The sequence below is a fragment of the Zingiber officinale genome, chromosome 4A (assembly GCF_018446385.1).
Source record: "Zingiber officinale cultivar Zhangliang chromosome 4A, Zo_v1.1, whole genome shotgun sequence".
Taxonomy (NCBI): Eukaryota; Viridiplantae; Streptophyta; class Magnoliopsida; order Zingiberales; family Zingiberaceae; genus Zingiber; species Zingiber officinale.
This window is the reverse complement of record NC_055992.1, coordinates 89,323,800-89,377,045: the sequence shown is the minus strand read 5'-3', so window position 1 is coordinate 89,377,045 and position 53,246 is coordinate 89,323,800. Positions and strand designations below refer to the sequence as shown.

The 53,246-nt window shown below is 35.3% G+C and overlaps 3 protein-coding genes across 5 annotated transcripts; 1 reads left to right on the top strand and 2 right to left on the bottom strand.

Annotated features, from left to right (window-relative positions):
• Positions 1-8,270: 8,270 nt before the first annotated feature.
• On the bottom strand, positions 8,271-32,211 carry LOC121970121 (COP9 signalosome complex subunit 6-like). Its single transcript, XM_042520594.1, has 9 exons — positions 31,795-32,211; positions 31,561-31,649; positions 30,473-30,566; positions 28,170-28,231; positions 28,008-28,086; positions 27,797-27,889; positions 8,904-9,004; positions 8,679-8,734; positions 8,271-8,541 (listed from the first exon to the last, which is right to left on the bottom strand). The coding sequence occupies exons 1-9, from the start codon at positions 32,081-32,083 to the stop codon at positions 8,460-8,462; spliced, it is 945 nt and encodes a 314-aa protein (XP_042376528.1). The 5' UTR covers positions 32,084-32,211; the 3' UTR covers positions 8,271-8,459.
• Positions 32,212-32,614: 403 nt separating this feature from the next.
• LOC121970118 lies at positions 32,615-36,639 on the top strand. The gene is made up of 2 exons (XM_042520593.1): positions 32,615-33,084; positions 34,206-36,639. Exon 2 carries the CDS (start codon positions 34,319-34,321, stop codon positions 36,011-36,013), a length of 1,695 nt encoding a protein of 564 aa, XP_042376527.1. The 5' UTR covers positions 32,615-33,084; positions 34,206-34,318; the 3' UTR covers positions 36,014-36,639.
• A 468-nt stretch (positions 36,640-37,107) lies between these two features.
• Positions 37,108-44,031, bottom strand: LOC121970117. Of its 3 annotated transcripts, XM_042520592.1 has the most exons (8): positions 43,536-44,031; positions 43,262-43,456; positions 42,432-42,784; positions 41,959-42,318; positions 40,534-40,873; positions 38,532-39,870; positions 38,164-38,202; positions 37,108-37,407 (listed from the first exon to the last, which is right to left on the bottom strand). In XM_042520592.1, exons 4-6 carry the CDS (start codon positions 42,301-42,303, stop codon positions 38,624-38,626), a joined length of 1,932 nt encoding a protein of 643 aa, XP_042376526.1. In that variant the 5' UTR covers positions 42,304-42,318; positions 42,432-42,784; positions 43,262-43,456; positions 43,536-44,031; the 3' UTR covers positions 37,108-37,407; positions 38,164-38,202; positions 38,532-38,623. The 3 variants fall into 3 exon arrangements, with proteins under 3 accessions (XP_042376526.1, XP_042376524.1, XP_042376525.1); XM_042520590.1 differs by having other exon boundaries at positions 37,701-38,202; positions 43,262-44,031; XM_042520591.1 differs by lacking the exon at positions 38,164-38,202 and having other exon boundaries at positions 43,262-44,031.
• Positions 44,032-53,246: the final 9,215 nt, after the last annotated feature.

The following is a 53,246-nucleotide window of genomic DNA, read 5'->3' as shown; positions in this document are numbered from 1 at the left end:
AAAAAACGGACTAGAGGATTTACACTCATATTCCATACCTCTTTGTTCGCTTTCGCTCGTAGATTTGATTACTACAATAATATAGTAATCAAATTCGATAATATTTTGTGATTATTGTAGCAAAAAAGTGGAATCCATTGCCGAGCGGCCTCACACGGTTTGTCCCACAACTATTTGCAAAGAGATAAAGTGAAAAGTTATAGTTAGCTATCCCCGCAGTAGCTAACTTAATCCTGCCTCAAGAGCAATAATATTTTGTAATAAGAACAATAACTTAATCGATTACACTATATTAATCAATTAATTTTAAAAAAAAATAATTAAAAAGCCTTTTATAATAAAAAAATTCGTTACTCTCAACATCGTGTATTGACTTGATATTTGATAGTATAAATATAATCAAGATAATCAGACGAGCACAAAGGACTTTGTTTCATGTCATTCCGAACTCTCTAGGAGTCAATTTCAACCAAAATCGATTGATGAAACAATCTTAGTGCTCATCTAGTTCTCCTAATTATATTCATGCCTTAAAACATCAATTCAATACACCATAGTGAGAACAACAAATTTTTGAACATGGATTAGATTTTCTAGACACTCTAGTGTCCAAAAAAATTGTTGCTCTTAATATGACATATGAAAATGATGTTCGAGGGTATGAATATAATTAGGAGAGCTAGATGAACACATAGTATTGGAGCAATTATGCTCTAGACATTGCTCATTATTAATGTTTGGTTAAGTAAGTTTAAGTTAGACATTATTTGTGATTTAACATAAATGTTGAGTACGCAGATACGAAGAAAAGATCAAGTATGAAGACTTAGCAAGGAAAGTCCCGGAGGTGCGACCTCTTGGCAAAAGGAGACTTAGCATGACAAAGCCGAAGGTAACACTTGAAGGCAAGCGCAAGGATGGGGAGACATCCGAGGGACGCGATGCTGATGGAGGAGGCTCGAAGACTAGGTCTACGTTGGTCGGGCGAGGACGAGTGCTGAGTGATTATACTTATGGCAAACTTCTATGTGGTTAGGATTTACTGCAGTGACACTGTAGCAGCACTGTTGCGACACTATAGCAGTACTGTTGCGACACTGTAGCAGTCGACTAGTACACTGTAGTAGTCGACTAGTAGCTGACCGTTGGATAACGGTAGCAGGAAAACAGTTTAGTGTTTTCCTCTCGAGCTCTATTTAATAGAGCTCGGGGTGCTTGGGCATGGTTGACGAAATAGAGGTGGTTAACCCCTATTATTAGTCTTCTAAAGGCTCTAAGCTCTTCTTATGATCTAAGAGTGTTTGGATCAAGGTTGTGGTGAGGTTTCTCCATCAAGAAGGAGGTTTGAGCTAGCCTGAGGTTTCTGGGGAATCATCAATCGATGGATTGGGATCGTCCACCTTACGGATAGTCGTGGAGTAGGAGCCCTAATCTCCGAACCACGTAAATGCTTTGTCTTACAGTTTGTTTTGGTTTATTGTCTTTCCTTATTGCTTATAGGGTTTAACTTTCTTCTTGTTAATTTGTATTTTGTTTTCCGCTGCGTACTAACAAGTGTAGGAAGTGACGATTTTGGTGAGACGCTATTCCCCCCTCTAGCGGGCGTTAAGGTCCGAACACATAGGACAGTCCATATCATTCCGAACACTTTAGGTTCATCAGCCGATTTCAGTCAAAACTAATTGATGGACCTAGAGAGATGAAAATGACATAGAATCAGATCGTATGTGTTTGTCTAGATCTCCAATTATATATATGCCCTCAAACATCATTTCTATATCTTATATTGAGAGCACTAATTTTTTAGACACCAATCGATAAAATTTTGTGACATTGTACATTAACTTTAATCGATTGCTATGTAACAATCGACTAATTTTTTTTAAGAAAAATTAAAAAGCTTTCTATGATAAAAAATTCATTGCTCTCAATATGATGTGTCAAATTTATATTTGAAGACATGTATATAATAATCAGGAGAACTAGACGAACATATAGAATCTTGTTACATGTCATTCCGAGCTCTCTAGATCCATCAGTCACTTTCGATCAAAAGTGGCTTGAAAGTGAATGATGAACCTAGAGAACCCATAATGACATAGAATAAGGTTCTATATACTTGTCTAGTTCTCTTGATTATATTCATACTCTCAAATATCAATTAAAAATTTTGATCGAAAGTGGATGATGGATCTAGAGAGCTCGGAATAATATAGAACAAGGTCCTATGTGCTCGTGTATTTCTCTTGATTATATTCATACTCTTAAATATCAATTTGATATATTGTATTGAGAGAAATGAACTTTTTATCATAGCAAGCTTTTTATTTTATTTTTGTTAAAAAATAATTGATTGCGACAGTGTAAAAATCGATTAAAGTTATTGTTTATAACTTTACCGAATCGATTGCTCAATTATAACAATCGATTAAAAGTCTTATTTGTTTTTAAAAAATTATTGTTCTCGGTATGACATATGAAATAATGTTTGAGGACATTGATATAAACAAGAGAACTAGATAAACATCAGTCGATTTTGACCGAAATTAACTAATGGATCTAATGAGGTCGGAATGATATGAAACAAGATCTTATGTACTCATCTAGTTCTCCTGATTATCTCTATATTCTCAAATATTAATTCGATACACTATATTGAGAACTATACTTTTTTTTTTTTTTATCATAGAAGGCTTTTTAATTTTTTTTAAAAAAGTTTTTAATAGATTGTTATAGTGTAATAATTGAGAACTTTATCGAATTAATTACTACACTATAGCAATTGACTCAACCAACAAAAGCAAATGATCAGAAATACAAAATCGGATATGCAATTTAAATATTTTCAAAGTTAACTAAGAAATTTAGATAATATGAAACTTAAATAATGGTTCAGTAATATGTCATTTATTTATTTATTTTTATGTTTTTTCTTTTGCTTATAGTGTTTGGAGATTAAGTTAATTTAAAAAATTCAGGACATTATTAGAATATTTAGTTTGATATTATTTGTGTGTGATAAATATTTTTTCTGATTAGTAACGATTATCCAAAAGTTTGAACGAATTTATTCCTTTATTAAAATACGTAAAAGATGATAGTTAAACTTAAAAGTCTTTATTCTTAAAAAAAAAAAATATTAAGGTAATTTAATTTTGGACTTCATTAAAATTAATTATAAAAATTTAAGATTCATAATTAAATAATAAAATTTATGATAAATACTTCCAAATGCTTCCATGAATGGATATTAATTCAATTAACTAAATAATAAAAAGGTGAAAATTAGCTATAGGGCTTTATGTAAACTAGTTCACACTAGAGTGGATTATGGGATCATTTAAATGAATCAGATCACACTAGTTTGAATTAGCCGACTCAAGTGACAAAAGGTAATTTGTTCATTCCAAATGTTCTTTATCGTCACCCCCATATCAAATTGATAGAAATAAATTATGATGACTAAGTGACCTCTCTAAGTGAGAGGGATTTTTTTTTCTAAAAGAATTGTTTTCTCAAGAATTTGATCTCTGCTCTCATATGATAATTCACATAATTTACCACTTAATTACCAACTTGATTATACATGTAGGGATAATATTAGTCGACTCAAATTCTTTTTGATATTGGTGTAGCAATGCTCTCCAATGGTTAATTCGGCTATGTTATTTTGATGTAAGTTTGTTTGTGTTATTGATGCGTGAATCAAGTTTGCATGGGCTTACATAGTGAATATTGATGATTCGATGCACTCAAGTTAAATGGTCTTTGATGTCTCAAAGGTTCATAGGTGAGTGAAAATACGGACGGAGCTAGGAATTTCATATTGTAGGTGAAAGATGTGTGTTTATGTTGATGGTGACAATGTTGTTATCCCCATTCGTCTCCCATTCCTATACCCCTACATCTATTGCATTAAAATTTTTGAGAGTCAGATTTAAATTTCAGTTGAATGGAACAATTGACTAAAGGTTGATTCAATCAAATAGAGGTCGACAAAATAAAAGCTCTTGGATAACTGCGAGTTAGGTGAGATTGCTCGAAAAGTTTTCCCAACTCTCTGGTGTTGTGTTTACAATGCTCGAATATCTTCAAAGACTTGAACAAGATTGAAGGCATAAAGTCAAACTCCTTGCTAATTTCTCTTTCTTAACAATTTATATTTATTCTAATGAGAGAAGAGTGCTCATTGTAAAGAAAACATTGGCATTAAAGGTGCAAGGGGTTTACTTGAATGCTTCTGTAAAAACCAACATTCAAATTTTCAAAATTATTTTGAAGATTTTTTATTTTCTTGACAATTTATGGATTGTTCTTGTGAGCATAGTGATCATGTGAAGTTGAGGTAATGCTTTATTTTCTCTATTTACTATGTAAAAATGATCTATGATCAATTTTAAAATCGAAACATTTTCCTGTATTTACTTAATATAAAATTGAATGGTGTATGGATTTAAAATTCATTATTAGATTATTTGTTTAGCCTTTTTTTTATTTACTCGAAATATCTCTCGCATAAAAAACTTGATAACTCTAAATTAGATCTTAAGGAGAAGTTTAAAAGAAACTAAATCCAATTTAGTATTGAAAAGAAAAGACAAAAAGGAATCAATATCCACAATTAAGTGCAATATAATGAAAAATGGCCAAGTAAAACAATCAATCAAATATGAATGTAAAAAAAATATGAAATTTCTTAAGAAAAAAAATGAGAGATCAAACCTTCTTGATGCCTAGCTAACAAGGAATGTGGGAAAGATGGATGATGAAGTAAAGGTATTGAAGAGAAATTAGAGAAGAACTTAGAAATATAGAGGACGTCGAGTAATCAATATAATGTTTTTCTAAGATATAAAATGAGGACCTTTTTATATGTATATGGCCACTTTGAAATGACGTGGCTAAAATGATCCGGAATCTAAGAGCTATTATAATGCCTTGACAACCAAATCATTTATCTAAGTTTTTTAAATTTGAATTAGTCAAAGTTAATATGTTAACATTTTCATTCTTTGGATATATATATTTGGATTTTTAATAATTTACTTATATTTTATAAACTATAAACCATAAGCTTTTAACGTTTATATATATATATATATATATAATATTTAGTAGTAACAAATTATCTTATTTAATTATTAAAATTACTTCTTTGATATTAGAATAATTTATGTTTTATTATCGTTGAGTGACTTGAGTCTATATTTTGTATTGCATTAATCAAATGATATATCATATTAATATTAGTTCTTAATAAAATGTTAATATTATTTTTTTTATATTTTGATTTTCATTTTAAATGTAAACTAATAATTTTAATCTAGTGTTAGTTTTCTGTCTTTAAAACTAATATTTGCAATTACACATAATTAGTTCAATTAAGTATTAAAATAGTATATAATTGATCGGAAAAGCAGATTGTATTATAAAAAATGAATCGAACCATAATAAAAAATAGTTTGGTTTCAGATCGAATATTTTCAAGTTGAAAATTGAAAAATTGAACCGTGGTAGAGCAAACCAAACTGAACCGATCAATGTCCACCCCTATTTGTAAGTGCTTGTGTGCTCTCTTGTGATATCATAAGGGATAGTTTGTTGATATAATCTTGTTTTGAGTAATCTAAAGTGATTTTACATTTTGATATTTGGACAAAAAATTTAAATTAAGTTTTCCTTTGAGATTTTGATATGTTTTTGAGTGTGCACAGACCTGATAAGAATGAAGAACCTATGCTCAACGAGGGCGAGTGATGATAATTTGGTATGACGACCATAGAGACACACTAAGTATTTTGGGGGTCCATTAGTGGTGATCGAAGAAGATTGCATTATATGACCGAGGAAATGTAGGATAAGAAGAATGAAGGTGTTATTAGAGCAATTTTGAAGCAATGATTTGGTGTGGTCAACTTGGCAGCTCGAGGTTTGAAGAGATTGGAAAAGGTTGCAGTATGCACAAGGCAACCCCAGAGATCGCAAGATGAGAAGCATCAAGGAGCATTGAGGACGATAGCTAAGGGTTATGAACTAAGCATGACATGCGGAGAAGTCAAGGTTTGAGTGCATTCGAAGGATCGAAGTAAAGTTCTGATAGTAAGATTTCATGATGAGTAGTAAAGTTAAGTGACTTGTATCCATGGGGTAAGAGTAAAACCTAATTTAGGTGAAACTCAATTATTAGGATGATCATTGATACCATCAGTACTATCCTGCCCATACTAGGTCGATGCACTTGCGTGGTCCATCTCGAGATACCCATGTCATCATGCTCAGCCGATCTACAAATTGCCAAAGGGTTGAGGTCAACATATTCATATACATACCGACTAATCCTGTACAAGAACCAAAATGTAAAATAAGTTGTTGATACTACAAATGTAAAATAAGAAAGAGTTGGTGATGAATAAGGTTACAATACAATAATTTTTTTTAATACTTATATACAATTTTTCAAATTGAATAATTTTGAAATGACCGATCTAATTCTATAAAAATTTTCTGCTACCTATACCTATAGAGAATAAATCTAAAAGTGTAAACTTCTAGTCACCGTTTGTATTTGCCTAAGCTTTTATTTTTTAATTAATGTATGATGTAAGAGGTTCCTCCAAAATCAGTTGATCAAAAAGAACAAAAGAAAATAACTTTTTGAAAATGGTAGAAGAACAAAAGAAAATAACTTTTTGAAAATGATCTACCGACATGAAATAGAAGCTTTGGGGGATTATTGAATCACATTAAGGGTGCGTTTGATTCGAGGTTATTCTTGATAATCTTGGTTATTCATCCAAGGTTATCAACAAAAACCTTATTTGGTTTAGGTATTCGATGATTCCCGAATAATGTTCCATACCCGACACATCAACAAAAGGATCATGAAGCCCGGAATCGGAAAACCTCATAAAATTAAGATTTTTCTTGATTCCGGGATTAACAAATTTTTTTTACCAAAATACCTTCCGATAAGAAAAAACATGGAAAAAAGAGAAAAAATGTAAAAAAAATATTAAAAATGTTTTTAAAAAATTAAAATTTTTTAAAATAAATAATTTTTTAAAATAAATTTTTTTAAAAAATATATAGATTTTAAAAATAAAAAATAAAAAATTTAAATTTTAAAACATTTTAAAAAATTTAAAAAAATGTTTTTTTTTAAAAAAATTTTAAAAAATTTAAAAAAAATGTTTTTTTTTAAAAAAATTTAAAAAAAATTTAAATTTTTTTTTAAATTTTAAAAAAAAATAAAAAAATTTTAATTTTTTTTTAAAATTAAAAATTTTAAAAAATAAAAAATTTATAAAAATTTAAAAATAAAATAAATAAATAAAAATTAAATTTTAAAAAATGTAAAAAAAATATAAATATAAATAATATAAAAAATATAAAAACATTAAAAAAAATAAAAAAACACATACAAAGGTAAAAAAATACACAAGAAAAAAAAAGTAAAAAAAACATAAAAAAATAAATAATAATAATAATATTATTATTATTATGTATAGTTGATTTTGTAATTAAGGGTAATACGGTAAAATATTAAACTAAAGTATTCATTAAAACCTTCAAACAAACAAGTTTTTGTTGCATTACCTAGTTTAAACCAAACAACATTTGGTTATGTTTTATTCCCCATAACCTTGATTATGTAATTACCAGAATATTTGGTTATGTTTTATTCCCCATAACCTTGGTTATGTGATTACCTGATAATCACATAACCAAGATTATACATGATAACTTAAACCAAACACACTCTAAATGTCATCGTGTAAGTGCATTGTTATTATTTCCGTCTATTAACCCTGCCAAACCATTAACAAAAGTGTTAGAATTACAATACGATCCCTATTCACCCCTCACCTTCTTCAGCTTCAAGCATCTCACCTTGCTGCCCCAAGACAGCTTCTGGTGTCAAACCGACCGATTTGCTAATGACACAACCTAGTTCGGCACAATACCAATTGTGTTTGGGGGTGGTTTGTCAAAGACTAGACTAGGCTGACTTAAGTTGTGAATGGAATTAGCATGATCTTAAACAGTATAACCATGATGCCAAGAAAAAACATATTAAAGAATCAATCACTAGCTTTCACATATCCATCATATCTAGTCATCCTCATCCTCATTCTCAGATGAAGTTCTACTTCAACCTGGTGATCCTCATCCTCAGATCAAGTTATATTGACCCAATGTATTTAGAGTCAGCTGATCCAAAGTTTGTATTGTGATATTTGTCAACTAAACAAACAAGCAAACAAAAACACTTATCAATTCGCCTGACACTCAAAGTGTGCAAAGAAAAATAATGAGATTTTGTACCTCTTCTAGAGTTTCATAAATGAAATAACCCTTTTTCTCTTAAGAAACAAGTTGGGGGTAACAAAATCCCAACTCTACATCCATCAAATGATTGAAAACCATTGAGCATTTGCAGAGGAAATGCCAAAGTAAAACTAGATAAAGGCAGTCCGGCCGCCTCTTTTGGTGTGTCTATCATAGATGGCGTTGAATTTATCAACCAGATCATTCAAGGTGCTGCACGAGTTTTAAAACAAAAAATGTTGCACGAAAATGTTAGTATTCGCTATTTTCCTTTTATGTAAAAAAGGCAACATATTTTTGTGAATACTGTTAGGAAGTTTTCTGTACAATATTTTAAAACATATTCATACCTCGAACAATTGGTCAACATGGCAAGGTATGCTACAAGAAGAGTCTCATTGTACTCCTACAAAAGAATGAAGTTTTTTAGTAACTCGAACATTGGGATACCTGGAAATAAAATGTTTGGCCAAAGGTGAATATCATAAACTTATAATGGCAAAGAAATATGCAATGAAAGAATGAGCCAAAATGAGCAGAAAACAAATCAGGAGAGTCAAAGGCATTTAACTGACCATCAAGAAATCATCCTGAAACTTCTCTGATTCCATGGCTGGCAGTCTTCTCAGTAGACTCGAGACTTGTCTGAGAATTGAGTTATCCAGAGGGACTTCACCTGAGTGTCATCATACAATCAACGATTAGCAACTCATATAATACGATGCATGTAAATTCTAAAAGGTGAAGGCACAACTTCTGTCAGCCTACAATCAACAATTAGCTACTCGCACAATAGGATGCATATAACATACAAAGTCATCTCAATGCTTTCTTGAAACCACATGAAACAATACAATGGCCCTGGTATGATCCAGGTTAGATACTGCAAGATGGCATAGCATCATCTGCTAATCAATTCTTCTAAATAATTTATTATTTAAAGCACACCATAATCCCTCACAATAGCACTAACTAGCAAAATACTATCCGGCAGTTTGAAGAAAGTGAACATCCAATGCAGAGTTGGTTCTTCACCAGTACAAAAGGATAAAATTAATTGATGCCACACCAAGATGGATAAACTCACAAAGAGGAAATCAAATTCACAAGATGATATAAAATTTAATTAGTTGGAAGATCCAATAAGAAGTTTTGGATCTCTTTTAAAGGTCCTAAAAAAAATCAACTTATTCCTAAAATGACTTGAGCAAACATGCACCTATTTCCAAATAACTTATTCGCTAGCATAAGAATTAAAAATTACCTGAGTTGCTAATAGATCCCCAATTTTTAAAAGAGAAAATTCTTCCTGATCTTAAACATCCAATTTGCTATTTCGAATTTAAACTACATCATGGATGAGATAAAATATTTAGATCAACAGAATATGGAAAGCAATAAAGGATGTCATAAATAAGAGTAATCAGATTTACAACAAAAGATGCTATGGCATATCTTATAACATACTCATAGTAGCAGTATCCATAGCACAACACATGTCAACAGAAGAGATAACTCAATGCAGGGGAAGGGTGCTTGGCACTCTCAGCAGCAGATGGATGACATCCTACATCTGTGATAGAGGGAATACACTTCCCAAGAAAGATGGAGAGACCAGCTACTGCTACATTTAATTAGCAGCTGGTTCCTAAAGGAAACCACTAATGAAACAATACTGAGGACACCGTACATAATTTTGTCTTATTTCTTTCTGTTACTGCACACATTCATACAATCACATAAAGTACTTTTAAATTTCATACATATATGTGTCAAAATGGAAAAATAAAGAAGTTCAATAAAATCTTTATATGGAAGCCACATGGCCTATTAGTACACAAGTATTTTGCCGTACCACTATAGAGTTTGATTTGTATACTATATTAGTATACACGTACATTTTTCTATTATTTGTTACTTAGATCATGCTAACCCAATTATTAGGCTCAATAATTAAGTTTAGATTACTTCAAACAAGAAAGAACAAAGGAATCGATCTTATTACTCAGATTAAGATTTGGGCAGTTTTAATTAGATTTAGTTTGGTTAATCATGAATTTGCCTTCCTCTTGCAATCCAGGATAAGACTGCATATAAAGTCCTACACTTCCATAGGATCCTGCATTGACGGGAGCTTTGTGTAATGAGCTGTCCTTTTAATCATGAATTTGCCTTAGGCGTGAGGCGCCCAAAAACACATAGGTGCTGTAGGGCCTAAGGCACTAGGCGCAAGGTGAGGCACATGCCTTACTAAAGTAAGGCGCCTTGAGTATAAATTTTTACAATTCATACATATTTAGAGAATTTCTGCCAAAATATTTTACTAACAAAATTCAAATATTTCACAAACTATTAAATAATAATGTTACTATAAAATTAACTGTGGCACTGCATTTGTTTCCAAAGGGTGCAGTTGTTTCCCATTTTACCCCATGTAAAATATGGAAATTTAATAATAAGTATTATTTGAGAAATAGCCTTATTAGATTTTACGGGAATTTTTAAAAAAATTTCGGGATTTAAACAGAGTCGGTTATGACACGTTTTAATGGGATGAATATATTAGGCTTAGAGAAAGCTTGTTTGAGATATCAATTAAGTGAGAGTTGATTGATTTAATTAACCTATGATTGAGATTAATTAACCTAGGTATAAAAATAAATACCTAGGTTTCTTCTCTTCATTCCCTATTCTATCCAATCCTCATCATCCGCCCTTCCTTCTCTGTCTCTCGCCTCCCTCTTGCTGTCGCGACCTTGTCGCGCCACTCCAATCGCGTGACCTTGATTCACCATCAGCTAAGAGTTACTGCCCAACTCCTCCTCCACATCTCCTCCTTCGTCCAAGCCATCCCACACAGGGAAGTCTTCGACCAAGGGTAGGGAGCCACGATCTAGCCATCGATCCATTGTTGCCACCTCTGTGCACCATGGCTCCGACCATTGGACCTCACTACTCCAGTCGACCCCTGTCTCTGTCTCTAATCGTGCCTTCACTCTCGACTCTCCCCTCACAGAGAGATTTGATTCTGGTGGGGATTTGGACCATTGGTGGCTAGCTACAGCCACTAGATTCTCCACCCCGGGTATCCTTCTACCGCTAGGGTTAGTGCCGATCTTCTTCCCCTGGTCCGACGTGAAGCTCCCAGCAAGAATCCCTGTATCGGCCAAGCAACATTGTTTCGGCCAGAATCTTTGCAAACGTTAGTGATTCGAACAAAAATCAGGAATCAATTGAGGGTAAAATCTCTAATTTAAAGAGGTTATTGATCAATAATTAGGTTTAATTTTAGATATGGAGTGTTCATTGTGGAATTGGGTTTAATGCTCAGATGTAGCTATGTTGATTCATGATTGTGATGTAGGGTGCTTGATCTGGAAATCATCGGTTTCACCAAGCTCTGGCCACATTTTCCGATAGCGAGTTGCCCCGATCGCGAGTCAATAGAGGAGCATCCGGATTTGGGTGAGTTGGGAGATGAATCATGTATAAATCTAATGCAATTTGATTAAGGAAGAATTAGGGTATCTAAGCCAATGTTGATTGTGAAATGGTTAACGTGAATTGAGGCTCTAATTTAATTTAATCTTTCGGATGGATTAAACCAGGGATTGGGTTTAGATCCAATTTGATCAATAAAGGAAAATTAACCAAGATTAATCAATGATTTAGGGTTAGCTATATATTTTGGAATATGATTTAGCTATTTGTAATATATGTAATTAGCTAAATTACACATGTGATGCAAGACCCTGATTTGTGACAAGCATCTCGACATATGATTGTTTAGCATAATCAACAAATAAAAGCGAGTACTTCTTTCTTGGCCTCTATAGTTTATTGAACTTAATGCATGATTTTTAATTGATGGATTATACCTTAAATCTACTCATATTTATCCATGCTTGATACTTGCGTGCTTGATCTTAGAGATGATCTAGTAATTTCTTATGCAATCTTAGCTTTGGATATCCATATTCTGTAGAGTATACACATGTAGAGTATGTACTATAGGAAATACCATGTTGACTGATTGTATGCATGTAGTGAGTACACGTGTATGGTGTACACTATAGGAGTTAACATGCTGATTATACACATGATATTGAATATACATATATACGGTATGTACAATATGAGTTACCATGTTGATTGTACATTTGCATGTTGTGTGTGCACACGTATCTGGTGTGTACTATTAGAGAAATCATATTGATTATACTTATGTTGTGTGAGCATCAATGCTCTAAAATTCGCTAGGTGCTAGTCGGGCGCTAGACCGATGCCTAGTGCCTAGGCCGCCTAGGCGGGGGGACTAGGTGCCGCTAGGCGAATTCCTCGATATCAACATAATTTACATAATAACTCACAATATTACAACTCCAACATAATAATAACAAATTTAACATGAGTTTAAACTTACACAACTAATAAAATATCATTAGATATAAACTCAATATCATCGAACATAAACTCAACATCAAATTTATTCTACTTCTCTATCATTTTCAACAATTTATTTATCATCAGACACAAATTTAATATCATCATTGTGATTCTCCTCTTCTTCTTTGGATGCAAAATCATCCTCTTGAAGTTCTCTCACTCTAAAGCTTCTTCAGAATTGTAGATTTTCTTCTGCTCCACTTGCTTCATCAACCATTTGCCATGTGAGCCTAGAACCTAGTTCAACTTCATCATCTTCCCCATCATCCACAATCCAACCTTGTACATTTGAAGCATCTTTTGCAAGAAGGACATCGACATTCCTTTCTTTTTCTCTTTTTTGTTTGTTCAACAATCTAGCATTAAATTGGTCAAATACTAGATTGTTCAATCTGTTGATATCCAACCTATTTCTTTTCTTTGTATGAATCTAAAAAAAGAGAGAGAGAGAGTAAATATTATAGTTAGTAACATGAATATAAAACTTTAAAAATTAATACTTACTTTAATTAAAGACTTAAAGTTTAAAACTTACTCCCTCGAATATACTCTAATTTTTTTCACACCCAGATGAAAGCATCCTCAATGCCACTCTTAGCAAGTTGGGTGTGTAAGCACTTTATGTACTCCACCATACACATGGATCAAATGCATCATCATTTTTTTCACATGCTTTTGCTGCTAATGTTTTTCCAAATAACCCAATTTTGTCTCTGTAGTTTTGCCAATTCCTTGTTAATAATTATATCTTGTAGATCTAACTCTTTGGCATACAAAATTTCAATGCATTCAAAAATCTCTATCGCGACCTCCTCATAAAGAGCAATAGAACTATCTTTATAGTAAAAATAGAGATTCAACAAAAATACAGTGGTATGCAATGATGTATCAAGTCTATCCTTCATTTTTGACTCAATAATCACTACGGCTGATAATTTGATTCCACATTGTTCAGGGTCATCTTGATGCCTTCTTTAGCTTAAAGAAGCTTCTCATATAAAAAACCCATTAATGACTTTCTATCTCCATCTACTAATCAAAGAACTCTTACCAAAGGAGCAAATATTTTCAAACAAAATGTCACATCATTCCAAAAACTCATGCTTAAGCCAATTTCCCTTTGTTTTTGACCATTTACATTTCTTCCACATATCACTTGTAAACATGGCTCTTAAACTAGATTTTTTTAATTAAACTTTGCAATGTGAGGGAATTTGATGCAAATATAGTAACTCTTAACCGGACTATGTCTCTCTTCTTCGTGAAACTTCTCATCAATGACAAAGTCCTATGGTGAGCATAAATGAAGATGGTAAAAGACTTGGCTTGCTCAATAACCATTTATATCGTGGAAGCTTACCAATACTTTCAAGCATGAGAGTGTGAGTTGCATATAAACTCCAAAAGATGCCAAGTCACTTTTCTCTCATTAATTTAGCTGCGGCCATATTGTTGGTGGCATTGTCTATTACAATCTGAACAATATTCTGAGCTCCTACTTGTTCAACACACTTGTCAACATACTCAAAAATAAGTTCGGCTATATGTGTCTCATCTAAAGATTCCTTAGACTCTAAACATATAGTACCCAACTTGCAATTAACACACATTTAAAATGCTTCTTTTTCTATCACTACATGCATCTATTATGATCAAGCACACGTTCTTTGCCTATTCTTCTTCATGCTTCTTTAGCAATTATTTTGTTCTTTCAACTTCGGCTTTCAACAGTGATTCCCTAAGTTGATATTGAGTTGGAGGCTTGAATCCTAGTCCAAATCAATCCACTGCCTCCATTAATTGCTTGAAGCTATCATTATCAACAACATTGAATGAGATATTGTTGAACTCATCTCCCAATATATTGTTGAACTTGTTGAGTTCTCTCCTTGAAAAGATCCTCATTTAAATTTTTTTGGCGAAGCACTTTACTCCCACTGAACTATTTTCTAAAGCAATTGCTAATGCATATCTATCCATGGAGCCAAGCAGAAGGTTTTTTAATTTCATCTATCCCTTCAATTTTAGGACCTTCTTCGTCTATTTCACTGTTTACATTTATTTTTATTTTCTTGAGATGCTTTTCGACAACCAGATACATTTCTAGGTATATTTGCAATATGCTCCTTGATCCTATACACTCCCCCGACATCGTTTTTTCACACAACTTGCAATTAATTTTGTCACGGTTCTTAGGATCAATCAACATCTCAAATTCCCATTCGATGTCATTTGACTTTCTCCTAAGAATTCCAGATTCGAATTGAGTGACAGATGTCGTTGAAGATGGATTGCTCGCCATTGTAAAAACCTGAAAAGTAATTTAAGAATAAATTTATAGGATATAAATCAGTAAAAAATATTAATATAAATCAGTAAGAAAATATTATTAGAATATAAATGTAATTTATATGAATTAATAAAAATTATTAGATGTTTCTAAAATTTTAAATATAAAATTATGAATATAAATATGTGAATTAATAAAATTTATTGGAATTTTTTATTATTAAATATAAATTAAATAATAATATTTATTAGAATTTTTAAATATATTTTTTTAAAATTTATTCGGATAATTTAATTTGGGTGTATAAAAGCCTATTCGAATTACCCTATTTAAGTGAGGAATTGTTGAATTAAATAAATAATAAATAAATTTTAAAAAAACATCCCGACAACTCGTGACACCATCGTTGATGCCGCGCGTGTTCAGCAGCACTGCGCCAAACTCCAACGGCGTCGGACACATCACTGGAAGCTTCCGATGGCACCAGAAGCTTCGCCGGAGGCTTCCGGTGGCACCAAAAGCGTTGGGGACGCGTCCAACGCCAGCGACACTAGATGCATCTCGTGACCCTTCTGGCGCAGCCGGAAGCCTCTGGCGAAGCTTCCGGTGTCATCGGAAGCTTCCAACGATGCGTCCAGCGCCACCGAAAGGCGTCGGACGCTTCCCATGACATCAAAAGTGTCGCGGAAGGCAAAAACAAAAAAAAAAAGAATTACATAACATAAATTTAAAAACTTACTGATCGTCCAGAGGAGGCGAGAGGCAAGCGAGGAGTTGAAATAATTGAGGATTTAGGGCTTTAAATGCCAAAAAAAACCGGAATTTCCATGGCACCTAGGGCGTCCAACAACACCCAATATCGCCAAGCACCGCCGGAAGCCCGCCGCCGAGCGTGGCCTAGCACCGCCAAGCGCCTAGGCGGGTCCCTAAGGCACATTTTAGAATACAGGTGAGCACACATGTTCGGTGTGACTATTGGAGGTATTATGTTGATTATACCTATGGTGTAATGTGCATACATGTCTGATGTGATTATTGGAGATATCATGTTAATTATACTTATGTTGTAGTGTGCATACGCGTCTGGTGTGTACTATAGGTGTTGCTACTCTCTGTATTTGTTGTTTAGTAGACACCTATTGAATCTACCCATAATTATAGATTTAGATGTTAGATGGATCGTATAATCGATGTACTTATATTGATTGTGTTGTTGCATTGATGATGACTGCGTCAATATCATGATTATTTACATCATGCTCATCATTACACTATTTATATGCTGACAATTAAGTCTCCCTCTGTGGTTGAGAGAGTTGTCAATCATATTCACTGTCTATTCGGCTACTTAGGGATAGTGAGCTGGAGTTGGGTTCAACTTGTTCTGTTGTGCTCGCTCGTCCATTCTGAGTAGTGGTAGCTGGAGTCGTGCAGGTAATGACCCCTCGTTTATGCAGTTAGCTGGCTACTCTACATCCCCGTCTCAACCACATTGATGTAGTGGTAGCTGGAGATGCAAGCAGTTATCATAGTCCTGCCCACTCGGCCACACAAATATCGTGGTAGCTGGAGTTGAGTGTAGAAGTGATGCATACACATGCATATGCATATGATGCAGTGCATCTTTTGGAGATATATTTGCATATGCTTGTGATATGTTGCATTTGATATATATGTTATCATTTATATTGCTCAGAGTAGATGTTGCTGATCCCTAGCGAGTGTACTCATCACTATACTGTGTTAGATCCAGATTGAGTATGTGCATTTATTATGTCAATTATGATTATGTGCATTTATTATGTCAATTATGATTATGTGCATTTATTATGTCATATATGATCATATTCTTATTTCCTTACTGAGACTGTATACTTTGATCTCTATATTTTATATTGACCCTGCACTATCATGTCTATTATCCGCTGAGTCACCAGACTCACTATCCCCATTTGTACTTTAATGTTCCTAAGGTAACATGTAGATGTTGCAGAGTTACTTGGAGTATCCTTTCTGCTGGTCCCACATCATATCTGAGGACGGTCTTTACTTTGTTTATGCTTTACTTGCATTTCCTTGGTTTTCTTAGAGGATTCGGTATTATAACAATTTTAACTTAGACTTGGTATTTAGCGTTGTGGCTATCTTTACTGTTTTATGCTACTTGTTGTGTTTAAGCCGTGTCGGCATGCAGTTTATCATTTTGGTTTGGGTGACCTACATTTTGTTTTCCGCTGTGTTTTTGTTACAGCTATGTGAGCTGCTTATTATCCTGTGTGATTGTGTATGATTCCAACTGTGTAGGCTGTAGATTATTATATTTGTACAACCGTGTGACTATATATCCATGATTAGAATATTGTGACAAGGGGGGAGATGTTGTCCGTTTGTCGGGCAGGGACTCCTCCGTGGTGTGATAGTACTTGTTTCCCATTTTACCCCACCCGGCAATTACTGTGGTGTTGCGTTTAAAGAACAGTACCATTATAGTTCTGTATTTCAAAGAACATCACCACTGTGACGTTGATTTTCAAAATACAACATCAAATTGGTGAAATAAGGGCACGTCCAATGAAAGGTTTATGAAAAGTTTGTAAATGATAAAAAAAATGAATAAAAAACCTAGGACCATTTGTAGAGGTGAGGTTTGAGGTTTTGGTTTAAGAGTAGTAAAAACTCGAACATGCCCTTTTGTCTCAAAATTGATGTAATATGCATGGAGTCATACAATTGCATGTTATGAATTGGATCACAAAAACCATTGGAAGTGTTTCAATAAATTTTCATATTGTTGATGTGGCATATTGGAATCATTAAAAAAACTCATTTAGAACTCTAACAATTGGAGATGCCTTGAGTGGGAGGGGAGGTTGATGTTGATTTTTTAGGGAGAAGAAGAGTTAGGCAGCGAAATAAGTTTGTAAGAGACTAAGAGCATCTCTAATACAAGGTTTTTGGAGAGGTTTGTGAAACAAAAAAAAGCTCGAACTATTATGGGCATGAGATTTTTATTTTAAGAGCATTAGTGAAAATTCAAACCTATTTTTTTCTCTTGAAATTAACCATGTGAGTGAAGCCGGTAATTAAATAACAATAAGGTTTGAATGAGGTTTGAAGTTTGTCGAGTTTTTTTTTATTATGTAGAGAGTAGTAGGTTTTTATGTCTATGATGTGATATATTGAAAAATACAAAAAAAAGTTCATTTAGAGCTCTAACAATTGGAGATGTCGTAAGGGAGGTTGATGTTCATTTTATATGGGAGAGGAAGAGTCACGCAAGAAAATATATCGCATGCAAAGTTAATGAAACCTAATTAATTTAAAATGTAAGAGCAACTCTAATACAAGGTTTATAAAATCAAAAAAGCTCAACAAAAAAACTTGAATAATTATGAAGGTTAAGTTTGGGGTTTTTAGTTCAAGAGCAGATTTGGTTCTTTTTTCTCTTAGGGGTAGATGCAATAATTAATGATAAAATAATATTAAAAAATAATTAAAATGAATTATTTTATGAAGTATTTAATTAGAATGTTTTATTTCATAAATTGTTAGTAATAATTAAAGTTGTACTTCTTTGTTTTGAAAATAAATATATTCGATAAATTTTAAAAAATATACAAGTGACTATTATCATAGTTGTGAAAAGCGTGCAACTAGCTACGCCTAGGCACAGCTAGGTGCGCCATGTGCGCCTGGGCAATGACCCAGGCGCAGTACTTGAATGAAGCGCGCCCCTTTTGAGAGGTTAACATGCACTTAAGGCACGATTTTTCTCGCCTTATTAAAGTTTTAAAAAAATATAAAGCTCAGCTCATACCTTCAATTAGTGCATCTCCAATGGTTAAACCTCCCAATGAGCTTTTTTTGTAGTTCCTAATATGTTACATCAATGTCATATGAAGAATATAGAAACCTATTATTCTCCACAATAAAAAACACCTCCATACAACTTTTTTGTGAGCCCTACATTACAAATCACATCTCTTTATTTATTAATTTTCATTTAATATTTTAATTAATTATGATCTTTAATTTAATTTATTTATAATTTATAATTAATAAATTAATTAACTTGTGATTTTTAATTTATAATTTTCATTTGATATTTAATTAACTTATGAATTTTAATTTAATTATAGTCATTTATATATTTTTGTAAATTTATCGAATATATTAATTTAAACAAAAAGCCTGGAAAAGTAGGGTAAGGCTGCGTACAATGGATCCTTCCCCGGGACCCCGCATGGCGAGAGCTTCGTGCACTGGGTTGCTTTTTTTTTATTATTATTTTTTTAAAAAAGTACAACTTTAATAAAGTTTTAAAATTTTGACCCATGCCGATGTTTCGGTCTTAGACCGGAACGATATGGTTTCGGTATCGTATCGTGCTGTGCCGATATAGTTTCAATATTTTTTAAATATAAAATATATTAATTAAAAACTAAAATATTTAACATAAATATTTAAAAAGTAAACAATATAAAAAATAATCTTAAAAAAACAAAAATATATGAAAATAGATAAATAAATAAATAAATAAAAATTTTATTATAGTTTTTAAATTAAAACAAATGAAATATAAAATTAATTAAATAATTTTATTAAGGTCTAATAAAGCCTCTTTAGATTATCTCCATCATAGCTAGTGTTGACATTACTAAGGAATATTCTGATTTGATTTGACAACATTAAAGAATATTCCGATCTGATTTGATTTCATAATTAAGAGAGATTGACATAGAAGGAAAGGAATTAAATCTGTGATTAATAGAGATTGACACAGAAGGAAAGGAATTAAATTTGTAATTAAGAGAGATTTTTATTTTCCTTTTGTTTGTAATCTTTCTTTCTAATGTCTCTTGCATCCTCCTATTTAAGTTGGACTTCTTGTAAATTATAAAATAATGTAAAAGATTTAAGTTCTTTTTCTCTTCATCCAATTCCACATGGTATCAGAGCAATAGGATGTAAGGATGAATTTCAAGGCAGCCATGGTTGGCTCTGGTCCAACATCTTCGGATGCTGGGAGATGATGCCTTTGGAGGCAAAAGCCCAAGCAAATGCTCAACCGATGGCGGGTTTTCTTCCTGACAACTCTACTGGATCTCTCCAGATTACTCTTCATAAACTGAATGGAAAAAATTATCTTGAGTGGTCTCAGAGAGTACGATTGGCAATAGACGGCAAAGGAAAACTTGCGTATCTCAATGGTGAAATCAAACCTCCAACCACAAAGGATCCAAGATTCGAGCAATGGCGGTCTCAAAATTCTATGGTCACTGCTTGGTTAATAAACTCTATGGATCCTGTGATTGAAAAGTCATTTATATTTATACCCACAACTCAAGATGTGTGGGAAGCTGTTAGAGAAACATATTCAGATTTGGACAATCATTCTCAATTGTTCGAATTAAACACTCGACAGTGGAAAATGGAGCAAGGAGGTCGTGAGGTAACAACTTATTATAATAAAATGATGATTGTTTGGCAGAAGTTGGATTTGTTTGAAGAAGAAGATTGGGAAAATCCAAATGATAGTGCTCGCTATAAAAAAAAAATAGAAAGAGGTCGGGTATTTGTGTTCCTGGCTGGTTTGAACAAGGAACTCGATGAGGTTTGAGGGCGTATTCTGGGACGAAAGTCTTTACCTCCTCTAAGAGAAGTTTTCCCAAAAGTACGTAGGGAAGAAGCAAGACGATATGTGATGCTAAAAAATATTCCTGAATCAAAACCAGAAATGGAAGGGTCCGCTATTGCAGTTTGTGGTGTAGAAAAGCAAAGGCCTTGGTGTGACTATTGCAGAAAACCGTGGCACACATGTGAAAATAGCTGGAAGTTGCATGGAAAACCAGCATATGGAAAGAAGAAACAGGGCAGTGATAACAAGTTAGGGGGAGCACATGAAAGTCGTGCCCTTCATGTGAACCATTCTGATCCAAAGCATCAGTCTTCCTCAGAATCTTTTCCCTTCACTAAGGAACAAATGGAGCACTTACAAAAACTATTTCAGTCCCAATCCTTAGGAAATTCTAATCCTTCATGTGCCCTTGCTGATTCAAGTATTGTTCCCATCGGTACCCTTGCATGTACCAAATCTAATGGCTTCTGGATCTTAGATTCAGGTGCTACTGATCATATGACTAGTATTTCGCAATATTTCTCTTCTTATACACCAAGTGCAGGGAATCAAAAAAACAAAATTGCAGATGGTTCTTCTGCTACTGTTGCAGGAAAAGGACTAGTACCTATTTCTCAATCTATAACATTGAAAGATGTTCTACATGTTCTCATCCTTTCCTACAATCTTCTATCCATCAGTAAATTCATCCATGATCATAATTGTAGAGCTAATTTTTGTTTCTCGCATTGTGAATTTCAGGATTTAACCTCGGGGAAGATGATTGGGGATGCTAAACAGGATGGTGGGCTTTACCTCTTTAATGAAGGGTTAGACCGTAAAACTTGTTTCAACTCTATTTCTGTTCCAAATAATAGTGAAATTTTGTTATGGCATTATAGATTGGGTCATCCTAGCTTTCAATATTTAAAGTTGTTGGTTCCCAAGCTGTTTATTAATAAAGAGCAGTTAGTTTTTCAATGTGAATTTTGTGAATTAGCAAAACATCATCGATCTGTTTTTCAACCTAAACCATACAAAAAATTAGCACCTTTTACTATGATTCATAGTGATATTTGGGGTCCTTCTAGGGTTACCACTCTTTCTGGGAAACGATGGTACATTACTTTCATTGACGATCATACTAGGGTCACATGGGATTTTTTGCTAAAAGAAAAATCTGAGGCTGCAATGATGTTCAAAATTTTTTATAACATGGCTCAAACTCAATTTCAGACTCAGATTAAAATTTTTCGAAGTGATAATGGAATGGAATTCTTTAACAATATGTTGGGAATTTTTTTTTATGAGAAAGGAATTGTGCACCAAAGTTCATGTAATTATACATCCCAACAAAATGGGATTGCTGAAAGGAAAAACAAACATCTCCTTGAAATTACAACTAAGGTTCCTAAGTATCCAACCTATTTGATTAATCGAATGCCAACCCGAAATTTGTCGTTTAGAAGTCCAATCCAGGTTTTCACAGAATGCTTTCCTAATTCTCGGTTAGTGACAAACATCCCTTTAAAAATTTTTGGAAGTGTTGCATTTGTTCATAATTTTGATCCTAGAAAATCAAAACTTGATCCAAAAGCACATAAATGCATATTTGTAGGATACCCTAACAATAAAAAGGGTTACAAATGCTTTGATCCAATTTCGAAAAAAATATTTGTCTCTATGGATGTCACTTTTCTTGAGGGAACTTCATACCAAAACACTCATCTTCAGGGGGAGAACAAACCTAATAAAGATGAATGTATTGATAAATCTGACTTAACCTTTGCACTTGTTCCTAATGATGCTCTATCACTAAAAGAGGTAGAAAATGGGGAAAATATTGAGTCTATTGACAAACAAGAACACTCTGTGATAATGTCATCTCAAATAAACAATATGAAATAACATAAATGGATGGGAAACGATATAAAGGTCTGGCCTATTCAAAGAAGAAGGAAGGCCCTAGTTCCCAGCATCCTCAAGAATCCAATCAGAGGTTCAATCATGAAATTCATGATTCACAAGGACCCAATCTTCCAGGTAATCCTGAGTTTTCTAGTCAACTGGATCTTCCCATTACTCTTAGGAAAGGTGTTAGATCTTGTACAAAATATCCCCTGTCAAACTCTGTGTCGTATGAAAATATTTCACCTTCCTATTGTACATTTATTTCACAATTGTCTAGTGTATCCGTTCCTACCAGCATCCAAAAGCCCTGAATGTTCCTGAGTGGAGAGAAGCTATTCTTGAAGAGATGAAAGCTTTGGAGAAGTACTCTACTTGGGAGAAAGTGGATTTTCCTAATGGGAAGACAGTTGTTGGTTGTAAGTGGGTATTTACTATGAAATACAACTCAGATGGATCCTTGGAGAGGTACAAGGCCCGCCTGGTAGCTAAAGGGTTCACTCAGACTTATGGAGTAGACTACTCTGAGACTTTTTCTCCTGTTGCTAAATTAAACACAGTATGAATACTTTTATCTATAGTTGCTAACCTTGATTGGCCATTGAATCAGCTAGATGTGAAGAATGCATTCTTAAATGGGAACCTAGAAGAGGAGATTTATATGGAACCTCCACCTGGATTCACTGAGAAATTTAGGGGTAAAGTGTGCAAGCTGAGAAAGTCTATATATGGACTCAAACAGTCCCCCAGAGTTTGGTTTGACAGGTTTACAAGGTTTGTTAAAGGTCAAGGATATATTCAGGGTCAATCTGATCATACTCTATTTACTAAAAGATCCACCAAAAACAAGATTTCAGTGGTGATTGTTTATGTGGACAATATAATATTGACTGGTGATGATGCTGAAGAAATGAGCAGATTAAAGCAAAGCTTAGCAAAAGAATTTGAGATTAAAGACTTGGGTCAACTAAAATATTTTCTGGGAATGGAAGTTGCAAGATCCAAGAAGGGCATTGTGGTTACCCAACAGAAGTATATTCTGGATCTTTTAAAAGAAATTGGATTGAATGACTGCAGACAATCAGAAACGGCAATAGATGTTAGTGTTAAGCTTGGAGAAGTCAAACAGGGAACTCCTGCAGATGTAGGAAGGTACCAAAGATTGGTTGGAAGGTTGATTTACTTGTCACACACACGCCCTGATATTGCTTTTGCTGTGAGTATGGTAAGTCAATTTATGCATTCTCCATTTAAAGAGCACCTTGAAGCTGCATATCAAATTCTTCGATATTTGAAAGGGACTCCAGGGAAAGGACTCTTCTTTAGGAAAATTGATAAGAGAGGGATTGAGGTGTATACTAATGCTGATTGGGCAGGATCAATCACTAATAGGAGGTCAACTTCAGGGTACTGTACATTTCTTTGGGGTAACTTAGTTTCTTAAAGAAGCAAAAAACAAAGTATAGTTGCAAGAAGCAGTGCCGAGGCAGAATTTAGATCTATGGCTCAAGGTATCTGTGAGGTTCTTTGGATTAAGAAGGTCCTAGAAGATCTTACTAAGGAAATTAATCTCCCTATGAAGTTGTACTGTGATAACAAGGCAACGATCAGCATTGCTCAAAATCCAGTTCAACATGACAGAACAAAGCATGTTGAGATTGACCAACACTTTATAAAGGAGAAACTCGATGAAGGGATAATTTGCATGCCATTTGTGCCAACTTCACAGCAAGTGGCAGATGTGTTGACTAAGGGCTTGTTGAAACAAGCATTTGAATTTCAAGTCAACAAGTTGGGCATGATAGATATCTTTGCACCAACTTGAGGGAGAGTGTTGACATTACTAAAGAATATTCTGATTTGATTTGACAACATTAAAGAATATTCCGATCTGATTTGATTTCATAATTAAGAGAGATTGACATAGAAGGAAAGGAATTAAATCTGTGATTAATAGAAATTGGCACGGAAGGAAAGGAATTAAATTTGTAATTAAGAGAGATTTTTATTTTCCTTTTGTTTGTAATCTTTCTTTCTAATGTCTCTTGCATCCTCTTATTTATTGGACTTCTTGTAAATTATAAAATAATGAAAAAGATTTAAGTTCTTTTTCTCTTCATCCAATTCCACAGCTAGGAGTTGATTAAAATAATTAACCTAAGTTTAATTAAAAAAAATCTAAAATTCGACACCACTCGCGAGCTCGCACGACTTCGACGCTGCCGCGGGGTTGCGCAACCCCTCAGCTATGATCGCGAGGATTGCAACTTGCGTGACTCTTCCTCTCCCTAGAAAATGAACATCAACTCCCTTAGAGCATCTCCAATGCAAGGTTTATGAGAAATTTGTAAAATCCAAAAAGTTGAATAAAAAGTCTCGAATCATTGTACAGATGAGGTTTGAGGATTGTAGTTTAAGAGCAGTAGTGAAAACTCAAACCTGCACTTTTGTCACGAAATTGATGTAATATGCATGAAGTCATGCAACCCATGCTAAGAATTGGATTACAAAAAAGATCATTTAGAGCTCTAACCATTGGAGATATTTCAATAAGCTTTCATATTATTATGTGGCATATTGGGATCATAAAAAAAGTTCATTTAGAGCTCTAACCATTAGAGATGCCCTTAGATCTCTAAATGAGCTTTTTTGTATTTTCCAATATGTCACATCATAAAAATAAAAACCTACTACTCTCTCCACAATCAAAAAACCACCCGACAAACCTTAAACCTCATTGTTAATTAATTACTAGCCTCACTCACATGGTTAATTTTGAGTGAAAAACACATGTTTGAATTTTTCACTAATGCTCTTAAACTAAAAATCTCAAACCTTATGCCCACAATGGTTCGAGCTTTTTTGCTTCACAAACCTTTCCAAAAATCTTGTATTGGAGATGCTCTTAGTCCCATAGAAACTTATTTCATTGTCTGACTCTTCCTCTCCCCTAAAAAATCAACATCAACCTCCCCTAAGGGCATCTCCAATGGTTAGAGTTCTAAATGAGCTTTTTTTTAATGATCCCAATATGTCATATCAATAATATGAAAACTTATTGGAACATCTCCAATGGTTAGAATTCTAAATGAGCTTTTTTGTGATCCAATTCATAACATGCAATTGTATGACTCTGTGCATATTATATCAATTTCGAGACAAAGGAACAGGTTTGAGTTTTCACTATTGCTCTTAGACTAAAACCTCAAACCTCACCTTTACAAATGGTTCTAGGCTTTTTATTTAGTTATTTTGATTTTACAAACCTCTCATAAACCTTGCATGGGAGATGACCTTATTTCACCAATTTGATGCAATATTTTGAAAATCAACATCACAGTGGTGATGTTCTTTGAAATACAAAACTATAATGGTATTGTTCTTTAAATGCAACACCACAGTGGTTAGCAAAAGGGGTAAAATAGGAAACAAGTACACCCTTTGGAAACAAATGCAGTGCCACAGTGAATTTTATATTTACATTATTGTTTAATAGTTTGTAAAATATTTGAATTTTGTTAGTAAAATATTTTGATAGAAATTCTCTCTATATGTTTGAATTATAAAAATCTATACTCAAAGTGCCTTATGTACATCTTAAATAACTATGACTATAATTAAATTAAAATTCATAAGTTAATTAAATATTAAATGAAAATTATAAATTTAATTATATTAAAAATCATAAGTTAATTAATTTATTAATTATAAATTATAAATAAATTAAATTAAAGATCATAATTAATTAAAATATTAAATGAAAATTATATAGAGATATTAAATGAAAAAATAATAAATAAAGATATATGATTTGTAAAATCGGGCCACCAAAAAGTTGTATGGAGGTCTTTTTTTTTATTATGGAGAGAATACTAGGTTTTTATATTTTTGATGTGGTTTTTATATTTTTGATGTGGCATTGATGTGGTATATTAGGAACTAATACAAAAAAGCTCATTGAGAGATTTAACCATTAGAGATGCCCTAATTAAAGGGTATGAGTTGGGCTTTTATTTTTTTTTAAAACTTCAATGAGATGAGGAAAATCACACCTTAAGCACGCGTTAACCTCTCAAAAGGCGCGCGCTTAAGCGCACTTCATTCAAGTATTGCACCTGAGTCACTTCCTAGGCGCAAATGGCGTGCTTAGCTGCGCCTTGCGCCTAGGCGCAGCCAAGCGCACACTTTTCACAACTATGATCTGAATTAATCCAAAAAAAAAAGGGACTGGAGTCCAATAACACTAGACAGCACCGTAAATAGAAAAGCATTGGCAGTCTGGCTAGATGGATTAAAAAAATACTTTTAATGCTCACCTTAGGAGGAATGGGATAGCTCTGAATTTCTGGACTGGGTTGGTGTGGCCTACATGGTCAGGACTACAGTATGCAATCAAGGTAATATATAAATAGGAGACAGAAGATTTGGATCAATTAATGTCTGAGTATACCATAATAAGGCTTCAATCAAGGAGTTGAACAGCATCATGCAAACATGTTTTTTTTAAACAACAAACCATGAACAAGGGAAAATTTAATTTCCAATGGATTTATTGGCAATAGTTAAGACACCATCAACAAGAACAAAAAATAATGGAATAAAAGACTGCCTACACTTTTCCTCTCACCAGTGTATTTTCCTTGGCCCGTCCCTCAATGTTACTGATATTATGATGGGAAGAGCTTTAGGTCGGACAAGCATATAAATGCCAATATAGCAAAGAGTCATTTAGAACTACCTTTTGAATTGATATTCGGTTTAAACAAATGATCACATCATTATCAACTCCAATCTTCCCTAGTGTCACAAATTTTTGTTAATTTACCTCAATCATCCTTTATTTAACTAATCTCATCAAAGCAAATTATTATCATAATCAAATATTTATAGAGTTCAAAATCAAGTTGGATAGGCAATGATGCACACATAGGGAACAAGAAAAAAACTGGATTACAATGCAACATAGCTACATGTATGTTGACATCCATGTAAGTTAGTACTCACTACTCAGTACACTTTTCTATATTTAGTTCTAGAGAAAAGTAAGCAGTAAGATATTCAATTATCCGTGTGTAAAAGTAGCTACATCAGCATAATAAGAAGTCAATAAAAACATGTGACATGTCACAGTCATATGAAACACCCATCGAATAACAAAATGGAATATGGTAGACACATGAAAAGTAGATGCAAGCCAGTGTGCCTACCCTTTTGCATAGCAACAAGATACTGATGAATGATTCTGATCCTGCTATTCAGCATTTTAATAGCACTGTGTATGCCAGTAAGATGAGCAGCCACTGTTGAAGGTACATGTATTTGTGATTTCCACTTTCATAATGAATATAATATTATTCACAAGCTTAAAATAAACAATAATATGCCATCTTTAATGCAAAATGACAAAAAGAGGCTCACATTGAGTTGCAGCAGATCCACCATCAGATGGTTTTAGATGTGCCACATGGTCCACTGAAATTCTCTCTGCTTCAACAGTCTTAAATGGGAAAAAATACATTTGGCTTATAACACTAGTTAACATCCAAAATACAACTTGATGACTAGAAAAATGAATAGCACCTCTATAGTGTAACTTGATCTAACAAATATGAGCTGTGGGATTCCATCAATAATGTGCAACTCTGGTAAGATGATCACAAATAGCAGTTGCAAGAAATGTTGATTGTTAGTCATGCCTCAAGAAATGAATTGAAAATCCAGGTCATCAAAAACAAATAAAATGAACCACAACTTATGTATGCAACTAAGCATGCCAACTTAATTTGCGTATTAAAGGTTAGTGTGTAGTCCGGCATGAACTTCGCCAATATCACAAGCATATATAAATGGAAATTATACCATTGTGCCAACTAGAATTGGATATTATATAACATACCCTAGTGAGCTGTGTGGAACATTCAACAGATAGTTTCTCATGCTGCATCATCATTAAATCAATTTAGATACAAAACCATCATGTTAGCATAAACAAGCATGAGCAAACCATAGTATCAACTCAAGCAAGCCCTAGGTGCCAATGAACTTTGACAAAGTTCCAATATAGAAAGTTTACTGCTAAAGTATATGGAAGGTTCCCCCTTCACCAACAGATTCAAGGATAATCCAAGAACATACAGAACTTGCTGCAATCTAATAAATCAAAGAGAATTACTTACCATGATCGATAAGTACCTAAATTACTGTGAATTAAAGGGCATAGTTCTGCAATGTCAAATGCCTTTAGACTAATACACATGAGAATTTAGCTCAACATATGTGGGGAATCAAGCAAATACAGATGATCTTCTATTTGCAATAAGAACAAAATATCAAGACAGTATTCAGCACTAGAAACTATATATAAGGAAATCCCCCAAAGACACTATAGCTCATTCGACGGGCAAGATGGAGGCAGCATATCCAAGGGCAAAAATGAGTGGGCACAGAGAGAAGGTGACCAAGTCAACAAAGAAGGAGAACATGACCTTGGCATTAGACTGAAGTAGGTGGATGTGCCATGGCTAGAGTTGTAAATGAACTGGACATTCATGAACATGCTCGGCGATTGGTTCGACAAAAGCTCATTTATATGGGTTTGATAGTTTGCACACCCGTTTGGTGCACACTCCTGGGCACTTGGACCCGTCCAAGAGTGTGCACCGAACGGGTGTGCAGGCTAAACTCTCTCTCTCTCTCTCTCTCTCTCTCTCTCTATATATATATATATATATATATGTTGCCCAACTCCCATGCCCGACTTGGTGTGCGAGGCGCCCAGAAATGATCCGGGCACTCGAATGTTTGTGAGAGTCGCACACGGGAGTCAGATAGCATAATAGGGTTATATATATATATATACACGCACACCCACCCACACACACACACACACACATGCTAGTGAGCTCATAATTATAAATTAATTCCTCAATTTTTAATCTAAAATACATAAAAATTTAGTAATTTATATTTTTTACAATCTTAAATTATTCATAATATGTTAAAAATAAGAAAATATGTGTAATGCATTAAATCAATGGTTAACCTAAATTACAAGGACTACAATGTAGTTAGTTAAGCTTGATAAAAAGCTCGAGCTCGTCTCAACTCAATAAGATTTTTAATAAACAAACTTGAACAGGCTCGTTAAGAAAATGAACAAGCTTGAACACCATCAAACTGTTCAAGCTCGACTAGACTCAGCATTTACACCCCTAGCTAGTCTTCACCTCGAGTTGTTCAACAAGTGTTGTTGAGTTAACAACATATATTCATAGTGGGGCTTCCAAAATAAAGGTCGAGTTTTCTTCTTCCTAATGTTATGCTCCTGTTGTGGTCTCCAAATAGGTCATATGACCTCAACAAAACTATCTGAGAAGTTGTAGTGAGCCGCTATAAGTATCTCTAGTACATTAAATGGGTCAACTGTGGAATGGCTATGGTACTAGGTGTTAAGGATACACACAAGCTGAGAGGATCAGATACCAAGGATAAGTAGTGTTTGTGTATGGAAAGGAGAACCTAAATCTCCTTGGATTTATTGGGAGAAGAGAACTCAGATCTTCATGGAAGAGGATAAAAGTGAAAGAAATTGTTTGGACTAACTTGCTTGATATTATTATTGTAAAAATATTACAAATAAAGTTTGTCACTCTTTCCTAACTCTAACTCCTACAAAATATCCTCAGTATGAACCAAATTGCTATACAACTCTTTAAATTGAAACTAATTGCAATTATAAAAAATATATAATTAATACTAAATCAAATGGAAGTATTATGTTAAGTCCACATTGATCGCTGAATGGCAAGAAGAAACTGATATGACCATTAATTCCTAACATCCTTGAATGAATCCTACAAAATTGTAAGAGCATGTTCACGTACCACTTTCATAGATGGTAAGTGGAAGATCCTTTTGAGAATGGTTTATCACAGGATTTAGAAGAACATAAACTGGACTCTCATTAATGTCCATCAACTGCTTAACAAAAGATGTTACATAAGAAATAAAAAAAATAGAGAAATAACTATATCCTCATTAAAGTACTCAGAAAAATTGCAAGTGTAACATATAACAGAAGCATCACAAAACCAAACCAAGACAAGAAGCATCTTACAAGAACAAAATCTTAAAGAAAGACTCAAAAATTGAAGTATAGAATAACTTTCTAGTGAAATTTTCAATTTCGTAAAGATGATTAGTTCATTGAGACATTAACCTTTTCAAAATCATTTACATGTATTTGGTACAATAAAATCCATGCAGATACCAAATGGCAGTCTCATATCAATCTTTCTCATATTTTACACTACAGATGGACAAAGCTTGTGAACCTAAAATAACAGAAAATGTCATAGAATAAGATAGGGATGATTACTTTAGCAGTCTTACAACATACAGTAGTTTATTTAGTAGAGGCTATATGATTGAAAGCTGGGAAATCAAACAGACAAATCTTATATCAATCTTTTTCATAATTTAGATTACAAATGAACAAAACTTCTGAACTAACAGAAAATGTCATAGAATAAGATAGGGAAGATTATTTCAGCAGTCTTATTAAAATACAGTAGTTTAGCTAGTAGAATGTTGGGAAATCAAATAGCATCCCTGAAGGAAATAAACATGACAAAGTAATGTATCTAACTATCAAATTTACAAATGAAATAAATATAGAATAGGCCAAATGAAGATGGTCTTCAGAGAGATTAAGAAATATGATTTTCTTTGGAAAAAAAAAGAAAGACTTGTTTTATAATCCAGGTCATTGTGTTGTCACATCCACATAAATGAGCTAGAGCTGTACACTCTGATAACCAAGTAAGTTGCATTTTTCTGATCAAGAAGAATGAGCACAGATAAATTAATTAAGCCAACATTAAATAAGCCATATAACTATCCTAGAATAAGAAAATAACCAAATAGAACCATGAGATGAAATTGAGATCTATAACGAGAATGTCAAACTTACAGCTTTATGGATCTGCAGATCTGATTCTTGTGCTTCGCTACCCGTTGAATACCAACCCAGTATATAGAAGTTAGGAAATACCTTCTTATCTGCGCCAGAGTAAAGCATAAGTCACTTAAAATAACAAGAAACAACCAAACCCTAGAGCGGGATCAACGAGATCCAACACCGTCAGCAAGCTAGAATGCCAGAAACAGAAATGGTCATGGAAATAGGGCGTGGGAGTTTGATTACAGAGCTCTTGCTTCTTCTCGAGGAAGGAGCGGTCCAGGGAGTGGGTAAGGGGGTCGTAGAGGAGCTCGAAGCTGTTGAAGATCTCGACAGTTCGGCCTCTCTGGACGCCGATGACACATCCGAATACGCGGACCGCAGTCGCAGCACCGCCGCTGCCGCCGCTGCTTCCGCTACCATCATCAGTGTGATGAGTCTGGGCCTTGACACGGGTGTGGTGATCGGAGATGTTGACGATCACCAGCGGGTGGAGCTTGAAGGTCAGCCCGCTGCCCGCCGACGAGGACGCCATCGCTGCGCCGCCCCGCTCTTCGCCGCCGCTGCCGCGAGAGTCGAAGAGAGAACCCGATCCTCTGCCCTTCTCGCTGTCTTTCTCCTCTAGTAAAGTTCGTTCCAACTTTCTTTTCCAATTTATATTTTATTTTATTTTATCAAATTCCTTCAAAATCATATTAAAAATTCAACTTATGAAATTAACTTTAAATATATAAAATTTTAGCCATGCAAATTGTGCAGTGATAAATAATTTATAATAGAAAATAATAATATTAAATAATCAGTAAACTAATTTATTATTTGGAAGAGCATAAAAAAAAACAGAATAAACAATATCAAAATACTCTAAAATTAAATGTTAATCCACTATTGGACCTCGCGGCACTCCAGTGGTTGGCCGTCGGCGATGCTCCTCCAGAGCTCCGGCGGCCCATAGCAACCTGTAGCACTCAGCTTGTGCTTGATGCACACTGTCTGAACAACCAATACCGGTTTGCTGCACTGGTTTTGGATTTAAGCAATCCAATCTTTCTCAAACTACGAATCCTGTGTGCCTAAAGGATGAATTTGTTAACTTTTTTACTGGCTCAAATGAACTTAGTCTGCGCCTATTTTCCAAAGTAGGTCCATTTTCTTGAGAGAAAGCAGCATCTGTGTACAAACTTTGGTGGGTATGTCTTGAGACTGATTGTTGCATGCCCATGATTAAGTTCGTGACGATCTGTCTGTCACGGTTGAAATGCACCAAACTTGTAGCTGCGAAAAGAGAGAGAGAGAGAGAGAGAGAGAGAGAGAGAGAGAGAGTTGGGAAAGATCAAAGATGTCGTTTTTCTGTGAGCAGTGGTGTTTTTATTCTGTTTCTGGTACTCTTTACTTCTTTAGCTCTTTCTACATGGAGAGAGAAAGCAAGAAAAGGAAGGGGGGAAAGGTTTAGGGCAATGGGAGAGCTGCGACTCATCGCTTCCGCCGGTCCGCGCCGAAAACCCTAGTTTGGACGCGATGCATCCTTCTCCCGAGGTATGGAACTTGATCCGATCCCCTTTGTCAATGGTTCAGATTGCGTTACTGCGGTGCAAAGTGCGAGGATATTGAGAAAAATCGAGATTTTGGGGCGATTTAGGAGGAACTTGTCGGGTTTCTTTGTTCTTGACTTGGGATTTCGGATCGACTTGCATTTCTGATAGATCGATCTAGCAAAACTGAAGAGGGATTGTGGTGGATGGCCGTGTTTGGTAGGGAACTTCAACCTTGCGTTCTTGTTCCGGTTTCTGCAGATTTCGTGCTTGCTTTCGCACCCGTGATTTCTGCAGAACGATGATCTGAGAATTTGGAAGTCATTTTGATAGCTTATGCTTCAGCATATAGTCTCAACTCAACAATTAGATTTTGTTATTGTCTTTCTCTGAGGTGCACTTATCTCCTCTAAAATCGTATGCAAATATGAAATCCGAAGGTGTTTCTTGTGTTTGGTTGCATGATCAGATTTTATTTGAAAAGAGCCCTCATCTGATTGCATTTGTCAAAACTACTTATCTGAATATGTATGGATGCACCATGAATGTATAGGTTCAGTTTGAAGAAATAGAAACTTAAAGCGATTCAAACATCCTTTGTTTGTGATCAAGAAATGTAAATATCTTTACAGATACTGAAACTAGGGTTCATAAAACTCACCTGTCTTGTTTTAACTTAGACGACCAAGGTGGAACAAATCAGTGCATCTGTACCTGGATAAATCATGGAGCGATGCTCTTATTGATAAAAGCAATTCGGAGCAGATCTGCTATCAAGATTACAATCTTGGTTGAATTGTTAAGCTAAAAGCTTGTCTTTTGCAGCAGTTTTATCTTGTAAAAAGATATATGTTCCTGTGTGCAAAAGAACAGAAACATTATTTGTCTTTTAATAACAAATATAAGTGTTGATTCAAGATCTTAGAGCTGGGCAGATTTCTAAAAGAAACAAATTTAATCTTGTATCCATGTTTTAATCTTAGCTATTCATTGTGTGTGCATGTTGGTGCAATGTACTAGACAAGAAGGTGTTCAGGAATGGTAGTATCTATGACAATTATTTCCCTGTAATTATGTGCCTTTTGTCTTATTTAGCTAAGTTCATTTTAATTTGCTAACTTTCAGGAACGTTGCCTGAGTTTAAGCTACACTTGGAATTTTAATACATCGCATAATGGATATGGGGCAATGGCCGCTCTACATGATCGTTTGATGCTATGACTTCTGCTTAGTTAGGAATGGGCTATGGTCATCATCTGGGAGGAAGCTCAATAAACTATTCACAAAATGAGTGTTTACACGAGGAAAAATTGCTACTTGAGATGACTCCCGATGTTGATTCCGACAACTTTGATCTTGCTGAAGTTGGCTGTGAGCATATTATGATTGGAAGTCGAACATGCAGTGTCCCATATGAGCTATATGATCTTCCTGATTTGAAAGGAGTGCTCTCTTTGGAAACTTGGAATCATCAGTTAAATGAAGATGAAAGGTTTTTTCTCGCAACTTTTCTTCCAGACATGGACCAAGAGACGTTTTGGCTTACCGTAAAAGAATTGCTTACGGGTGATGAAATGTTATTCGGAAGCCCACTCCACAAGTTCTACACAGGAATGAAGGGAGGACTTTATTCTCCACAAGTTACTTATTCGAGAGAATGCCTAGTTTTCCTACAGAAGAATGAATACTACCATCGTGTTCGATCGTACCACGAGAACATGCTCCAAGCATTTTCAGAAATGAAGAAATTATGGGATGGGTGTGGGCAAAACCTCACTGTTGAAGAAAGAATTCACATTTGGAAGAGCAGGAGGGAGAACAAGCCTAGGTTCTTGGTCGATTTAAATACATTTCCAGATGAAGACATATTAAACAAGTGTGACGAAAGTGTTGAAAGTTTACCATCATCAAAGGCGGCCCGCTGTGTAAATGGACATTACTCAACAATTCTTTTGAATGGTTTGGTTCGTAACATTAACAGAAAAGGAAAGGGAGTGTTGAAGTTAAAGCCAATCCTGACAAAACCAGTGCAAAGTCAGGTCATGGAACCATCGCCAGATAAGCCAGAGCAGCCATCCAAGGGGTTGCCAAAAGGTGTTCTGAGAATAAAGCGTAAATATGATCATCATAGTCAGGTGACACCAAGAGTAAACCTGGAACAAATTTCTGCATGGAATAATTGTGCACCCAATTTCTCGTCTCACCAATTTGCTTTGAAGAAGGATGAAGGTGATATTAGCGAGAAGTCACCCATTTTGTGTCAGATGAATAGAGACGGAAGTGCCTTTAGAAGCCCAGAGATCATACATGGTAGTAAAAGACAGGAAATTCCATATGCTTATACCAAGTTTTCTGAGATCTTCGAAAAGGAACCAAAAATGAAGAACTATGTGAGGCAAGATGGTCCGGAGATATGTAGAAAACAGCTCCTCTCAAGGTTTGATCAGAATTTGAGCAATTATGCTTTGGATGCCGGTCACAGCGGGGACTGTCAAAATATGACAAAAAAAACCTCAACTGTCTTAAAGGGTCGACAAAATATACCGATAGAAGAAAATTCTGCTGGCACGAGGAAATGTCACCTTCGGCTTGCAGTTGAAAATCATAAAGAAACAAGGCTAAATACCACAGCCATCAGAGAAGGTTTACTGATCTCAGATGTTCGTAGCGACAATTCTGAACATTTGGGGAATGGATCTAAAATTGATAGAGCTAATGTAGCAGTATCAGGGGCTGAAAAATGCCCCATGTTTCCTATAACATATAAGAGGAAGAAACCATACAAAAAGGTCAACCACAAGGACACTCTCAAGCAGCAACCACAAGAGCCAGTTGCAGTTTGCTTGGATTCGAGCACTCCAATTGGAGCAGTGAAACCACAACGGATGGCAATTAAGATCAAGTTCCGAGGCTTGACAGGTCAGAGTGGTTAATGATAACAACCGGCATCGCTTCTGATTGGCATTAGCCTGTGTAAATATAATGACTGAGAATCTTTATCCATCGTCTGCAATTCAATGAGTGATAGAGCCTCCTTCCATGAAAGCCATAGCTATTAATTAGAGGTCACTGCACTTCTTGTTAGGCTTTTATTACGAAAATCAAGCATACCAATATACTTGATTTTGATGGCTTCCACAAATAATTCTGGATTTGCCCTTTGAACTGATCTCATGTTGATTGCCAAAGGAACAGTCAGCAAGTACCAACTGCTCCAACTGATATGTTCTGGTCTTCATGTGCTTCTGAACTTTTTTGCTCTACATGATGGAATGTATATCGTTCTGCAAGCTACATCTTGATTTAGATGAAGCACTGAAATTTCCTCACACTTTTCACTAGTTTGACAAGTTCACTTGTAATTGAAATGTATGAGTAATGTTCATACAACTAGTTGGCTAATTGGTTGAACTCATTTCTCGGTCAAAGGTTTTGTCATGATCAGTTTAAGCTTTCATTTTTAGTTTCAAACTGAAATGAACATGTCACTTGCTCGACTTGTTTGTAGCAGTAGTTTCATTGGTTCAAATATCAACTCTGTTTATTTCAAGAAGAAAAATACCATACAGTTTCTTCTTGTGGTCAAGTTTTTCAAAAATCATATAGTGTTAATCTTTTTTTCCCCCGATTTGCTTGTTTCATGGATGTGTAACTCACTAAATGTATATGCGCTTTAATCACTTAATTATTTCTAAATATTATTGTAGAATAACTATTTGCACTATAATTTTTGTGGCAAATATCATCACAGATTTAATTCTTAAGTACTATAATTATCTGAAGTAATAAGCAAAAAATAATTAATACACATTCGTTTCACTATGCTTCTGTATCTTTTAACATTTTGAGCCGTCATTTTCTCTCAAAATGTTTTTTTAGTCCTGTTATAATATCTTAGCTGGCTGTTATCCGGATGGAAATCCATTATCAATCACATGTTCATCACGCAAAATGGCAAGATCTCAATGTTATGGCCTTGACAGTTCTTGAGGTATAAATGGTGTGATAATGAGGACAAGACAAGATATGAATGCTAATTAAATTATAATAAGATATCTCGATTGGTAAAAAAATTGATCATGTACCTTGCAACTACGTCACATTTTACAACAGGGGCCAAAGACTGAAAGGAATCAACTGGAGTAGCGACTGCAAATGCTTTGGCTTCCAGGTTTCATCAGAATTGCTGAGCTACGGCAGCTTGTCAGAACTTCGAAAGGATACAGATTGCACATGTAAATTCTACCAATTGTTAACAGGAACAAAAAAAGAAAGATATTTGGTCCAGTAAGTGAAATCTTGTCAGCTGGGCAGTTCGCATGCATACCTGGTCAACAGGAACAAAAAGAAAGGTATTTGGTTAGAACATCAAATAGACTTACAAATAGCTTGTAAGAGAGGTGAAAGGGTTCATCAGCCAAATGCAAGAAAGAAGCATGGCAAAAAGCATAAGTAATCTAACAAGATGGAAAGGAGGATAGAGGAGTGGCCACAAGCTTTTTATTCTGAAAAGTATTAATCTAAAAAGTAGTGATAGACTACCCATGTCTTTGTCAAAGATCTCTAATACAGTTACGACAAAACATTTTAAAGAAGAAAACTCGAGGATGATTGGTTTACCAAGCTGTTTCAGCATTCTATCATCCTTAATCTCCAAAAATCCACTTAAGGCATAAGTAACAAGATTCACCTCCACAGAAATTACTTGTGTATTGCTTTCTACCAACCTGCTTTGTCGGTTCCATATTTTAAGTTTAAATATCAAGCAGTTTAAGCTGAGCTCCTACACCAACCTCACCTCTAAAATATCAAGAAAAAGAAAGGATAAAAACAGAATCACAGATGCCAAAACTGTGACTGGTTTATGCCAAAATTTAGCTATACAAAGCAAAGAATTTTCAAGAAATAGGGAAGTTTTGCATAGCTCATCATCAACACTTTAGCTTGTCATCATTTTGACTGAAGGATTGTTTATCTGCATTGCTATATTTTAGTGCCTTCAAGTGCCTCCTTTCATGTTTTCTATTTTATGGTAGAACAACAAATCTTCGTTCATATATATCAGGATCCTTGTTTGTCTTACCTACTGCATGGCATCGTACACCAGCTTTGTACTTTTTCCCTGCAAGTTATACAGAACATTGAGGTCAACTATGCTACAGCCCAAGATAATTTAAAACACGAATGAAACTATGCATTGAGCTGTTCAAGTTAATGAAAGTGCAAGTCCCATAATTTTTAAATAAAATGACACAATGTTTAAATACATCAGAGTCAAAATACAGTGTATTAAATGGTAGACAATCTTTTCCTAAAAGAAATAACTTCATTGGCTATCAGTGTATAGAACTGGTAGACATAGTGATGAAATAACTACTCATGCATTTCAACTTAATGTAATTTGTCACACTTGCAATAATAAAAGACAAAAATAACATCAAGAAGGCTTACAAATTCCAACTTCTATGTTGGGAGAGACAGCGGCCAGGACTAAAAAATGAGATATTATCCTCCAGAGGATTGTGAACATGACAAGGTCATAATTAACTGACCGATCCCTTTGATTCATCTGTAGTTACTTGTAAACTACCTTGACTAACTACTCTGATATTGGAAGCATCTATGCATTCAATTGGTTTCTTCTCATCATGCCCTTCAGATTCAGATGTGGGAGGGGCAGTATTTTCTTGCAAATAATTTCTAGAAACACTGGAATTGCTTGGTAAGTCTTGGTCGGAACCCTGTGCTACTGTTTCTTTAGAAAAATCGTTGTTTTCACCTATCAAACTCTGTGAATGCTCACAGGAATTTTGTGCCATGGTATTGGACTCCAAAATAGGCACGGTGGCTTCTTTAGTATTTGCCAAGGCCGAACTATCATTCTTGATATGGTTGTGATCCTCACAAGGTTTATCAGAATTAGTACATACAGAACCATTTATTTCCTCTAAATGATTACCTCCTATTGCATTGCAAGTTACATTATCTCTCTTAACTCCATTAGTCATTAAATCCTTTTCTGCACAGATCCTTGTTGAGTCCGAAATTGACTCATGATGGCTGCCACCAAAATTTGAAGAATTTGAATGTTGAGGCACATTAGGATTTCTTTTGGATAATGCTTTCTGTTGACAACTCTTTGGATCCAAATCTTCTGTCTTCCTAAAAGCAGCATTAATGCTTGCATTTGGAGCAGATTTTGGTGCTGCAACAGGAGCTCTTGTGACCTTTCCATATTTGGGTGGCAAGGTCTTTCCATTACTTGATGCCAAGCAGCTTGGGCAATGCCATTCTGCTTTAGGAATGCCTTTGCTACCATAAGATTGAAGACATTTCAAATGGTTTCCTTTCTCACAAGCATCACAAACGAGCAAACTTTCTGTATCTGAAATCACATTCTTGCATATCTGGCAATTTAGAGAAGCATTCATATAGTCACTTGATGGAGGAATCCAGTTTGGACGATCCAGAAGTTTTGATTGCAATATCCTCTGCACGCTCTTAGTAATGTCATTGTGATTGGTATAAAGAGGTGTAGGAACAAATGCCAAACCTTGAGAAGGTTGATGTGCAATATGCAGGCCTCTTTGTCCTGCTTGAACCATAGAAGGCTTTATTTCCTGGTTTTTCATCTGAAGCGCAGATTGGTTAGTGTTTACATCAGCAATACCCTCATACTTAATTAAAGTATGATCCAACATCTTGTTTGGTTGGCTAAACCTTGCCACCGCATCAATGGATGGTGATTGCATAGAAGAGATGGTTGGGATTTTCTGATGCACATTTTCAACTACAATAGAAAACAACTTAAACATCAAGAAAAAGATAAGGACATCAAATATTACATGTTAGAGGGAAACCAACTTCCAAACAACTAGAAAAGAAGAGGATTCACAAAGGAAAAAGTACCATTTATATTTGTGCTAAACAAAGGATTAAGCCCTTGGCAGACAAGTCCTTAGCAGTATGCCAGGCCATACTACCTTGTATCAAACTAAAACATAATTAGGAAACACAAACGTTACTGATACTAATACCACATTGTTATCTCTGACTGGCACCAGTATCTGTTCTTTATTAGACAAGAACTATGACTAATACTAATTCACATAAAAATTAAGCAAGGAACACCAAGACATGCTTCGAGATGCAGTTTTCTATGCTTCAGATATTGTTTGTAACCATCAGTTTACAGGAAAGAAAATCCTCAAACTCCATCACCAACAAGGGGCCATTGACACGATAAGTAGATTGTAGAAATAGATAACTTCTATCTTCTAAACTCTCATAATTTAGCACTTTTCATGGTCCTTAATAAAGTTGTGAAATTAAGCAAAAAGGAAGTAAGAAAATTGTAGATGCATTAATGGAGAAGTCAACCCAAACAAACTCAACAAGGTCAGAATTTCACAACTGATGGATAGTCAGAACAGTTATTGTCAAAAGATTTTACCTTGATCTCGAGTCAGATAAGCTGGCCCATTATGTTCTGGAGGCAAAGCCCTATCAAGCGAACCAAATGAATATTTTATGGTGTTGGCACCAGCTTGCACATCATTAATCTGTGACTGCTTCAAATTAGGGGCAGCACTAGCCAGAACAGGAACATGAGATGAAGCTAAAGAACTACAAAAGCCTCCAGAGGATGTTAGCATAGAACTCTTGTCCTGTGAAAACCTAGAAGCACCATATGCCATAGTACCACGAGATTCAGATTTTACACCAGCAGATACAGGATACCGTAGAGGAGAATGAACTGATGAATGCTCATTTATTTCCTTGGACTCTTCCATCTGTTGAATCAGACCAAAAGCATAGGTTGTCAGATAAGCGAGTAAACCTTATAGGCATGTAAGACCCACATTTAAGAAAATTGTCATATCTCACATTCAAACAAATTCCACCATGAAAACTGGAATGCAAGTTATTTTGAATCACTGTGCTTTCCAAGAAAAGCCAAAAGAACGTGGATATCATATTAACATGTAATTAAGCGGGTGTAAGCAATATATAACCAAACCTCATTACAATGTTCAGAAATTTCTTTGTATTTTCCTTAAGTATTGAAAGAAATCTGAGAATTAACATTGGCATTTCCTACTTAATAACAATAAAAACAACAAACGTGTAAATAGACTACAATATTACACTATTTCAACACTGACAATCTTCACATTTCAATAAAGTTGCAGTAAAATGAAATCTAAGAAAAAAAAGTGGCATAGTTTAGTTTTACTGCACTGGATTTATTCTAGAAAGCAATTCAGAAGACCAAGTGGATGTGCGCTACAGAAGCGTAACACTCCTAAAGAAATGATAAAACTACAAACAGAATAAGCAAATATGTTTAGCGTCCTGTCAGGAGATATTTTGAGAGACCCAGGACAAGAAAATAATAATGTCCTAACAGATATGACCTTGAACTTTCAGAAACTTAACTCTTCACTTTAGAAATAGAAATGACCGAAGGGAAATTAAATCAGAATGGATATGGCAGTCTGGACTATGAAGATGGATATGTTCTTCAAAAGTATGCGGCTCGTTACCCTTCTCGTCATTATTTATAAGATCAATTTGGGTTAACAACCGGAACAAGAGATTGGAGCAAATGGCAGACATATAACAAAATATTGATTTTCTAGGTAATCACCACCTTGATGCGAGTCAGAAAGATCCAACATATACATAAATTGTAATTCTACCTACTGAAAATATCAACCTATAGCAAGAATACCAAAATAAAAACAACAACTAGTAGGCATAATCTCAGGCTAGTTATGTCTCACTAAACGTATGTTCTTCCACCATTGCACTCTGTGTAGGGCTCTCCGGTAACAAGAGCAACAATGGTTATAGGAAAAGGGACAGGAAGACGGACCTTTTTCTTGGTCAACATCAACTTCTCTGCAATGGACATCTTGGGTGGCCGGAATCCCAGAGCAGGATCCTTGGACCTGTTCAGCCCCAGATCCTCTGCCACGACCCTGACTGCCTCCGTGGAGAAGAGCTCCTTCGGCCTGACGGCCTCGCACATCACCACAAGCCTCTCCCTCGCCTCCGCCACCAGCGCCTTCTCGGCCGCCGTCGGCTCCTTGCCACCGCGCACCTGTCCTATGGCTGACAAAACCATCACGATCTCCGCGACCCGCTTCAAATCCCCGTCGTCCCTCGCCCTCTTCCCCGCCTTCGGAGCCGCACCGGCGGCGGGGCATTCCTCTCCCATCCTCGCGGAGCGGGCCTGTAATGGAAAAACAGATCGAGAGCCATGAGAGACGAGGGAGATTGGAAACCCTAACGAGAGAGGGGGCGAGGTGGAAAGATCAAAATCGGGGAGAGGTTCGGTTTAAATACCGAATCGCGCGGGAGCGAGACGTGTGAGGGCGTTCGATCGAGCGTTTAGTAGAAGCGATGACGGGGGGAGTTCGAGTCGGAGGAGAGATTTGAGCAGCAACGAGAGCAAGCATAAAAGCGAGGGTGTGGCAGCGAGGGGTTCATTTTTTTCGCCCTTCTTTACTAGATTAATCAATATTTCTTTTTCCCGATCGCAGATGCCTCCGATCCAAAACCATTCAGGCTGTCCAGATGGGATCGGATACTTCTCCTTCAACTACACTAGCCATAAAATCCAATCACAATCAGCCACTTGTAGTTCCCCTTTATTTTTTCCACTCAGTATTTGATGTTTTATGCTCTGTTTACTTCGGCTAGCAAAAAAAATAAAACTTAGAAAATATTTTTATCCTTCATTAAAATTTTAAAAGAGAAGAAAAATATAGTTCGGATAATTTTAAATTAAAATTGATCATCTTAAAATTTAACGAAAAATAGCGAATGAAAAAAAAACACATATACCTCTTTTCATTCACAAAATTATACTATATACTTAAAAAATGACGCATGTACCCTTTTAAACTCATAAAATTACATCATATATCCAAAAAATGACGTATGTACTATTTTTTAATTATAAAAATTATACTGTATGTACTCATCTTCCTCAATCAAGGTAAACAAGTATACAGAGAAAAAAATTTCTTTCACTTTCCATTCTCTTTCCATGCCTCTAGATTTGTTTCATTCATCCATCATTCACTCCTTTAGGTAAACAAAGCATTAGTCTTTTTACGGAGACGACAGGCTAGCGATGTCTAAGACTCGCCTTGGTGCAAATTAGGTCTTACCAGGTTATGTACCGGATCTACTAGTGTGTTTTTGAGTTTGGGATTGAATTGCCACTCGACCTATACTTGCTAACGGATCGCAAAAATAGATGACTTCAAATCTGGATCTGCCAAGCACCCCTTTCTTGTCATTGGCTGGTGTTGTGTGTCAAATTGGTGTCTTTAATTTGTGCCCCTCCCCATCTATTCCAAGACCTATAAAAAAATATGAGAAATGATATGCTCCAAGAACTAAATGCATGAAAGGCTCAAGGAATTAGTTATTATATTCTACGTAGAAAAAGGCCTTGGGCCTTCTCTCTCTGTTTAGCTCCCTCCTCTGACTAAAACCCTAAGCTGTGCTTGAAACTGTGCTCGAAAGGCTCAGATCTCCTCCGATTTCTCTTTTATGTAGAAGGTATGCTTGAAGCTCAAATCTCCTCCACCCATGGCTGCAGGTCCTCCACAGGCGCACGAAGCAGAGATCCATCACCAGCGAAGCTCCTCCATAACCGACCGAACCCTAAAGCCGCAACCACTAACAAAGAGATGTCATCCCTAGTGATGTCATGGAGCGAAGCTCCTCCACGGCCAACCGAACCCTATCACCACAACCACCAGCAAAGCAACGCCACCCCCAGCGAAGCTCCTCCACAGCCTAAGCCTAAGCCCTAAAGCTCCTCCACCAGTAAAGCTCTGCTACCCAATTTTATCGGTCGCACAAAGGGCACTTACTCCATGACCAAACCCTAAAGCTGGAGAAGGGGTCTGTACAGGTTTGATTTTATTTAGTTGTTGAGCATGCCCTATTATAATTGCTTCCATGATTGTATGGGTTTGTTTTTTAGCACTTGATTAATCTTGATGTTATTCTTTCTGTCTTCCTCTTATCCACCTATAGAATAACTAACAACATTGAACATTAAGCTTTTTGCATGCTTACTTGAGAACATTAACTACAGCATTGGGCCATAATCAATAAGGCCCATTGGACTCTCTGGGGCTTGACCCGTCTAAGGGAATGATGGATTAGTAAAAGAGCCTAGTTTCAACTAATGAAATAGTAAGTGTAAGAGTATAATATATTCATTTTATAAGGAGTTGAGGGGTGTTGGGCTTCAGGAGTGGGGTCTTTGTTTAGGAATTGTCTAGTGTAAAGTCGAGTGACTCGAGAAATCCGATCTGGAGTCTTAAGGGAGTAAAGCTTAGTGACTCAAGGATCTAATCAGGAGTCTTAAGGGATAGAGCCCCACAACTCAGGGGATTTGATTAGGAGTCTTAAGGGAGCAAAACCTAGTGACTCAAGGGGATCAATCGAGAGTTTTAAGGGAACATAGCCTAGTGACTCAGGGGGATCCGATCAGGAGTCTTTGTTAGTGCAAGGTGCGTCATAATCGAACCCGAGTTTTGATGTTGTCAAAAGTTCAAGTCAAGTCTTATTGTGATATGATGAATTAACTGTTGGACCGTTGCAGACTGGCTTGAAGGGGGGGTTGGATAGCCTGTAAACACAAAAACAAAAATCAACCCTTCTCGAACTCTCAACAGAGCACTTGCATAAATAAATTAAACAAATAAACTAAAAGTAAGAGACAAAACAGATTTACTTGGTTATAACTGGGGAGGTTGTTAATCTAAGGAGGATGAAGCGCACTAGAATATCTCCTTCAAGTGGAGAAGCCTCTTACAACGTTTAAGCACAGAAACAGAAGCTCAACTCTAAACTTAAAGCACACAAGCGTTGGAATTACAATTCTTGAGTTCGTTGAAAAGCTTCTGAACTAAGGCTATATTTATAGCCTTGGTTGGGGTGCCTGGAAGGGTTTCGGGCGTCGTGGGGGGATAAAACTTTATCCCCCAACATTCAGATCGTAATTGACTCGATCTGGTAAAAAATGAACCTCCGGGCGCCCGGACCTAAAAGTCAACTCAAGTTGGTTTTTTGGTCCGGGCTCTCTGCTCTGGTTCAGCTCACCTTTGGTCTGGGTCTTCCGCTCCGGATCCGCTCGTTTGGATAATCTCTGTCATCTGGAAAAGGGCTCACCTGAACTCAAGTTCCAGTCTTCTCGAGCAGGCTTCTACTCCGGCTTCTCGTCCCTCGGAATCGCCGCGTGTTTCCTTCTCGTCCGCCAGCGTACTCATCCGCAGTCTTCGTCCCTCGGTCGCATCCCATGCCGACCTTCTAGCTAGCTGCGTCTCTTGCTCCCCGAGCAATTTTCCGCTCCGGCTTCTCATCCTTCGGAACCACCGCACGCTTCCTTCTCGTCCGCCGGCATACTCTTCTGCATCGCCTTGTCCCTCGGACGCACCACGTGCCGTTCTTTTCGCTAGCTGCGTCTTCCGCTCGATTATCTGTGCTCCTAAGCTCCTACACACTTAGACACAAGGTTAAAAACACACAGGACCTAACTTAACTTGTTAATCACACCAAAACAACTTTGGGGTTCCAACAATCTCCCTCTTTTTGATGTGATCAACCCAAGTTAAGCTAGTGTAAAAATAGACATTAAAATAAACTAACTAATTTTTGTAATTAAGTGCAAACAGATAGAAAAATTATTTTTGGTCTACCTCCCCCTAGACTTATACTTCCTCTCCCCCTTTGATCACATAAAAAAAATGGGGTTGCAAGAAAAAATCTAAGGGTTAAGACTTAGAAAATTTTGAGAACTTTGAAAATGTTTACAATAATTTTCACAGAAGCAGTCTAAAATTTTTTTTTCTAAGTATCGCTTTAAGTAAAAACAATTTTGACTTTGGCAATTTTGTAAAAATATTTTTGAAAATTCTAAGTAAAAATTTAAGCAGAAATTTTTAATTTCAGAAAAACTTTTAACTTAGGCAAAAATATTTATTTATTTATTTTTATTTAAACAAAATTCGTTCTCAAGTTATTGTCATTTCTTTAATATCATTCTGATATCTAAATTTCCATTTTAGTCTATCATAATTTCTCAAATCATAATTTTCCATATTTAAAACAAACAATATTAAGCATGCAAAAAATTCTTTCGACAATATAATTGGTAAAAAAATCTTTCAGCAATGTTTCTAATTTGCAAGATTCGTTCGACAAAGTAGTTTGTAACTCACAAGAATCTTTTGGAAATGCTTCTAATTTGCTAAATTCTTTCAACAAAAAATTTTCTAATCCGAAAAACTCTTTCGACAATTCAATTTTGAATTTGCAAAAATCTTCAAGCAACTTTTCAATTGATTTAACCAATTGTTCAGAAGGTAGAGACCATACCTGACTTACCTTGTCAACTGTTGATTCTCCCCCTGTTGTGTTATTTTCTTCCGAAGTCTTTCCCCCTTCATCGATGCTCATCTGGGATGAGTTTTCTGTGTCCTCGGGATGGAGTTTGGCTGTCTTGGCAGTTTTCTCATTCTCGGACTGTTCTGATGGTGACTTGGTGTCCATCGAAGAGTTAGATTCGACTTCAGCTGGTTCATCGTAGATCTTTAAGAACTTTTCCCAAAGTTCTTTTGCGCTTTTGTATTCTCCGACTCTGTCGATATCTTCATCTGGTATTACGCTTAGAAGATGAAATTTAGCCCGAGCGTTTGCCATCGATTTGTTACATTGCTTCTCGTTCCAGAGATATTTCTTGATTTCTTCTCCATTCGTTGTCTTTGGTGCTTCATAACCAAATTTCATAATTAATGAAATATCAAAATCTGTGTTTAGATATACCTTCATGTGTTGCTTCCATAAAGCAAACTCCCCCTCGAATGCTAGTGGGTAGATGCTAGCTCCGGCCATCGTTTTATTGCTTCAGTCGGCAGTTAGTCCTTCTGAGACGCCTCGGCTCTGATACCACTTGTTGGACCATTGCGGGCCGACTTGAAGGGGGGTTAGATAGCCTGCAAACACAAAAACAAAAACCAACCCTTCTCAAACTCTCAATAGAACACTTGCATAAATAAATTAAACAAATAAACTAAAAGTAAGAGACAAAAGAGATTTACTTGGTTACAACCGGGGAGGTTGTTAATCCAAGGAAGAGGAAGTGCATTAGAATATCTCTTTCAGGCGGAGAAGCCTCTTACAGCTTTTAAGCACAGAAACAGAAGCTCAACTCTAAACTTAAAGCACACAATCGTTGGAATTACAATTCTTGAGTTCGTTGAAAGACTTCTGGACCAAGGTTATATTTATAGCGTTAGTTGGGGCGCCTGAAAGGGTTCCGGGTGCCCTAGGGGATAAAACTTTATCCCCCAACGTTCAAATCATGATTGACTCGATCTTGTCAAAAATGAACCTCCGGGCACCCGGAGGTCCGAGCGCCCGGAATTTGATCCGGGCGCCCGAACCTGAAAGCCAACTCAAGTTGACTTTTTGGTCGGGGCTCTCTGCTTCGCTTCAGCTCGCCTTTGGTCGAGGTCTTTCACTTCGGATCTGCTCGCTTTGGTGATCTCTGCCATCCGGAAAAGGGCTCACCCGAACCCAAGTTCCGGTCTTCTCGAGCAGACTTCCGCTCCGGATTCTCATCCCTCGGAATCGCCGCGTGTTTCCTTCTCGTCCGCCAGCGTACTCATCCGCAGTCTTCCGCTCCGGCTTCTCATCCCTCAGAACCACTACACGCTTCCTTCTCATTCGCCGGCGTACTCTTCCGCAGCGCCTCGTCCCTCGGATGCACCACGTGCCATCCTTATCGCTAGCTACGTCTTCCGCTCAACTACCTGTGCTCCTAAGCTCCTGCACACTTAGAAACAAGGTTAAAAATACACAGGACCTAACTTAACTTGTTGATCACACCAAAACAACCTTGGGGTTCCAACATTAACTAAGTGTGCAGACTATTTACTCAATCGAGAAAAGTCCTAATTGCGGCTAAACAAGGAAGTCTTAGCAAATCATGGAAGATAGGTAGAAAAGTTCAGGTGGGTCGAGGACCTGACACCTAGCAATTGGACTTAATAGGTTTAGAGGACCTAATATTGAGGAGAAGTCCTAGCAAGCGAATCTGATGCTGAGCTGATGTCCAAACATGTGTGGAGGACTCGATGTTTGGTAGGGAGGTCGTGTCCTGAGAAAGGACAAACCCTAGGTCGTTGGTCTAACTGAAGAAATCGAGATGTTTCTAAATTGAGATGAAGACAGATCTTACTATCTTTTCTTACTCATATAATATTATATTATTGTGTTAACTTTGTGTTGTAGGGATTTTTTTTATTGTGAAATTAACTCTATTTTGTAGAAGTTGAAGGGATCGGTCATCCGAACAAAAGGTTCAGTCAACTGAACCAAGCTAAAGTGGCAGAGTTTAGATCGCGCAGAGCAAAACTTGGAAGTCAGGAGGATCGGTTGACAGAACCCAAAGATCAGTCGATCGAACATTTAAAGGCATCAATGATAAAGAAGATTAAATCTTAGTAAGAAGAAAATCAGGCGGATCGGTTGACCGAACCCAAGGATCAATCGACCGAACAATAAATGTTATTAATGAGGTAGAGATCAAATCTCAACAAAGAAGGAATTCTGTGTGATCAGTCAACCGAAAGTTTTTTTAGTCGACCAAACACAACTTATAAAAGGACCTCAAGATCCGAGCCGACAACAACACTTCCTCTGGGCAATCTTCTGAGCATCTTTTTACTATTCATGTTACCACTCTACGCTTCAACTTTGTGTAAGCTCCGACGCGGAAAAGCTTCAACGATCTTCATCTTGTATTTCATTGTCGATATATTTACTTTAGCTTGCATAATACTTGTAAACTTCATTCTACAAATTATAATAAATTGCCCAATAGTGTGATCAAGGATCACAAGTCGTAGAGTAGGAATTGACACATACTTCAAACCAAGTAACCAACCTTGTCACCTTATCTATTATTTTTAATTCTGCTGCTATACTTTGATTTAGTTTTATGATAAAGAAAAGATTTTTAAACAAGTGATATTCAACCTCCCTCTCTATCGCTATTTCGATCCTTCAATTGGTATCAGAGCAAAACTGCTCTGAATTAACCTAACCATTTTTCGAGCACTTCAAAATCTTTTATTTTCTTTTTGATTAAAAAGATTTAATCTTATTTTTGTTATATTATTCTCTTTTCTTCTTTATATCGCACTACCAATCATAAGATAAAGTCTTAGAAATTTTCTTTGGTTATCTTTCTATTTACAAGAATATCAAACTCCTATCAAGAGGGCTACAACACTGTTCATCCTCCACTATTTATAGGAGAAAATTTTATCTACTAGAAGAGAAGAATAGAGTGTTACCTCAAGTCCGATTTCAAACTCTGGCTCACAATTTAGGAAACCACTAGACCCAGAAAAGTGAAACCCCCAAATGATGAAGAAAACACAAGTTAACTACAAAACCATAAACACCATCCAGTGTGGCTTAACCCAGAGAAGAAAAATAAATTGACCCTACCCAAAAAAAACATGGTCAAAAGAATATTCAATAAGAAGAAATTCAAAAGGACTACAAAGAAAATGTCACCCAATTCAAATCAAACCAAATCTAAAGTGATCTACTATGGATGCAACAAGAAAGGACACTTCAAACACGAGTGCCCAAATTAGGAGGAAAAATCCAAGCCCACAACAAGAAAGAAATCTCTCCAAGTGACTTGGGATGAGTCGTCTTCCGAGGAGTCCGACAAGGAAGAACCGAAGTACTTGATCCACCTTGCACTTATGGCAACAAATGAAGAGTCTAATTTTGAGTCTGAGGATGAGTATGAGTCTGAGTTCGACGATGAATAAGAAAGAAGTTATGGATTTGCATTCATTTCTGAAGGTCCCAATATGATAACTTTTTCTTCTAAATCTAATTTACTTAAAATAGTAAAATGCTTATTTAAAAAATTAACCAAGTCCGAGGAACAAAATAACTTATTACTTAAGGAAATTGATAATCTTAAGAAGCAAGTTAGCTTGAGTCACTGGATTAACCAAGTTCAAGTTGGAACTTCAACTTAAGTTACAAAACTTGAGAAAGAAAATTCTAACTTGAAAAGTCAAGTGGAGTGACTCAAGAAGATGTTGGAAAAGTTTAAATTGGAATCCAAGTATCTAAATACGGTACTTGGATTGCAACAAGCTGTGTACAATAGATTTAGAATCTGTTACAAACCAAACACAACCAATAAATCATATTTATCTTTACTTAGTCAAAATATTAGAAATCAAATCCACGCATGAGTCTCTAAATCATTTTTAACTAACAAATTGAATCAAATCGATATTTGATCCCTAAGAGTCAGATCCATCTCTTAGATAGATCAAATCTAAGCTATGACTCAAGGTGAGAAAATAGAAAAATTATTTACCCTACTTGATTGATTGAATATGCATGCTTAGGTTTAAATTTACTTTTCTACTTAACTTAGAATGATTAGTTTAAAAGGTTTAATAAATCCTAATAACATAGCATGAGAATGAATTGAGATGATAGTATGCCAAAGAAACTTTATCGTAGGCATGTCTAGGATGAGTCATATGTATTCTTCCTGGTACACTAGACTTAGTGGATCTGGCCGAAGCTATCTCAATCAAACATGAGCTAGTTAGATTCTTTGGGTTGGTTATTTTTAGGAAGTTATCTCAGATGTAGTCACTCTAATGATCTCCGTTGTGACTCACTATAGTATAAAAATTTACCTTATAAACTCCTTTTTGAAGAACCCAAAGCTAAGTTTAAATTTAATATAAGTTAAACAACCTTTTCCAAGAATTCTTAAATAATTCAAATAATAATCAACTTTAATTAAAATAAGTAAATATAAATTAACACTTTAATTCCAGACTTGAATAATAACCAAAAAATTTTAAAATTAATTAAATTAATCAAAATTTAACTTTAAAATAAATAATCCTTAATTCCTAACCTAATCAAAACTAATTATGCAAATCAAAAGTTGACTTAATCAATAACTTAAAATAATTAAATAAAGTTGAACAATTATAACTAATAATCCTAAATTTTTAACTAATTAATTTTAAAACTTAACTTAATACACATGATTAATTCAATGAATTTCAACATGAAAGCTTAACTTTAATTAATTAATAAAGTACTTTAATCCATATTAAAAATCTGAAAACAATAATTATAATGAATAAAAATCAATAATTAAAATTAATACTAACCAATTAATCTTAACTAATTTAATTAAACTAAATAATAATTAACTCAGATAATAATTCAAAATTTAAATAAATTATAAATAATTACTTAATAAATTCGAAACCAATCAAATTAATAAAACTAATATGAACAAATTCAAATCAAAACCCTAAATCTTTAACTCTAAATACTAGAACTCTTAATTAAACTCAACATAAATCTAATCTTAAGATAACACTTAATCAACTTAAAACCAAATCAAAATCATCTCATACAAATCATAGGCTAACCATGGTTGATAACTTAGAAATTGGGAGATGATTTAGGATAATTCCATTAACCAAACTTTGGTCTAACTCCTACTTCATGTGTAAGAACCCAAAGCTTTGGAGAAATAAATCTTGGACAATGGATGCTCCAGATGTATGACTGGAGATCAACACATATTTACAAGTATCAAGTCCCAAAACCTAGGATCAGTTGCATTTGAAAACAATTACAAACTAAAGGTAATTGAAACAGGAGAAATTCAATTAAAATCAAACATATTAATTAAGAAAGTATTGCTTGTTGAATACTTTCATTATAATCTGCTTAGTATAAGTTAACTATGTGATACTGATTTTATAGTTAAATTCTTATATTCTGAATGCCTAATAAGATATATTGAATCAAACAAAATACTACTAAAAGGATTTAGAGACAATAATATCTACTCAATAAATCTACCAAAACCCTCACCCAAGCATCTTCTAACACAACAAGAGGAAATATAGTTGTGGCATAGAAGATTAGTTACACTCATATTAGAAACATAATAAAAAAATAAAAAGGGATTAGTTAGAGGTTTACATAATTTAGGAAAACCTGAAAATCAAATTTGTAACTCCTGTTAACAAGGAAAACAAACAAAGTCTGCACATAAACTAACTAACCAAGGTAGAACTAATTCAATACTTAAATTATTACACTTAGATTTATTTTATTCCCACAGAATTATGTCTTTAAATAGAAATTTATACTATTTAGTTATAATAGATGACTACTTTAGATATACTTGGGTAAAATTTTTAACTCATAAAAATAAAAGTTTTGAAATATTTAGTAACTCTTACAAATAAATAGAAAATGTAAAAGATATAAAAATTTAGAAAATTGAGGAGAATTTAAAAACTAAAAGTTTACCTAGAACATGACTACCATCATGAATATTAATACCCTAAAACTGAAGGATCAAGAGGGAGCAATAGAAGGGGGGGGGTGAATATCGTTCCTTTAAAACTCTTTTTGTAAAAATTCATAAAACAAATATCAAAGCAACAACGGAAAATAATACAAAAGACTCAAGTGGTTACTTGGTTCGGAGCCTATGTCGACTCTTACTCCAAGACTCGCGATCCTTGATCGCACCGTTGGGTAATTCATTATAATCTTTCTTTAAGAAACCTCCGAAAAGAAGCAATTCGTACAATGAATAATATAAGATAGTAATAGCCTACTATCTTATTAAAATTAAGTACAATGCAAGCTATATAAAATTATACTGATAAGGAGTAGATGATTAAGCGTGTCAGCACTTTGTAGCAACTTGCACATGAAGTTGCGGAGCAGAATCAGAAAGAGTGATGTTCAGAGAGTTGTATCGGCTCGGTGCTCGAGCCTTGCTTTTATAGGCATTGATCGATCGACTGAAAAATTGTTCAGTCGACTGATCCATTTGATCAATTGAACCCTCTATCGGTCGACTAAACACTATGCTTTTCTTCTTCGTTGAGATCCGATCTTTGCCTCATTAACAGCATTTATTGTTCGATCAACCGATCACCTTATTCAGTCAATCGAACAGTGTATTTTTCCTATTCGCCGAGATACGTCATTAAGTCTTCATTAATGTAGTGATCGTTCGGTCGATCGATC

Coding starts and splice junctions, on each gene's coding strand:
- LOC121970121 (XM_042520594.1), bottom strand. CDS start 32,083: ATGGCGTCCTCGTCGGCGGGCAGCGGGCTGACCTTCAAGCTCCACCCG. Junction 31,650..31,794: donor CGAGAAGAAGCAAGAGCTCT/GTAATCAAACTC, acceptor ACTCTGGCGCAG/ATAAGAAGGTATTTCCTAAC. Junction 27,890..28,007: donor TGGATCTGCTGCAACTCAAT/GTGAGCCTCTTT, acceptor TACCTTCAACAG/TGGCTGCTCATCTTACTGGC.
- LOC121970117 (XM_042520590.1), bottom strand. CDS start 42,303: ATGGGAGAGGAATGCCCCGCCGCCGGTGCGGCTCCGAAGGCGGGGAAG. Junction 40,874..41,958: donor TGATGTTGACCAAGAAAAAG/GTCCGTCTTCCT, acceptor CTGATTCAACAG/ATGGAAGAGTCCAAGGAAAT. Junction 39,871..40,533: donor TTATCTGACTCGAGATCAAG/GTAAAATCTTTT, acceptor TTTCTATTGTAG/TTGAAAATGTGCATCAGAAA.
- LOC121970118 (XM_042520593.1), top strand. CDS start 34,319: ATGGGCTATGGTCATCATCTGGGAGGAAGCTCAATAAACTATTCACAA.